We start from the raw sequence: 72,089 nt of genomic DNA on the forward strand, positions 1-72,089 counted from the left end.
GAAGCCTGTCTGTCCTGTGACAAATGGAAAGCTCAGGTTTAAATTACTAAAACCTTTGGCTGGACCTAACAGGTTAGTAACTTTATTACTTCTAGAGTACTATCATCTATACCAATTAATAACTCACTTTCTTACACCAGGCATGACTTATTACTTATACTCGTTGGGCTAATGGGAATAACTACTTTCTACATGGAGTAATATGGGTAGTAAATGACTGTTACATATTCAGGACATGGGGACACATGCATTAGGCATTGTTGCATTCGCAAACGGACCGATTCACAGAATCGGCCCGTTTGTGAATACAAGAAAGGCTTTTGACATGCATCAAACCCAAATTGCAATTCAGTAACCTGTTACAGAATCGCAAATTGGGTTTTGTGATTCAGTATTTAGAAGGGGCGTGTTAAGGGCGTCCCTTCCAAATACTGAATCCTAACAGTATGCATGAATGTTTTGTGAATGTGGTCGCAAAACATTTGCATATTACCACCTACTTAAAGTAGGTGATAACCCTTTCCCAAATGGTAAGCTTCCCCTTTGTGAATAGTTGTAAAAACATTTTTAAGAGCAGGCAGTGGTCCCACAGACAACTGCCTGCTCTAAAAAATGAAAATAAACTTTTAAGTTTTGTTATTGTAAAACAACTTGTTTTCCTTTAAGGAATTGCTTCAGTTAAAAACAATCATAGACATGGTGGTTTGCTGACCTCAGCAGGCCACCATTCCTGTGATTTTAGCGATTCCTAGGTGGTTGCAAAGTAAGATCTTCCTCATTAATATTTATATTAATGAGGTACATTAATATTTATATTAATGAGGTAGAGTGATTTGCGACCCCCCAGGAATCGCAATCTGGATCTCTTTGAGTTTCATGCCATGTGAATTGTGATTACCTAATTGCGATTCTCAGGAATTCACAATTAGGTGTTTGCTATTTACAATGTTGATGCATGTGTCCCATGGTATTTTAACTATTCCCTATGAGATAAGAGGTATGGTGATTTTCTTCAAAGGGGATAATGGGTGTTAAATTACCTTCCCAAATATCTGGTATTGCATTCTAATTATTCCTGGCGGGAAACAGTAATTAGTTATTTTATTAAAGGAGGATATGGGTCTTTAAAGAACTATTTAATACATGTCACTATGTTCTAATGTTTCCTGTTGGGAAAATGGGAATAACTCATTTTTTTATGGGGAGTTACTCATGGTAAATCGGTGTTACATACCATAGACAGAGTTTTTCTTACTCGTCTTGGAATATTAGGCATATTGTTTTTCTAATAGGCGGGTGATGGGTGTTGAATGACTGTTACATACACAGCTAGCCTGTCTGATGAAGTGTAATACCGAGAAATCGGTCCCTGGATGCTTGTTTGCCGACCTGGCTTGGCAGTCCGGACTGGACAGTTCCCATAAGGAACAGGGTCAAGATTGATTTGCATGTGGCTTGGTCTAAACTGGGGTGGCATGGTAAGCAAAATAACAATGGATTTAACCCAGATCCCATGACTGGGGGTGAATGTATGATTTATTCATCAATCTGTCCATCATTTTTTTGCATAGCACTTTTTGCCCTAAGTGGGATGGGTATGCCCAGACGTGGGTCCCTTACTCACTGTGCCACTGGATTCAAGCTAGCCTGACTGATGAGGGGTAATACGCTGAAAACGGTCCCAGGATGCTTGTTTCTGGTCCAGGGAGGATATGGCTTGGCAGTTTGGGCTAGACTGTTACCATAAGGAAAAGGGTCAAGACTGATTTGCATATGGTTGAGTCTAAACTGGAGTAGCATGGTGAACAAAAGAACAATGGATTTAACCCAGATCTTATGACTTGGGTGAATGTATAATTTATTCTGCATTCTGTCTATCATTTATTTGCGTAGCACTGTTACATATACCTGGCACGATACTGACTATGTTCCAATGTTTTCTGTTGAGAAAATTGGAAAACCTCATTTTAACCTAGGGAGTTATGGGGAGTTTTATATCCCAGGTACGGTTCAACTTAAAATAATATAAATGGAGGTGTCCTACATGGGAATTACTTTGTCATATCCTGGGCATGGCATTGTACTTATCCTTCTTGGAATAATGGCCATAGAAAGTTTCTACATGGGAATGATGATTGTTAATCATTGTTGGAGGGTCATGTTTTACTATCTAGATTCCCAACCTAGCATTTTTGCTCGACCCATGTAGAATGAAGGTCCCTAAGTAGGCCCAGCAAGATGAAATCTGGAAATGTGCTAGCTTGACAATGTTTACCATACACAATCGATAAGTGATAGCCCACATATCATTTTGACTCCCGTGAATATAGGTCTAAGCCAAAAAGCCCGTTGCCTCATGTTACCATCTTTGATAATAAAATCTACTAGGCCCCAATGTTCTTGAACATGTATTTCTTTTGTGCTGAACACGACGAGGCAGCTTAGGCAATCACAGAGCTACCGAAACTTTCCACAGTTGCAAATCCAACGCATCACACACACACACGAGACCAGCTGGTACACCCTTGACAGTTCACACATATCATTTGCTTCATTTTTATTTTGAAACTTTTCAAGCTTGCTCAAATGAAACCCACCACAGCATCTTGCAATGATAATACCTGTTTTTAAGTTCCGCTCTCGCATATATTTTTCCAGATATCTATGCCACAAATGTTCTTTGTTTATAAATTGCGGTCAAGCATAGCCAGCCACTCGCTCAAACACCTGATGCAATGGGTCACCACTTCAGTGTCCTAGGGTTGTAGCAACACCACTGTAGGCATGCGGTCAACCTCCTGCGCCAGTATGACTCCAGTACCTACGTCAGTGCGGTTCAACTATTATGCTTTGAGCAGGTATATAGGTCTTGCACCCCACTTAGGAGCCCAGAACTCTCCCGCAGTGCATTGCAGAAGCGTGTGTTCTCCGGCCTGACATTTATCTGATTTGGGACTTCTAAGCCTAGTCTCAGGTGGTATATCCCAATTTAGATAAACCTTTTTACCTTTTGATCTCTTTATTTATTTTCAGTTGTCACCCAATTCATTGCATTTAATTTATCTTAAAATTGTAATTCTTGCATGGTTGTTTTTCTCATTTAAGATTTGCCTCCTAGGCTCCTGCACATTATAAATGTGTAAGTGTGTTTTATTTCTGATGGCTTGAAGTCAGGTTTTCTAAATATTCTTTCTCCAGCTAATAAGTTGTTGAATATATTCTCTGTTGAGCTTATGATTTAATAAATTAAAATTGCCACTTCAACGCTATTTCTTGTCTCACATCTGTGTTCCTTATTCTCAGATAAGAGGTGCTTGGGTGGCCTGTGGCCACACCAGAAGGGCAATTTTACTTCCCTTTATCAATTTTGAATATATCTGGTACTATATTTTACTCATATATTTTACAGAAATTGTGACACATTTTATCAGTTTTGGAGATTATTGGTGTTAACTGGCCACTGAACCTATCTGGTACTTTACTTATTTCAGTTATAGAAATGACCATAGATAATTTCTTTGTAGGGATTATCGTGTTGTGTTTTTTGTATTTATATAATGCTTTCTTGCATCTTGTCTGCCTCAAAGCAGTTTTTGAATTGCAGAGTAAGTGGCTGCTGCAAGCACATTATTTACTTAGCACATCATAGTACTGACAAAGTCAAACAGTACTGCAATTTGCATGACGTTTATGGTAAGACATTGGTTTGTTTGTGTTGTAACTTAAGGTATTCTCTCTTGTGCATCCTCCTTCCCCTCCATCGTTTGTCCCATCTTTCTACCCCTTTTCCTCTTACCCACTAGTACATTCCATCTAAAGAACATTGAGAGAGAGAGAGAGCCTTAGAATGTTAAGTGTGAGACTGTATGCTGGTGCTGAAGGATCTATACAATGAACTCCTTCTCTTACCTTCTTTTTTGAGTGGTATTTTCTTAACATTTTGGCGATGAGGACCACCGTGCTGGGGACGGTTTTATATCCTTTCCTCAGTTGCTATCGCCAGCTGCATGCGATCTCCGCAACTGTTCTTCGAACTCCTGCTTCAGCTGTTCAAGACTGACCTTGCTCCTGCTATGTGATCCCATTTTCACCTTCATTGACTGTAGATTCTGTGGAGTGGACGAAGGTGATCCGGTCCGAGGTGTTCCTCTTGATGGAATAACGTAATCTGCCCTGTCCGAATAAGCAGCAACGGTGAGTGAGAAATCGTTCTTCTGAAGCTGACTGGGCAGCCTTGTTTCCGTACTGCATGTGGTGTACGCCATTGCCTGACGGGCGGTTCTTGCTGTTTCTTGGCTTGCCTGCTTGTCTCCACTTCATTACTTTGATTCATTTGTGGCCCGCCTTGACAATCGCTGCTGTTCCGTGCTTCACTTTTGCTGATGGAGTTCCCGAGTGAACGACTTTTGGTAGTGCTGCCTGATTTCGTCCAATGCACCGACTGCTCCGCTCTACTGTTCCGGACGCCAAGTGTCAGGTGACTAGTTCCCACCCCTCTCCTCGGCTAGTTCTCCCCGCAGCTGAAGTGGACGCTCCACTTCCAATATCAGAGCGCTGGGCGTCAAGCCGCGGGAACTCTCTTTCATTAGCTGACTTCTTCTGGAGCTGACGCAGTCAAACCTTTTCGGGTTCCTGCCCCTCTCTCATCAGCTGACTTATTATGGAGTTAACGCTGCATTGCTTTTTTGGGTCTCTGCCCCTCTCTCCTCTGCTAACTTCTTCTGGAACTTATGCGGCAGAGTTTTCTCGATCTCTTCTTCAAGAGTGACATTCTCCTTAGTCTGTCATTATTTATTCCTCGCTGACAGGCACAGCTCATCATTATACTTTGGGCTTCACACTCTCACACTATACAGCCTGCCAATAAGTTCATCATATATCGCTGACAGGCACAGCTTGGAACTTTTGAACCTTTGTACTTAATTACATTTTTGCATACTTAATTTCTTCTAAGAATATACATACAACCTGCTATAAATTACATAACTGACTAGCACAGTTTTGAATCATAGTTTTTTCTTGTTCCTTGTTCATCTCATTATCCATTAGATGCTTCATACATGCTAGTTACATGTTTTAGAGGGATTGTTTTCATTCTTCCTTCATACATTGTAATGTGGAAATCGTAGATTATTCACTTTAACATTTCTACAAAGGACAGTGATAATCCTTACATTCTTTTACACTGTATAAAATAGTATTTGTCATTCCTTAACTCTACTGGATTCTGTATCTCTACATTACTCTTTTCTATTTTCACTCTCTCTCTTTCTCTTTCACTTTTCCCTTTCTTTCATTTTACTTTTTTCACTTCTACATTGCTCTACTATGGCTGGTTTTGCTATGTCTCAACCTTCCCCATTTCTTAATGAAGAAGGAGAACCCATTATACTATGGAAGAAATGGGCAAACCAATTTGAATCATATTTAATTGGTATTGGAGGTGACAGATTTTCTGCAGTACGCAGACAACATATTCTTCTGCACAATTTAGGAAAACATGGCAGAGAAATATTTGATGACCTTCCTGACTCTATAATTGAGAATTTAAATCCCAATGAAAAGGGTGAAGGGGATGCACAGCAAAATGTATATCAAATCACTCTTAGGAAACTAGAAGCACAATTAAGAGAAAAAATTAACATAGTCTTAGAACATCATAAATTCTTCTCCAGGTCACAAGGTAAAAATGAGAAGGTAAATAACTACATTGCCGTCCTGAGGGGTCTAGCCTCAACTTGTGATTTTAGAATTCTAACAGAATCTCTTATTAGGGATCAACTAGTTAGATGCACGTCACACAAGAAGATCCAAGAAAGACTTTCAGCACAAGCACCTGATTTAAAACATGCCATTGATATAGCAAAGAGCATAGAACATACCGCCTTCTGCATGAGTGAGATGAAAGATGCAATTAAAATCAAACAAGTTGTGGAAAATGAAATAAATGAAATATCCACAAAAGACTCTAAACTCATCTCTATAAAGGACTCTAAGCCCAAATCTTCATCCACAGAGTCAGAGGAGCAAGAAAATTCTTTAGCGTACTCGACCTTTCATCAGCTTACCGTCAGGTTGCTCTCCATCCTGATTCCAAACCCCTCACTTCCTTCATAACTCCTTCTGGAGCTTACCAATTCTCAAGGATGCCGTTCGGCCTACCATCCGCTGCGGCAGTATTTCAGCACATAATGCAGCATATATTGCAGGGAATCAACAAAGTAATGTGTTTCCAGGATGATATCCTGATTTACGGAGAATCTGAAGTAGAGCAAAATAAAGTCCTGGAAGAGGTATCAACAAGACTCAGCAAAGCAGGGTTTACTACTCAGAAAGACAAATGCAAAATAGGTGTTGAATCAGTAACTAACCTTGGCCACACCATATCGGGTGAAGGATTCAAACCTAAGGCAAACCTGATAGATTCAGTCAAACTAGCCCCTGCTCCTACAAATAAAGACAAACTTAAATATTTCCTTGCGCTAGTTGAATACATGTCCAAATATGTTAAGAATTTTGCTGAACAAATTCATTCTCTAAGAGAAGTTCTCAAAAAAGGATCACCGTTTGAATGGAACCATCAATGCCAGACTGAATTCACGCAAGTAAAACAAGCTATAATGGAGGCACCTGTTCTAAACACATTCAACCCAAATGCCCAAACTATACTAACTACTGATGCCAGCATGAAGGGGTTAGGAGCATCTCTTACACAGCACATGAGAGGGCAAGAAAAGATAATAGCATTTGCATCCAGAACTCTGAAAGAAGCTGAATACAACTATTCAGCTATTGAAAAGAAGGCCCTTGCCTGTTATTGGGCAATAAACCATTTCAAATGTTTCTTATGGAGAATCCCGTTTATCCTGAAAACAGACCACTAACCATTACTTCCCTTATTTTCTACCTAAGGCTTAGAAAATATTACTCTGTGCATTTCCAAATGGATACTGGGTCTAGAAGGCTTCAACTACTCCATAATTGATGTACCTGGAAACAAAAACTGTGTGGTGGATTGCCTCTCTAGACTCCCCGTCACTGATGAGAACCCACATGTGATTCCCCCTGATGAAACTATTATTTCAATTGACATTCCTGTCATCAACAAAGAAGAATGGGAAAAAAGTGTGAAGGAAGGCTCAGTTCTCTCTGAACTGAAGAACACCATTTGCAAAGTTGGCCGTAAAGTCTTGAAGAATTACCAGAGACCCTAAAAGCATTCTGGGAGGTGAAGAATTAGCTATCTATCATAAATGACCACATCTGTCGTGGTGGCAGGATCATTTTTTAATTTTTTTTTTTTTTTTTTATTATATTGAGATGGTTCCGGGTATTGACAAGAAGAAAAAATAAATTCCATTAATACATTAATACAATAATCAACAGGATAAAATCAGACATTGAAAATACAGTATACATCTTATAAATACAATCGTAGGAGAGATAAAACATTTTCGAGAAAAAGCACAAGCTGGAATGCACTCAGCGTGACCCAAGGTCTATAAGCTCTTGTTCATCTAGTTTCTCTCCAATTCCTAAGAGGAGCCCAAATGTTCTTACCATATTCTTTCGACCTCTTTCCTTTAAAATTGTACAAGCATTCCTCTATGTTATGGGTCCCGAGAAGCCTAGTTAACCACATCGGGAATGTAGGAGCTACAGGGTCTTTCCAGCCGGCCGAAATTAAAATTCTAAAAACAGCCATACAGAGAAAGATGAATGCTTCGGCTTCATGCTCCAATTTTAGATTTTCGTCTCTACCTATCAAGACCATAGTAGGGGATAGAGTTATCTGATGCTCTAGCAGCCCCGTTAAAAACCTTTCAATTTCTTTGAGGACTGGGGTAAGATTCTGACAGTTATAAAACATGGGGGGTAAATCTGCCGGGCCTTGGTTACACTTGGGGCAATTATCGTTTTCTCTCTTACCCCACTTAAACAGCTTGGCAGGCGTATAATATAAATTAAAGATAGTCTTCTAATGCTGTGCCTTTAAATTTGAAGCTCTTAGTATTTTCTTATTCAGTGCTAAGGCAAAGTCTATATCTATATCCGGATCCCCAATTCTTTCTGCCCAATCAGATTCAATTTGTCCAATGTCGTCCCCCAAACCCTGCAAGAGATGACTATACCCGATTTTAATCTTCTTTCCACCGTTCCTTACATAGTTCACAAATGCATTAAGCTCCTGAATTGAGATCCTAGGTCTAATTGACTTAACTGTTTGCTCCAGTTGTCTATATAAGAACCATTGACCAGCAGGTATACCAAACTTTTGCTGAAGTGTGTCGAATCCCAATAATTCATCCTCAATCATAACATCCCCCAGACAACTAACACCCAGCTCCTTCCATAGCCTACTATTGCTATTCTGTCCGAGATGGACAAACGGATTTGACCGCCACAGATCCAGTATACTGTTAATCTTTGGAATCTTCAGGAACCTCATTATTGACTTCCAGGTGCCCCAGGCGCTAAGCATCACCCTGCTTTTACTCCGTTTAAAATACCTACGGTTTATTTCTCAAGTTAGAAGCCCCACTGCTTTCCCCCCTACTAACAGTTCATATATTGTGGGGGTTCTGTCCATAACTATCGACCCATCCATATTGACACGTTTGAACAAAACATTCATTTGCATCATTAGACACACCCAGTGGTAGAGCCTCAAGTTTGGTGCAGACAGTCCCCCTCCCTCCAGTGGAGCTGAAAGTCGAGCTAAGGATCGGCAAATTTTCCCATATTGCGACACAAATTGGAAGAAGACTGCTTCCATTTTCTTCAGCAGACCTTCTTCTAATAACAGAGGTATGGCACGGAATAGATACAATATTCTCGGAAACATTGACATCTTTAACACATTCACCCTACCAATCAAGGATAAGTGTAAAACATCTATTCTTCTCAATTCTTTATCTATTGCAGCAATCAAGGGAACATAATTTTCTTGTATAATTTTCTCCACATTTGCATTAATTCTCACCCCGAGATAAACTGCAGACTCCACATACCTCTGGTCGATTTTATGGATATTATTAGTACTAATTATTATACTTTTTTCTTCATTTAGCTTATACCCAGAGCGGGTTCCAAATGCTTTTGCCAATTGACTTAGTTCCACTATAGCCGTCTGCGGGTTGGTGGTAACAACTGCCAAATCATCCGCGTAGGCCAGTAATTTGGTGGTATGGCCATTTAGTATGACAGGGGAGATTTTATCTGAGGCAAAAATTTCCCTTATCAAGGGATCTATATAAAGTGAAAAAAGCAGAGGGGAGCAAGGGCATCCCTGACGGGTTCCTCTTCTAATAACCACCTCCTCCGACTGTAGGCCCATAGTTAGAATTCTGGCTACCGGATCAGAATACATAGCCTTTATTGCTTTCCTGCACTTCTCTCCGAAACCTCTACTGACCAGAACTTCCCACATGAATTCCCAGACCACGCGGTCGAAGGTTTTTTTGGCGTTGAGGAGGATCATGGCCATCTCTCCCCCCGTGGCAGCAATAGCGTCAAATAGCGAGATCGCGCGTGAAGTGTGATCTGTAGTGCCTCTCCCTGGGACGAACCCATGCTGCCACGGGGAGACGAGCTGTCCGATGATCCCCCCTAGCCTCTTACCCCACACCTTGGAATACAGTTTGGTGTCGGCATTTATCAGCGATATTGGCCGATAAGAGCCTGGATTTTCCTCAGGTTTACCCTTTTTAAGGAACACTACAATATTGGTCTGTTTCCAGGAGTCAGGAATTTTCCCAGAACAAATTACTCCGTTAAAAAGATCTACCAGCAATGGGAGGATTTCCTCCGCTAAGGTCTTATATACTTCCATGGGTATCCCGTCTGGTCCCGTGGCTTTACCTGCAGCTAAATCCTGTAATGCGGTCCTTATCTCATCTGGGGTTATATCATTCTCCAACTGGTCCCTATCTCTGTCCTCTAGAATCAGACACACATATCCGGGCCCTTGCCTGGGTGGTACCCAGCCCGTCTCCTGATCATATAATTTCTGGTAAAATTTCTGGAAAACACCCATTATCTCTTTTGGGTCTGTATATTCAATCCCATTATCTTTGATCTTACGAATGTTATTTTTGTTAGTTTCTTGTCTTATACGGAGCGCTAATGCTCTACCAGCTTGTTCCCCTGTCTCATATCGTTTGGCACGAAATGACTGATATTCTCTTGTCTCCCTTTGCGTGACCACTTTTAAGATATCTCCCTTAATCAGAGCCCTAGTTCTGGCTGTTTGACTACCATCCTTACCTGATCCTATTTCCTCTATATGCCGATTCTCTGAAACTGCCAACTCAGAAATAAGCATCTCCACTTTACCTCTGTCTTCCTTCCTTAACCTGGCAGAGCAGCTGATCGTCTCGCCTCTTAAAGCTGCCTTAAAGGCTTCCCAGACTCCGTCTCGGGATGAGCTATATCTATTTATATCGAAAAACTCCTTCGCCCACTGTTTAAGATGTTTAACAAACCTGTCATCGCTTAAAAGTTTCCTTTCAAATGTCCACATGGTTACTCTCCTAGGGATATTATGTAATTTATATGTCAATATCAGAGGGTTGTGATCCGAGACTATTCTTGGAAGTTTGGCGATTTTGACCTTGCATATCTCCCCCGTTGAGACAAAGAAATAGTCCAGCTTAGAGTATTTCTGAGATGGATGTGAGAAATAAGTGAAACCTTGATCCGCAGGTAGCTTTTTCCCCCATACATCGATCAGGCCATGCGACTGTAGTAGGGAGCCTAAAGCCCTATAAACCTTGTGTTTGCGACCTGTATATTTACCACCCTGCTTCCAATCGGCCGATATATTCATGTCTCCACACAATACCAACGGGGTAGCCCAGTTAGCTAGCTCCTCTTCCAATTCATCGAATACTGCCGGCTCATCTTCATTTGATCCATAAATCACACACAAAGTGATACCCAGATTCAATTCCAACAGAACCCATCTGCCGGAGCCATCCGTTTTAGTGCGTCTTACCCCTCCCAAATTGCATTTCCCCATAATAGCCACCCCCCTAATTGTAGTTGATTGTGACGAGCATCCCAGCATAATATATCCGTGCATATTCAGTAACTTCCTTTTAGCCCAGGGTAAGTGGGTCTCTTGTATGCACAGTATGTCTATATTATTAAATTTGGCGAAGTGGCTCAATCTCTGCAGTTTCTTCCAATTGTTTAACCCCCCTACATTGATAGTGCATATCATAATGTTTGACATTATTAACAAGATTTCTACGTCCGACCTGTCTGTTATCCGTGACTCTACAGTATGCCGACCTCAAACCCTTTTCCATCTCAAAGTTTTTTTCCATTTTTTCCCACCCCACAGCTCCCTCTCCTCCCTCTCTTCCCCCCACCTCCCCCCCTCCTCACTTTTCCCCCCCTCAACCCTTCCTGCTCCCCCTCCCCTCACACCACCCAAACCCCCCAGCCACCCGCCCTTGTCAGAGGCGATCAGACCCACTGGTCTGTGCACGTGATGGATCGCAGTAATAACCGGGGAGAATTCTAAGTGCCCACAATAATACCTGTGACACCATTGTCCACCATTATACACATCACCCTACCCAACACAGCACGCCACAGCACACCACAATTGTTATCACTCTTTCCTATTTCAGCTGATGTAGAAATTAATTATATCTACCAAGAGATTATTACTGTTCAAATCTGTGGATTATACTAAACTAAACCCCTTGTGTGTCCAGATATTCCTTTGCTTTCACTTCGGAGGAGAAGTACAAGGTTCTCCCACCGTTGATTATTTTCAACTGTGCCGGATTGATTAAGTATGCCTGCATACCCTTGTCTTGAAACGGTTTTATCATCTGCCTTAATCTCCAACGTCTCTCCACAGTGACATGGCAAAAGTCTGGGCGAACGAAAAAGGAGAAGCCATCACAATTTGTTTTCCGGTCCGGTCTTGCCTTATCCGAAATTGCCTGCCTCAGGTTGTAGTTTCCAAGAAATATTAAAATTGCTCTGGGCTTATCACCTTCCTTAGCATTTTTATTGATTTTGAAGGGGATACGATGCGCCCTCTGAATCTCCTTTGCCCAATCCCACCCCTTTAGCTCCGTGAAAGCATGTTCAAACAGCTTTACCACAAAGGCTCTCATATCCAAATCTTCAGATCCCTCTGGTATACCCAACACACGCAGGTTATTCTGCCGAGATCTATTTTCCAGGGCCTCCAGTTTCCATTGCACGTCTGTCAGCTGTTCTCCCTGTAGATCAACCTTGCTGGTGGAAGCCGCTGCCTCTGCTTCCATTGACACAACTCTTTCTTCCAGGTTATTCACTCGTTCTCCCAGATTCACACACACCTTAGCCAATTTCCTGACTGCTCCTTGTATTTTCCTAACTGCAGCCTGTGATTTACGGCTCTCCTGTCGGGCCTCCTCCCTGTGCGCGATTATATCCTGATGTATCGCCTCCAGGAGAGACATCTGTGCTGTTTCTCCTCCGGGGCTCTCCCACACAGGATTAACCGTTGAGTGTTCACATTTCTCTCCATGTGTTTTTGTACCTGTACCAAGTTTTACTGCTGTTGTCGGAGGACTTAAATCTTCCTTCTCTGGTTCACTGTCGGTGGCTGAACCACTGATCTCTTGCTCCAAACTGTCATCATCTTCATCTTCATCCGACCATTCTCCCCCCTCGGAAACTGAAAAGAAAGCCTCACTGGGGGCCTCACTGGGTGCCTCCTTCTTGTCACCTATGCTTTCGGTGGCCTCTTCTTCCGGCTCCCCTTCCAGCGCCGGAGGGGGTTTATCAGCTTCTGGTTTTGGAGACACGGTGATATTATTTTCCGTCTCTTCAACTGAACCGGCTTTATCTTTAATATCCTCCTCTTTGTTTGTGAGATCAACAAGCTGTGGAGGTATATCCGTCAGAATCTCTGTGCTCTCTACATTCTCTGCAGCCAGATCAGTTCCTTTAGGGTTACTGCCTCCTTCCGATACCTCATTACTGACCTCATCAAGGTCTTTTTCCTTACAGAGCTTTTGAAAAATATCCGAAATCGGGGTAGTGCCGTGATTACTCTTAACTGCCCCATGTGTTTGCACCATTTTCTTAGTGGGAGAGTTTTGCTTTTTTTTCCTATTGCCATCTGCCTCCCTCTCAGCCGCTGACTCAGCCTGCTCAGCTGCAGCTTTCCTCCTTGCAGCAGCTTTGGAGCTAGCGCTCTGTTTGGGAGCCATGATTTCCCTCCTCCTTTCCTTGTCCCCAAACTGCTCCTTACCGCGCACTGTGCTGCCAGACTTGTCTTCGATCACCGCCGCCTCCAGGATGCCTCGTATGCTCTCCTCCGTCTTTTGGTGCGCGCTCACCTTGGTTTTCCAGAGCCTCCGCCGCTTCTCCCTCAGCGAGCTCCGCCCGCTACGAGAACTCCGCAGCACTTGCTCGATCAGCTCTGCGAGCAGTCCGGCTGCCGACACGCCTCCCGACATGAGCCTCCCCGCAGCTTGTGCAGGTTCCCATAGAAGCCGCCTGAGCAGCCGGCGGCAGGTAAGGAGCATACGGTGTTTTTTTTTTTGGGGGGGATTGTTAGTTTTCTAATGTCCTTTTACCGACTTCCAACCTTCTGCTTATATGAATCCTTGAGCGGTGTGCTGGATGATGAAGTGCTGTCAAAGCCCGACTGTCATGCTATCTCAGGCCCGGATCTCCCTGGTCTCACCGCTTCCCAGCCGTCCTAAGCGGCCGCCATCTTGCCCCCTCTGTGGTGGCAGGATCATACCTCCAGAAAAAAATGTAATACTGCATTGTCCAAATTGCACATGCGGGTCATCCAGGTAGAAATATGACAAAGAGCAAAATCATACAAAATTATTGGTTTCCAAAAATAGATTCTGTAGTAGAGAAATTAGTTAGGGACTGCCTTGAATGTGGAACCAGTGACAAAACCAAAGTTATCCGCAAATCCCCAATTGTGCCTTTATCAATTCCCAACAAGCCTTGGGACAAGTTAGACTTGGATATTATTGGTCCACTGTATTTGCTCAACTACACGCAAAAGTGCATGTTTGTACTTATCGATTCTCATTCTCATTGGATAGCCACAACATATTCACCAACATCACCACAACTTAATTGAATGAATTCCTTAAAGACACCTTCTCTAAAGAAGGCATACCCAGTACTCCAGTGACAGACAATGGGGTTCAATTCACCTCTGATCTAGTGAAGCAGTTCAAGTCTACTTTATCCATTACTCATTTCAAATCTCCGCTCTACTACCCAAAACCAACAGTAGAAAGAGCTAATAGGATGATAAAGGACACCATACAATTGGCCTTAGCATCCTGCGAACATGTGGAAGAAGCCATAAGAAGGATGTTATGCTCATATCACACCACGCCCAATGCTGTCACCGGAATTGCTCCTTTTAAATCCCGGAAAGGGCGTAACCCAGGTTCCAACAGGCTCAATGGAGGTTGTCCGGTTCGGGTGGACAGGAAGTCTGTTCTAGAAAAAGTGGAGAGGCATCAACTAGAGTACAAATCTAGGTATGGCCAGAAATGGGGTAACATCAACAAGAGTAGGCAGGAAGGACCATGGGTGGTCATTAAGAAGTCAAAAACAAAGGGGTACCAGGCCGTTCCTGGGTGCGTGCTATTCAAGTAGTGACAGGCTATAGATGCAGTAGGACATCGGGGGAGCCTACCGAGGGGCATCCATTTTGTTGGAGGTAATGGCCTCCCACACCCTTGCGGATGTCATGCTTCATAATCGGCAATGCTCCTCGTTGGGTCGGCGGTGCAATACCCAACGGCAACACCTCATAGAGGGGCTCTTTGGCGGAGATCTTTTTCCAACTGCCGTATGGGTGAAGTGCGCGTGTGAGGCCAGGTAACTGTAGATGTGGAGGTGGTTAAAATTAAGTCAAGGGTGCCAGGATCAAGTTTATTCTAGAGGGCCCTTGGCTCCAATTAAAATTGGATAAGGAATCGAATTGTAGGGAAGTTAAGTACCCTATTGCAAGACTATCCTAGTTGAAGACTGGGTCGACATGTTTCTCGCCTAATGTCAGATTGACACGTGATTCTTCAGGACCAGTGTCTCATCAAGTGGGTTAGTGCGAAACTATCTACAAGGAACCTTTGACTATCTATTACATATAAGTAGACAAATGTTAAGGAATGGTGTACCTGTGTTGTGCTTTGTGTACCTGGAATGGGGGACAAAAGAAAGCAATTCACACATGGTAGTATAACCTGTAACATGGTGGGTGACTAAGAAGCACTCTGTGTTGCATTCCAGTGTTTGTGTTACCAGCACGTGAGTTAAAAAATATTATTAAAAAACATGTCATCCAAGGTGAGCACAGTGACTAGCATGCTCATGTGGGAGAACATAATTGAATTGGAACGGTAAAAATTATATACAACAGCAATCAACTTGGAAGATTGGAACACATTTTCAGGCTAGGTGTGATACATGATTAAAATCAGTAAACATCGGGAGTTAGTACCCTTCATAGGTGGGATAATGGTTAGCTTTTGGCGCCCCCCCGCACTCCCCCGTGAGTGAACATTAAGGAGCCAACCTCTAGGCTCAATCCTCCCTAGTTTCGCACATACAGTGCCGAAGGAGCAGGCCATGCATTTAGCAAAAGATTGGGCTAAGGCTCTTGCGCCGGCTTTGTACTGTACTCACTGTGGTTGAGACAAATTTCCCCCAGACACGAGATTCCCTTACGGTCTATGCCACAGCCTCAACCCCTATACCCCACGCGGCGTGAGGCAAAAGATCCCGTTGCAGAAATCCTTGAACAATTGGAATACCAAGGTGTCATTGAAAGGTGTGTTTCTCCAATGAATAACCCTATTTTTACTGTGACCAAGCCGGATGGCTCATACCATTTGGTGTTGGATTACCGCCACCTAAACTCCCATTGTCGTACATGTGTGGTACAGAATACTCACAGTTCTGCCCCTGTGGGTAGTCTCGTGCGCAAACGGTTTAAAACCACACTTGACATGTCCAACAGGTTTTTTGCCCACATTCTGTCCCCTATTAGTAGTCAGTGGACAGCTTTTACCAGTGGTGGCAACCAACGACAATTCCGTCGTTTGGCTATGGGTTACCAAAACAGTCCGGGCGTCTTTGCCGCCCGCATTGTCTCTCTTTTGGATGGACTAGACGCAGATGCTTGTTCGTATGTGGATGATATCTATCTCACAGACGACAAATTATGGCTGCATCTGTGCCGTGTTGACCGCATAATTTGCCGTTTTGCGGACTTTGGCTATAAGTTCAACTTTGCAAAATCTCACATTGCAGAGTACACAGTGTTGTTCCTGGGTTACGAGCTCAACAATGAAGGTCGAGGCTTGGATCCTCACTTCCTGGAGAAATGCACACAACTGTGCACTTCGACAACACTGAAGAAACTACAATCTTTACTGGGCTTTTTAAATTTTGGGCGCACTTATATTCCTGATTATGCCCAGCGTATCAAGCCTCTTTACGCTTTGATACAACCTACTTTCTCCAAATCATGCTGGCTGCCCGCACATTCAGCCATTTTGCAAACTTTGCAGGCTGATCTTCTAGAATCTAAATTCTTGTTGACCCATGATAACCACACCAACCTGGTGATAAGAATTGCACCAGGGGCGGTCGGGTTTCACATACCTCACTTTTAATGAGGGTAACACAGTCCCTATCGCTTACAAGTCGCCTTCGAACACTTCGGCTGAGTTGCAGTTTTCCACTGCGGAAAAAGTTTTGACAGCAGTGCAAATGGCTATTCTTAAGGAACGTGCACTGTCGCAGGGAAAGCACATTTTGGTTGTTACTCCATATCCTGCCTTGGAGGCAGTGACAAAAGCCAGTGTGCCAAATTCGAAGGCTTTGCACCCACAGTGGATACAATGGGCTACGTCCTTGACATCTCCGGATGTCTTGTTCATTTTTTATTCCTCTCTGCGGACTCAGGAGTTTTTGCAGTATGAATTTCGTTCATCCTGCTCCTCTGACCATGCAGCCACTTGAGGATTTCCATTGTATCATTTACACTGACGGTAGTGCACAAGCTACTATGGGTTCAAAGCATGCATATTCTTCGGCCCGCGCAATAGTGGTTGGTAAAATAGTGGATGGTGAATTCAAGTCCGATGTTGTGCATACACAGCCATTAGTGGACTGTGCCGCCCAATTGGCAGAGCATCGTGCGCTGATGCTTGCATTGGAGAACGCAGATCCTGGTGTGACTACTCTTATAGTAAGTGACTCTTACTACTGTGTTCAGTCACACAATGACAATTTATCCTTTTGGACTCAAAATGACTATCGTGACTCCAAAGGTCGCACAATAAAACATAAAATGATCTGGGTTCAATTGGCTGACCTTAACCGCATCCATGCGGTGCTTTTTCCCGCTGTGCGCTGGAAAATTAAAAAACCCATTGTTCATGACGAGCTCACCTTGTCATGAGTGTACCAGAGGTACACCTCATGACGAGCTGAGCTCGTCATGAGCGTCGAAAGGGTTAAAGAACGGCTCCCACTTGTGTTTGTAATTCATACTCTTGGTCACCAGCGTGTAGGAGTTCACGCTGTTGGCAATAGTCTTTTTGATGAAGCCGCCAAGACAGCAGTTGCAACCTATTCAGTAGCAGCAGTTACACATTCCAAAAGTAAGATTGATGATGACATCTTGGCAGCTCTTGCCTCTACAGAGAAGGGAGGTAATTACCCGAAAGGTTTCCCTTCTAAATACTCTTATCATTTAAGTACTGATAAAGTCCCTTATGTGAGAATTAACGACGTTGATGACAGGTCGCTTCCCAACGCGGACTGCAGGCAAGCTTTGATTACAGCGGCCCACGAGAACATGGCCTCATCACATTCCGGCGAGTCAGATACTGTTTCTCTCCTTCAACAGCGTTACTGGTGACGGGGATTGTACAAACAAATGTATGGTTAGGTCCTTCATTGTGACATTTGCCAGGAGATTAAACCTTCTTCTGCTGCACGCCCAACCCAGACACAGTTGTACATATTTAATAAACCACTTGCGTATGTTTATTTAGATCACTGCGGTCCTTTCTCTTTTGATACTGCATATAAGTACATCTTAGTTGCAGTTGATTCGTGCACACGTTTTGTGTGGCTGTGTCCCCAACGAAGTGCTGGTTCTCGAACTGTCGTAAGGGATTTGCGTGTCTTTGTGGGAATTTTTGCATGTGGTACCTTCCATTCGGACCAGGGTCCAGCCTTTGCCTCCAAAGCATACAAGGATGCCATGCGTTGTTCACTGGGGGTCCAAGTCAAATTTTCGTCTCCATATTGGTCTGAGGGCAATAGTGTTGTGGAGCGGATGAACCGTCACTTAAAGTAATCCTTGACAGCTAGAGTATTAGGTACAGGTCAGAACTGGCTCACCCACCTCAATAGCATTGAGCGTGCACTTAATAATCTACCTAGAAGGTCTCTGGGTGGGCGGACCCCATACAAAATGCTCTTTCGCATCAAAATGTTTGTTCCGGACCTTGAGGGTCTAGACACGGCAGCGGCGTCCGCATCCTTTGACGTATATGAACATTCTAATGTTTTACAGAACCTACATAAGACGAGAGACAGTCTTGCAAATGAACATTTGACCTCCACATCTGATGCTGTGTTACAGATTCCGGTAGTCGACTGGCTACCCCAAGTTGGAGAACTGGTCCGTGAGAAGGTCGAGAACCAGAAGGAATTCAGATCCTCTTATCGAGCTCCAGTTCCAGTGCTTGGCATGCAGGGTACAAGAACAGTCATTTTACCTCCTCTTCCTGGACGAAAGGGGAACAGGTTCATCTCCATTGACAATGCCAAACTACACAGCGTGGCCAATTCTTAATATTATGACACTTGCAGTCTCTTGTCCAGCAATGCTGCGAAACTTTGTTTTGGCCCCAGATCCTACCATCAGGCCTGATGTTGCCATTGAGATGAATACAGTTACGAATCCTTTATCGAATACATCGGGTGGTGATACTCTCAATGATACTGAATATACTTATCCTGCTGACCTGTCTATGCCTGATTTGGAGACTTGTGTGGCTAAATCACGTTTTTCATTTGACACTGGCTCTACCACATCAAAATCCCCTTCAAAAGTTTTGATTTTTGCTACTTGGTTTAAAAAAACATTTTTTGATTCCGTGTTGGACTAACATTTGGCTGGTGCTTTTTTCATTTTTTTTGTTCAGGTCCGTTGGATTTGTGGTGTACTTTTTCCGTTTTGTGAATGGACACTATGTTCAAGAAAGACCTACAATTTGGCAAATTGATGGAACTTTGACACCCACTCCTCTTCACACAGAATGAAGAGGGACCAGACTTTCGTGAATATCACTGCTTGGACTGTCCTAGATGGGATAGTATGGGATGTTGTGAAATTTAAAATCCATGGACCAACAGAGGTTATTAATGTCCCTAATGTACTTCGTGTTTCAATGGGGGATGTGGTTAAACAAAATATTTGCTCTGATGATTGGAACATCCAAGCCGTAGAGGCTCTATTTTCTGATTTGAAATATTATGCTGTCTTTAATGCTGAGGATTTGTTTTGTTTTCAACACTATGGAAATCACTGCCTGCACAAAGCAAACACGTTTAGGAATGTGGTTAATTACACACCGTGGGAACATTGCCCCGCTCCTGTTGAAGGCAGCTCCAAAAGTCTTTTAAGAAAGTTTTCATATTTTACTGATTTTAATCAAAACAACCCTGAGGCAGTTTATTTTAGGATGACTGAGAAGTCCTCTTTCAAGGTTAGACTTACCCTCACAAAATTTCTGTATTCAAAGTCCTTTATTGACCATTTGGCTGTAGGGGGCTGTTGAAAGATACAATTGATCTTAAGCCTGTTTGGAGTTCTAAAAGTTGGCAGGTGCAAGACACTGAGGTTTTGCATCATGCATTTCTCATCCCGAACCATATGTTGTTTCTAAATTCTACTATTTCACAAACCACCTGCTTTGGATTGGCGACGTCTAAAAAATTAACTGCTCCTTCATTTCTTGATTTGGGTGAATACCCCCAATGGAATAATTACAGCAGTACTTCCCTTAGTGATTTACAGACCCTGTTGGGAAACTCCTCTTTTAATGTTTCCAGTGTGAAAACCGAGGGTTGGCTGCTGTGGCAAAAAAGTGCAGATTCCTGCCAGCACCGTTTTCTGGGTCTGACCCCTGGCTATACACCCCCAGATTTGAGAGTCAATATTCGGTCACCACCTATTCTGTAGGCAAATTGTGTCAGAGTTGGCTCAAACACTCTACCTTAGTGTCAGTGAAATTACATTTATCTAAACTAACTGACACAGTCAATTCGAATGATTTTGTGAAAGGTCCTGCATTTGGCGGATCGAAAAGATGGATATATTCTGTTTACAACGAGGTGTGGAAACTGTCCCAGATTGAAGCTGCTTCTAGGCTCAGGGCTATTGATCAAGCCAATTTAGAAAAAGTGCTTGCAGTTGTAGATAATAGCATTAACTCCCTTTCTTCTCGTATTTAGACGTTGATATTGTACAGGAAGACGTTGCAGTTCTGTACCATGGCCAAAATCAATTACGTTCTATTATGCAGTTTGCATGGACTCTTCAAACGTTAAAGGCTGGGAAGGTGTCTTGGGATTACATGAACACAACTTTATTATTTTTGCCTTTTAAATTGACTGTTAAACAACAATTTATGTCAATGAAAGATGCCACGTTTTCTCTGTTGCATATTGAAAAATTAGAGCCATTACTATTTTCTGTGGCCAAGTCGAATTCGGCAGTTTGGTTTATCCATGAGTTAATAACTCTCCCTTTCCCTCTGTTTAAATTTGAAGCATGCATGAAACACTATGCCATAGGCAGATTTGAGCCTTTAGGTAGCACTTTTCTCCATGAAGTGTGGAATCTCCCTTTTACATATAGGCTCTTGACGGAAGGAAAAGAAATGTATTTGAAGGGTGAAGACTGCACTTCCACTCCCGATCACTCATTAATCTGTCGAAATTTGCAGTTGCACAGTTCGTGTAATATGACAGTACCAAATCTTGCGTGTGTTTTGAAAGACACCCCTGCCCCGGCTATGACACCCACTTTCACGTTGTTAGCAAACGTTAGTTATTTGTTATTAAATAATGAAGATTGCTGTGGTATGCTTGCAGGAATTCCGTACATCGTTACTGTTGCCTAACGTGTAAAAATGTTCTGTTTCCTCCTCCACATGGAAGGCTCGATGCACCCAACTGGCCTTCTATTACAACCTTGAAAGCAGAGTTCAACAAGATGAGTCGAATAAGGGCTCTTTTGTCCCAGAAAGAAGTCGCCCTTACATCTGCACGTGAAACATTCGTCCTTCACGTTGCTAACACCCGTACTGAGATACCTGCCTTATTAAATACAGACCTGCGCCTGCTGTTGTAATACTTTATTCGATAAAAATACATTCCATTCAGGGATAAAATTCCAATCAATACATATGTTTAAAATGTTCACAATATATACAATACAAATATTATATACAATAAAAAAGAAAAGGCTTAGAGGCTGCAGGAATGATAACAAGAGGGGCCATGCTCTTTTAGCCTATAATAGTCTGCATTTCTTTGTTCTGCATTAACCTAGAACGTATCTGCCAGGCCTTCCCCAAGTACTTTGCAACCCCACATACAGTTCTCAAAGATGTAGTTTCCGTGGTCATGATACGTATGGCCAACCTATATTGTCTAACTCCCAGCTCTCTGCATACAGGTTTTAACCATCTGCTTCTAAACCCCTTATATGCACAACAGGCAAACAGAAAGTGCGCTAAGGACTCGCCAGGGCTAGCGCATCCTGGACAGCAAGCTTGATGGGGCAATGAATTTTTCCAGTTCTTTGTAAATTCATTTAATGGCAATGTCCCGTGCCTCAATTTTAAAAAGAGAGTTCTATCTCTAGGCACTTGAATATAATCTAAAAAGGGCTCAAGCTTCCTTACAGGTTTATGCGCTAAGAATTCATCAGTTAAAGACCCCCACTTGGATCCCTGTAGTTCTTCAGCCTCCACCCACTCCCAATAGAGTTTCTTGCATTTCGGTGCTTTGATTGACACAATATTCAATGCCTCTTCAACCACGGGCCTGGCACACGTTTTTAAAGTAGTACGTTCTGGCCTTGTGACCTCATTCCAAGCAATAGTTGGTGTGATACTGGCATGTTTTCTTTCTATTTTTTCTAGCGTCTTTGGCGGTTTCCCATTAATTGTCGCTGTGGGTGCCGGCGTACTGCTGTTACTTTGCTTACTCCAAAATGGTAGCGTATTCTGTGCCCCACAACGGTCTGCCCTGCTGCTCCAGCTTCGTAACCGGATGCTTAAATACTATTGATCGCTACCTCTGGCAACTCTTAGTGTGGCGTATGGTTTATCTTTCCGGTTCTCTAACTTTACATATGTGCAGCCAGTTTTCCACTGCCTGGATTGCAGATTTGAATGGGCCCTGGATTTTTGTCTCTGCAACACAGTGTCTCCTAATCCGGATTATGATCTACTAATTATTCCCTTAGTTGCTCATGAACGAGACTGTTCTGGAATCGGGATTATGGCCTGCGCAGAGGCTCATGGGGTCCTGGGTTGTTGGAACATACGGACTGCAGCCCATGACTTTCTGGCACACAGTTATCTCGAAGAAAGCCTAAGTTGTCCTCTGATAGAGCCAGAGGCTCCGGCTGTTGAGGAACATAAATGTTCTTTTCCATTACTGAATTGGATGGCTGACATGTTTGCTGATGATAACAACAAATTCCCATTGGATGTGGTTGCAACACACTGTGCATATTCGCTGTTGGATTGAAGTGACATTTTTTCTGCTTCATAGACATGTACTGGACTCGCGATTCTTTTCAGTGATACATTATTTTGTCTACATTTTGTTTTGATGTATTCTCCACACCATGGCCACCCATGAATGTTTTCATACATTTGAGAATTATTAATTCTGATTTTTACTCCCAATTATCATGTTTGGGAAAATTTCTGAACTTGGTTCTGTCTCATTCGAACTTGAACTCTGCGTTCTACAAATATTGCCCCCTTTATTGTGCGTACTCCGATCAAGGGAGTGTGTAGTGCGGACTATGCTTGTTTGCACACATGTAATGTTAGCATGGCTTATTAGAAGTTTAAACACCATTTTTCCTTTTGCTGCTTTTGCACACAACACTGCATATAGCTGTTTTTGCAAGTTAGGCTGTGCAAATGTCTTCACATGAGAAAGGCTTGTTTTCGACATCCCTAGACTTACATCGTGACCCTAATCTGCACAATGAGTGCTGAGACCGTCAAGGTTATCATAACATAGTAGCTGTTGTTCGAACTGATCAGCTAACGCTTTTTAGACACAACAAATGGCAGCTACGAGCCAACTGAGAATCTGGCGCCTTTATATTACACAGTTGCCATGATTTCACACACTTGGAATATTTTCAGTTTCCAGGGATGCAGAGAGCTTTTGCTGATCCAGATGTGATTCACTCTTTCTGAGCTGAGAGGTAATGGGGTCCCCCGTACAAACCTAAGAGACCTTCTTTAGTTTATAAAACATAGTTCCTATATAGGGAGGGTTTTATAACTAGGCGCTATAAGACCTGTTTTCACCATCATTGTAATATGATTTCTCCCTTTGTATTTTATGGAATTGTAACAATGCTGAGCATATTATTTTTAATCATATGTCTGCTTATGTTGGCCAAGATAATGCACCTGAGAGCTTGTTGTTAAAATAAATATTTTAACCTTACCGTGTCTCTTATCTACTCCTGTTGTGGAAGAGTATTCTCCCTTCCCACCATTCATGAGTTGGTCCTAAGTCGCATGTTCTAGGTGGTCTAATCATTGGTTACTTTGCTATAGGACAAAGAGCTAATGTGACACTGATGCTAGCTGGTTGGGGTTTTCTAGGTACTGAGGTGAGTTTCTGGTACACCACAATTCACTGATGTCCTGGGTCTCTGTGCACAGTTCTGTGTAGGAGCAGGATCCTTGCATCTGATCTGATGCTGTTTCCTGCCTCACACTACGCCTTCTGGGTTCAGTCATGAGTGGGGTAATGCTGCTGCGGCTGGAGATCTCCTCACTGTACCCTGCCCCAGAATACCTGTGCCAGCTGTGTTTGCTGTCTGTGGCTGGTCAACTGCATTGGTGACCTGCAACAAACCCATGGCAACATTCTGGCTGCAGTGTGCTATTTCAATCTGCATTAACACCGTGTATCTTGATAGTACAGATGTGGTATTGCACAAATGGTTGACTGCCTTACTGTAATGATCCAGATGGGTGAATAGATGTCACTTTTCCCTGCGCCTGGATGCATGGTCCCTCTGCAGTGTGGCACAGAGCTCTTTGATGGCTATGGTCATTTTCTTAATGCTCTCTGCACATGCCTTATTGCCCTCTTCAACAGTGTGGTTTAGCTCTCTGATACCCTCATTTATGTCTGTTAGATTGTGATTGACAGACACCAGTTGCCTGTTTATTGACTGCATACTTTTTGCTTGCAGACACTGAACCTTGACCATTGTGCCCTCCAGCCCGGAAAAGACAGAAAAATCATCTCCTACGTCAGCAGCGTTTTATGCTCTTGGTCTGCGTCTCATGCGACTGCTGTTCCTACGGTGCATAGGAGACTGGTCATGTTCCTGCCATGCCCGCTCTTCTTCCCTGGATGTGGCTCATCCTGTATGCCTTCTAGTTCTCCCTCTAACTCCTCGAGTGGAGCCACAGTGTAACATCGTGGTCTTTGTGCAGGTGTTGGCTGTGTTGTATGCTCAGTCTCCTCTCCCCCTGCCTGTTCCTGTGGTACCTCATCAAGTTCTGTGTTGTAACTCTGTATCACAGGTTCACCTGTGAATACAAGAGAACTACTTATTATGTGTCCTGCTTTCTGTTTTTCACAAAATTAAATTCGATACAGTTGGTATACCAAAATTGTGGAATGGAGTGGCATTGATACTTAGATATTGAGGTATTTGTGAGTGTGGTGTTTTGTGGATAATGGGTCAGGGCTGATTTACCATGCATCTTACCTTGTCTGGTGTTGGGCGTGGCTGACCTGTCAATATCTGCAACCCCGCTGATGCTTTCTGGCTGTAGGGTGCACTCTACCAAATCCTCAAGGGGTGTGGATGCAGGCTCAGTAGATGGACCTCCACCAGTTTTCTTTGCCTCCACAAGCCTGTTGGCAACCTTATCTTTTGCCCTTGAGCGCAAGTCATAACAATGCTTGCGGAGGTACCCGATGGAGCGCTGTGTGACACAAATGGCATTTACATTAGCCTGTATGTCCAGCCAGATGTTTGGCTGTTGAATAGCATTTTAGGACCCTAATGTAATTTTCCCGATTCATGCCCTTATATAGGTATAAATCACCATGTCCTTATATAGGCATAGAAATCATAACCATATTTAGACATAGCTCATGCAGTCCAAATACGGCATGGCTACTTCCACTAGTTCTGAAAATCCAAAACGATTTCATGGAAAACTCGGCTTCAGCAGTTAGGGGCTTTCCCTTGTTTGAATATTGATTTGTCCAAGAACTCATGGAGTTTTCACAGAACTAAGACTCTTTGATGACGTTATTATGTCCACCTTTATGTCAAACTCAGCACCTTCAAGGTATAAATAGGCCCACAATTCCCCAAGCAAACACACGGTGGTTTGGAGCAGTTCGACTATCTACTTGCCCGACGCATCTCGCTACTGCAAGTGCCGATGGATGCCGACCCTCCAGCAGATGCGCTGAGAGAGACGCTGTCTTTTCTCTTGCGGAGAAATCCAGCTCCAGTGTTTCCAAGCTCCCCTAGCGGGGAGTTGGGAAATCGAGTCCTGAGACTGACCTCCTTCATTCTAAACCAAGGTAAGGAGCTGATTACACCCTAAGAGAAATCTTGGATAGATTCTTGGCAAAAAAGAATACTAAACTTATGCTACACCACACTTACTTCTTCCCTCATACTAGACTTAGGTTAGGTAGATCGGGGTAGGCGTATTTTAGAAGCACCAGTTGAGTACTTTTTGGTCTTTATTTATTTATGTATGTATTTTATGGCTTAGAAATCATACTATGCTTTTACAGTATTATTTTATAATACTCTTCTTGCTGTATGCATTATACTACACAGCCAGTATTACGATTGTAGCAGTTAATTTCTTCTGCATGAGAAAGAAGACTGTTCAATAAATACTTTTATTGAAAACGCCCGTCTCTTTATTTCTCTGCACCTCTGGTGAAACGAAGCATGCACGATTGACTGAGTGAAATATCTATCTATTGTTTACACGACTCTGAAGATCAGTTTTATCTTGGGGAAACAACGTTGTCATGGTTATGCGGTTGTCAGAAACTAATCCCATCTTGTGGATTCGAGAAAGTTTCTAGTGACCTCTGAGCTAGCTGGCACTCACAATTAAGTTTAATATATTCGATAGAGACCTAGTCGACCTAAGTCCTACGTCACATCTATAGGATATATTATTCCAAATCGCAGAGCCTGTTGGGAATATAGGAATTACACTACATGGTTGCCCAACGTTTGGTAAGGCACTAATTTAACGCTAGATACTAGAGTAACTCAGTCGTGCTTTTCACAGAGACCCCTTTTTCCAGTAAAATACTCCAATAGACGTCTGGAGTGGGTTAAAGGATAAAATATCCGCCAAAACTAAGTAGGACAAAAAAATCAGATTTATTCGTTTTTGGTTTTGTTCAATGTTGAAGGATACAGTGTTCCAAAAATGTTTTGCACCTTATATTTGTCTCCTTGAAAACTTGCTCTGCAAATCTTTCAACAAAATGGCCAAAGAGGATAATACCGAGGCCAGTGGAACTGCAGCATCTACAGCCCGACCGGGTTTAGACGTTACAGGTCTCCAACAAAATGACGCGGATGCTATAATCATCCTGGAAAACCTAAGGAAACAATAGCTATAAAGCTTATAGAAAATGGCCTATCATCATGAGAGGGTAGGGTTATATTTGTCATAGAAGCACATGAATATCGGCAGACAAAGGTATTCTATTCATGGATTATCTTCCCAGAAGCAAATCCAAGAACACATGTGTTCCACTTCTACAAGATAGAGGAACCTCCAGCGGAATACGTAACTTTCGAGGACATTGAAATTCCACTAACTTACCAAGAGCATCAGCTCTGGTTTAAAGGCGCCCCACAACATCAAAATCACATTACCAGGTTCGGTCCACTAGGTAGACCAGGAGCGACATGGCCGGTACTAGCCAGCAATACACCACATCCTGGCATTGAAAGAATGACAGATGTAGAACTGTTAGCTCAGCTAAAACAATTAATTAAAATACTTACACAGTTGGTACAATGACATGCGGACTCTAACAGTCCAACCTGCTATAAGAATTCCACAGCAAACCCTTCATCAAGAGAACACAAACAAAATTACACCACAGACTATACAAGCAGTTATTGGTAATTTTCCCATTAGCTCAAAAAAATACTCAGATCAAGGCAGTATTTCCGATAGTAGACCTCATGAGACACACCGTATTCTAACAATCTGTTTACCAATGGGGATCGCACCACACCTGGAGGACTGTGACACTTGGGGTACAGTCTTTGCTGCAATCTACACAAAAACTCATAGTGTACCGTCTATGGCGGTGATACCAGATGTCCTGAAACAGATTCAAAATGAATACGGGGCCGAGTCTGCTTCAAATCGTGGTATCAAGTTACTGAAGGATTTCAAACAGGTTTCAGCTATAATATTAGCTAATATTAAAGGTGAAGCAGCATCCGCCAAAAACTAAAAGAATTTGATGTAACTGAGCAACTATATGAACTGGCCAGAATAATTGAAAAATCCTAAGAAGAACTAGGTAGAGAGAGTTTGGGAGGAAAACCAGTAAAGCCCGAAGTGACAGAAAATCCTGAAAAAGTTTTTATCAAAAACACACTCACTACTCCTCAAAAGAAGTGGGAAAATACTAGACAGACACTTCCTAAAGAGAAACGTTCCCAATCCAGAGGTAGGTCTCCTCAAAAGGAGCACTCTGAAAAAAGATATAACCTCAGCAATAGGGATAATTTGAGAAAACCTGATAGATATCAAGATACTGATACACGTTCCTCTCGTACCTTTCAGACTTCCTCGTAGAAATCCAAAAGAAAAGGACGATCAGAACACAAGGAAGAACGCGTGAAGTCCAAAGACGAACAACACGTTCCAAAAAATAAGAAAACTCAATTCACCAAGAAGAAGGTAGCGAGTCTAATAATCAGACATGCCGAGGAACTTGAGGACACAACTCAAGAACCGGGAGTGGGCCCAGACAATGCTGGACAGCGCAGCAGAAGTTACCATAGCTCGCAAGATCCTGAAGGATCATCTGGAGACAGTGGACGTGAATGAAAACATTCAGGTTGAAACTGCCGATACCAGGGTTAGTGTACCCCATAAGTTATATGAAGTAACACTCCGGATAGAGGGGGACAAAACTAGAAAAATAAAAGCACTCTTTTGGGAAAAACTATCTAAGGGTTATGACATCCTTCTGGTTGAAAAAGACTGGCCACCTGAATTTGTCAGGGAGTGCCCACATGGTGAAGAGATCATTATGCCAGCCTTCTCCAATCATATTCCTATTCATAAAAAATACACTTATGCCAGAAAATGGACTGATGCCCAGGCTCCAGCATTATATAAAAAGGATGGGATGAGGACTCTCCTCACCATAAGATCCAGTTAAAAAATCAACCTACTGCTCAGAGGCAGTATCCAGTTAAGTGAGAAGCTAAGAAGCAAGTCGGGGAGATCTTAGATCAACTTGAATACCAAGGGGTGATTGAAACATGCACCTCGTCCATGAACAATCCATTGTTTCCTGTCTTCAAACCAGACAATACATATCGCCTAGTTTTGGACTATAGACATTTAAATTCTTTTTGCAACACCTTTGCAGGCCAAAATGCACACAGTGCAGCACTGATGAATAACATTGTGCGCAAAAAATATAAAACTACATTATATATTACAAAACGGTTCTTCTGTCAAAATATCGCACCTGAAAGCAGGTACTTGGCCGCTTTCTCAATTATGGGGACACAGCGTCACTTCTGTCATCTCCCCCATGGATTCAAGAATAGTCCGGGGTTTTTTTCAGCCAGAGGAACAGAGGTACTATGAACGTATGATGATGAGGCATTATCATATGTCGGTGGCATCTATCTTACAGACGATGATTTGGACAGGCACTTGAACAGGGTGGTCACCATAATACTTGGCTTCGCCTCTGAAGGGTACAAATTCAATTTAAAAAAATCCAGGATTGCCCACCTCTACATCCTATTCTTATGATACAAACTTTCAAGTGAAGGCAAAAGCCTGGCAGCAAACATTTTAGAGAAATGTGCGCTACTCCAACCTCCAAAAACGCTGAAAAACTTACAGTCAGTTCTAGGATTCTTGGATTTCAAAAGAACTTACATTCTGAACTACGCAGAAAGGGTTAAACCTCTCTGCGAATTAATCAAACCTGATTTCAAACCTAATAATTGGACTCAAAAACACACAGAAATTTTGCGTTCAGTGCAAACAGACATGTTAGCAACAACCCATTTACAGACACGTGTAAACGAACGCAACCTTGTAATCTGAATCCTCCGAGGGAGATGCGGATTCACATACCTAACCTTTAATGAAGGTGAAAAGGTACCAATAGCTTACAAATCACACTTGTACAAACAAGCTGAAATGAAATTCACTTCAGCAGAAAAAATTCTGACAGCAGTTCAAACTGCAGTAGCAAAAGAGAGAGCCCTTGCGCAGGGAAAACGCATAAAAGTCGTTACTCCTGTACCTGCCTTAGAGGCAGTGACAAAAGCGAGCATTCCGAATGCAAAAGCTTTACATTCAAGATGGATACAATGGGCTTGCTGCAACAGACGTAGAATACGTTTTTGACCCCTACTTGAAAACTCAAGAATTTCTACAATACAAACAAGAATGTCCTCTGCCCACTGAGATTCTGCCTCTAGAACATTACGGATGTATAATTTATACAGACGGATCAGCACAACCCGCCATTGGGGGTAAACAAGCTTATAGTGCAGCGTGTGCGATTGTCTAAGGTCTCTGGCGTGATGGTGAATTCAGATGTATGGTCACAAAGACTAAATCTCTCGTAGACTGTACAGCTCAGCGAACTGAACTACAGGCTTTCAAGATGGCGCTTGAAAATACCGATCGCGAATTCCCCACACTCATAGTGTGCGATTTGTATTACTGCGTCCAATCATTTAATTAATATTTGCAGAATTGGGTTCAACACGGTTTCAAAGACACAAAAGGTGGCACAATCTAGCATAAGTTGCTTTGGGAACAAGTGTTCAGTTACAAAAAGAACTACAAATGACTCACATGATCCATACACTGAGTCATCAGCATGATGGCGTCACGTTGCAGGGAATTCATTGGCTGATGAAGCCACGAAGGCAGCTGTGCAAACGGCTTCCGTAGCTGCAATCACTCGTTCAAAAACACAAAAAGACGGTGAAACAATGCTAGCTGTCAATGGCACAAGCAAAGGCTGCGGTGCAGCGTTACCTCTAAACTATCCCCTCGAATATTCATTCATAATTGATGCAAACTCTGTTCCCTTTGCTCGAATCCCTGGTCTGGGGAATAGGGTAATTCCAAACAGGAATCAAAGAGGTGCTTTGATTCATGAAGCACATAGGGGGGAGGGTCTGATACATCAAGGGATCTCAAAATCTCTATTAGAGTTAAAAGAGATGTACTGGTGGCCAGGGATGAATGCCCACATTTATGAATTTGGAATTAATTGCGATGTCTGTTACAGAGATCACAGCTTAGAGCACCGCCAGATTCCTGACTACAGTGTAGCCAGCCCAGTACAGACACCATTTCTAGATAGCATTAGACTATCAACGCTCAGACGTCCCTATGGACAAAAGCGGTCCCACAACTATTAGGACAAGATTCATTTGGATGTGGCATCAGCGCTCGGCTGACGCCCGAACTGTTATAAAAGATGTGCGAGTCTTTCTCGGCACTTACGCAATCGGCACGATACATTCTGACCACGGTCCTGCGTTTAGCTCTCGAGCTTACAAGGAGGCCATGGCCAGCTTGGGCGTTGCATTGCGGTACATTCCATCCTGAGGGAAATTTGGCTGTGGAAAGAAAAAAACCTGACATAAAGCAATCTATGACAGCTAGGGTATTAGGCTCGGGTGACAGGTGGGTCAAACATCTAATAAGTGTCCAACGTAGTCTTAACAACCTGCCAAGAAATTCTCAGGGTGGAATCACTCCATATGAAATCCTTTTTGGTAGTAGAATGATGGTCGAAGACCCCGATCATCATACTTCAGTGGTAGAACAAAAAACCCTTTGATATCAAAGACCGTATGGCTGTTTTGCAGGACTTAAATGAAACAAGAAGAAGTCTAAGCAACACCATACAGAAGCCAACAACCACTGAAGAAAAACCACCTGTCCCAGCAAGACCTGTCTGGATTCCAAAAATCGGGGATCTGGTCAGAGAGAAAATAGCGGATAAGAAGGAATTTGGGCAGCGCCCCATACAATTGAATAAAACAAATTTTGTTGCGCACACTGCATCGCATTTGGTGATGCAGTGCACGCAACAAAATTTGTTTTATTTATTTATTTACCTGTTAAAGTCCGTAATCCATACATTATTACCCCCCACCCTGCCCTTCCCCACGTCACCGCCCGGCCGGTACTCCCACTACCGGCCGCGGCTAAATTTGGGCCTTCTTACAGAAAACCAGTACCTGTACTAGCAGTCCACGGATCGAGATCAGCGTTATTGCCACCCATTGGTGGAAGAAAGGAGACCCGGTCTGTATCAATTGACCTGGTAAAACCACACCAAAGGCGTAGCAGACGACCAAATCGTGCTACTATCCAAGAGGTTCAAACTGAAAGACTCATCACCTTTGAAAAATCTGCAGTGAGAAAAGGACATGGAACTTGGGCCTCTTGAGACCCAAATAACAGATCGTCAAGAAACTCCCGTCTACAATGATGTAGCATCTGACTATAGTAATATGTCAAGGGAACATGCAGCTCCAGCGATTTCAAATAATCCGGATGCGGTACGAATAATTGACAGAACTGCCTCAGGCTATTTCATCAACTTTGATACATTTCCCAGTGAGCCCGAAACAACGCCAGCAAATAAAACTTTCAAGGAACAAGTAAAATAACTTTTCACCAGCTTGCAAATACATATCTGGTTTCACCCTGGGTTGACTTTGGATTGTGTTAGGTGTACTCTTTCTTCTACTTTGGCTCATTCTTGTTTTAAGTTTGGGAAAGCTGATTGATGGAAAATATAGTAAAATGGACACAGCAAGTAAGAACATCAACTTGCTACTGAAACCACACAAATCATCTCATCGTGAACAAAGAGACCTGTCATCAGTGAACAGCCGTTCCTCTACCTGGTAGTATAGCGTGGGACAGAACTGATTATGCCATTTATGTTCCTGTCGAGCTGCTGAAGATTCCACACCAATTTAAGGTTTCCTTGAGTGAATTTTTTTCACCCAGTACATTTTCTGATGATTGGGACTTTGAGACTGTTAATAACATGATGGCAGACTTAGAAATGTAAGCTAAATTTGCAAAACATCAATACTTAGAAGGTTCATCTGATTATTAAATGTATTGTTTTAACCATTATGGTCACCATTATTTGCACAAATCTGCAAACCCTAGAACTGTTTTAACTTGTAATCAATGGGAACATTGTCCAACGCCACCAAGGGGTAGCTCTAAAACATTTTATTAAAAATGTCCATACTTCTCAGGCTTCAATGTCACAAATCCAGAAACATTTTACTTTAAAAATGTTAATAAGACAAGCATGAAAAGCATGTTGACTAATACTAAGCAAATGTATTCTGCGTCCTTTTATGCTCAATTGTCCACATTAGGTTTTGACTTTTGGAAAGACAACATTGAGACAAAAACTGCCTGAGGCACAAAAGACTGGCAGGTGCAAGGTTTAGAAGCCTTATTCAGTGGCGGCATCATCTCAGAACAAATTCTGTTTTTAAATGAAACTGTTCAACAGACATCTTGTCTTGGCCTGGCTAAGATAAAAGACTTAAACAAACCGTCCGGACCTAAGCCCACACCTGATAGTAATAGAACTACAGATGAAGAGGTAGACGTAAATTATATTTTACAACAAAACAGAACTAATCCTGATTGTAAAAAATGGTTAATCTGGCCCACAGACACAAATAACTGTCAAGATAGATTCCTGAGCAAGACACAAGGGTTTACAGTAACTAGGCCAGATCCAAGATATATCTAGAGACAACATCCAGGGATAATAACAACATACATTGTAGGAAAACTGTGCCTTAAGTGGCTACAAAAATCCACACTCCCACATATAAAACAACACTTAACTTTACTTAAAGATGGCATTGATTTGAGAGAATTCTTCATGGGACCTCACAAACAACGTTATAAACATTTCATATATGCCGGTATTTACGCTGCTCATAATGAAGCATGGAAAGTCATTCAAATGGAAACTGCAGAACGAATATGAGAAATTGATTGTATTAATTTAGAGAAAGCTCTCTCTGTAGTTGACAATGTCATCCAGAAATTATTCTTTGGACAGCATTGTATCCTCTGCCATAGACATAATGCAACAAGACTTGCTCATGTTACAACATGGACAGTCTCAATTGCGTTCTATAATGCTGCTAGGCTGGACGTTACAAAACCTTCATTCAGGCTATGTGCCTTGGCGTCTAATCAACACCACGTCATTGTTTAACCTTACACATCTCTTTGGCACAGAGGGGAGCAGACTATACGGTGCTCAGCATAGAAAAACTGGTAAGATTACCATTAACCGTTTCTGAGAAACCAGCAGTTTAATGGATAATACATGGCACCATCACGATACCAGTGACGATTTTCCAGTTTCAGTATTGCTTAAAACACATACCAGCAGGCCTGTATGAAAGGTTGGGCGAAGAATACATAAAGTCGACATGGGATTTACCATACAAACACAAATGTTGGAGTGGGGAAAAGGAGGTTTTTCTTAGTGATAAAAATTGCAAAACCACATTAAGCTGTACACTTCTGTGTCAGGGTATTAATTTACATGTAGCCTGCGATGGTTCTTTATCGTGCCACCTGCAGGGTTTACCGGCAGCAGCGATAGATCCAATTTTTAGGCAGCTTTCCAATGGGAGCTACATAATGTTGAATGATCACAGCTGTTGTGGAATGATGCCAGGAATAGCCTATCTCGTTAGTGTGTCAGCCAGGGTCACTTGCTGTATGCAAGTATTGTCTCCAAAAATTAAGCCAGACGGGGAGTCGCCACTATGGCCTTCACTGAACATCTCTTCTATACTAATTGATACTTTAAGCAGAATGAAAGCCGTTCTTTTACAAAAAACTGTGCCACTGACCTTGTCCAGAGAGACGTATGATCTGCAAGTTGCAAGGTCCTCTGCGGAGATACATGCCTTATTATTAACAAACTGCTCCATACATTTCACAGAAATGTTAGGTCGTATTTTAAAAACGTCTGATACCAGTGGTATTGTAGATGTATTCAAGACAATTTTTTCGGGACTGGTAGCACCCTTTGAAGCAGTCCTAGGCATTTTTCCTAACTTCGTGCACTCTGTGTTTGGGTGCCTGCCTCTCGTTTTGGGAATCGTAGCAGGGATACTATTTTTATTCCTCCTGTTCCATTATGGCAAAGTCCATTCACCAGTGATACCCAGATTACCATGGAGAACACTCTTCTGACAATGCAATATCGTGAGCGTATAACACAGATTCTTGGCTTGGCTCATTTGAAAGATCTGAATACCACGTGGTTCCTGTCATTAAGACCAATCTGGCAAGATTGCATCTTACCTGTTCCACGATGCCTGCTTTGTGGAGAGGAATGTGTGTTGGAGATCTGTCTAACACTTCCATCAGCTCTGCCAACGGATGTTGACGCTTTGCTTTGTTCGGTAACGGCTCATGCATTGTGTTGACCCCAGCGGCTACCAATACGGCATTCATTGAGGTCTCACAGGCAATTCCTGCTGAGGGTGAGATACGTGGACCAACAGGCACACAGGGACCATCTACTGCGAACATTGCTAATGCGACTGACGCTGACGGCAATGCTTCTCATCTGTGTACGATTGATCTACTTAATGAAGTGGTTCAACTTTCACCTACTGTGGTAGACGATTTCTTTGCCAGCTTAGAAGATTTAATGTATTCTCCTGACACCGAGAAAAGCTTTTGAAATTAGCACACAGCGTTCTATCAACTTTGAATTTGACCTTCGTTTTTCAAAACAAAAAACATCTAACTTTGGAACTCTATTTTTCTACGATTTGATTTGACTTTTTTCCAAAAATGAACTTTGGCACAAAGTAATCTGCTTAAAGTAGAACAATTCTTAGAGAACAAGAATTCTTGGAATACTTCCTAGAAACGATATTTACCTTATCCACAAACGGAAACAGCTTACATATTCTGCGATGGGGTGGTCTCTGCCTTTTTCTTCTGTATTTAGAGCCATTTCATAAATGTAATTTTTATGATTCATTCAGTTAGCATTGTCAGTATCACATTTTATGCTTACAATGAAATAATTGCTTTTATATGCGTACAGTATTAATGCTAATTTTCATGTGCAACCATTTAAAATGCTTTTCTATGTATTTTTGGGTGGGATTGTAAACACATGCTTTAGATATGTTTAAGTGCTTGAATTTAGTAATGCCGAACATAATAAAGTAGAGTGGGTGTTGTATTGCATTTTAGGACCCTAGTGTAATTTTCCCGAATCATGCCCTTATATAGGTATAAATCACCATGTCTTTATATGGGCATAGAAATCATACCCATATTTAGACATAGCTCATGCAGTCCATACAGCATGGCTACTTCCACTAGTTCCTAGTTAGGGACTTCCTCTTGCTTGAATATTGATTTGTCCAAAAACTCATAGAGTTTTCAAAGAACTAAGAATCTTTGATGACGTTATTATGTCCACCTTTACGTCAAACTCGGCACCTTCAAGGTATAAATATGCCCACACTTGCCCAAGAAAACACACGGTGGTTTGGAGCAGTTCGACTATCTACATGCGCGACGCATCTCGCTACTGCAAGTGCCGCAGGAAGCCGACCCTCCAGCAGACGCACTGAGAGAGACACTGTCTTTTCTCATGCCAAGAAATCCAGCTCCAGTGTTTCCAAGCTCCCCTCGTGGGGTGTTGGGAAATCGAATCCTGAGACTGACCTCCTTCATTCTAAACCAAGGTACGGAGCTGATTAGACTCTAAGAGAAATCTTAGATAGATTCTTGGCAAAAAGAATACTAAACTTATGCTACACCACACTTACTTCTTCCCTGGTACTAGACTTAGATTAGGTACATTGATGTAGGCATATTTTAGAAGCACCAGTTGAGTGCTTTTTAGCCTTTATTTATTTATGTATGTATTGTATGGCTTAGAAATCATACCATGCTTTTACAGTATTATTTTATAATACTCTTTTTGCTCTATGCATTATACTTTCCTGCCAGTATTACGAATGTAGCAGTTAATTTCTTCTGCATGAGAAAGAAGACTGTTCAATAAATACTTTTATTAAAAACGCCCGTCTCTCTATTTCTCTGCACCTTTGGTGAAACGAAGCATGCACGATTGACTAGGTGAAATATCTATCTATTGTTTCCACAACTCTGAAGATCAGTTTTATCTTGGGGAAACAAAGTTGTCATGTTTATGCGGTTGTCAGAAACGAATCCCTTCTTGTGACTTCGAGAACATTTCTAGTGACCTCTGAGCTAGCTGGCACTCACAATTAAGTTTAATATATTCGATAGAGACATAGTCAACCTAAGTCCTATGTCACATCTATAGGATATGTTATTCCAATGCGCAGAGCCTATTGGGATTATAGGAACTACACTACAATGTGTCTGCAATGTTTTGTGCTATTGGCCTGCGCCTCATGCGATTGCTGTTCCTACGGTGCATAGGAGACTGGCCATATTCCTGCCGTGCCTGCTCTTCTTGCCCTGAATGTGGATCATCCTGTATGCCTTCTAGTTCTCCCTCTAACTCCTGGAGTGGAGCCACAGGGTAACGTTGTGGTCTTTGTGCAGGTGTTGGCTGTGTTGTATGCTCTGTCTCCTTTCCCCCTGCCTGTTCCTGTGGAGCCCCATCAAGTTCTGTGTTGTAACTCTGTATTACAGGTTCACCTGTGAATATAAGAGAACTACTTATTGTGTGTCCTGCTTTCTGTTTTTCACAAAACTAAATTCGATACAGTTGGTATACCTAAGTGCTGTGATTCATTTTGATTTTTAATGTTGTGTCCCAACTGCAGATATATTGGTGGTTGTCAATGCTTAATTGTGTTCTCTGTGTGACTACATCTTGCATTTGTGAGTGTGGTGTTTTGTGGATAATGGGTCAGAGCTGATTTACCATGCATCTAACCTTGTCTGGTGTTGAACGTGGCTGAGCTGTCAATATCTGCAACCCCGCTGATGCTTTCTGGCTGTAGGGTGCACTCCACCAAATCCTCAAGGGGTGTAAATGCAGGCTCAGTAGATGGACCTCCACCAGTTTTCTTTACCTCCACAAGCCTGTTGGCAGCCTTATCTTTTGCCCTTGAGCGCAAGTCATACCAATGCTTGCGGAGGTCCCTGATGGAGCGCTGTGTGACACCAATGGCATTTATTTTTGCCTGTATGTCCAGCCAGATTTTTGGCTTCTCTGACTCTGGGATTTGCAGAGATTTCTAGGAAAAAAGCTGTTCATTGTACCTCACCATCTGCTCAAGTTCTTTTTCACTAAATCTATGTTTCCTTTTCCTTACAGCAGCCTCCTTTGCCATTTCCTGTGTATCCATATTGTTTTGGATGGTGTCTTTGCACTACAGATGGACTTCTGAGTGGTGTGCTCCTGCTCCCAGCCTCAGGCAATCAGAAACAGCATGGGCAGTCACACTTCCTGGTTGTGATGTCATCATTCTGCTCCTGAAAAGCAGATTTGCAAATGTGTAATTTCTTAATTGCGATTTTGCTATTAAGGAATCACAATTTTAGAATTGCGATTGCGATATTTACTGAATCGCTATTTTTTTGCTATTTATTACATACATCGCGTTTTGCAATTCTCAAATAATGTTTTGGTAAAAACTAATATTTGGGAATCACAATTCGCTTTTTTGATTCATATGCCCCAATATGTATTTGTAAAGCGCACAGCTACATCCAAATTAGGCGTTGAGGCGCAAACGGCTTTAAGCTGTACTAGGAGATTGAATCAAAATTCTATGAGGGATGCCTAGCTATCAAACAAGTAGGTCTTCAGAAGTTTATAGAAGACTGATTTAGAGGGCACAAAGTGGAGGGTTGAAGGTAAAGAGTTCCATAGTTTGGCAGTTAAGTAGGAAAAGGAACAACCAAATCTTTTTGCCTTGCTGACCCATGGACCATGTGGATGCTTTAGTCCATTGGTGTGAAGTGCTCTTTCTTGATGGTATTCTGAATACTCTGCAGGCAGTGAAGCAAGTAGGTTGGTAAACCTAAGTATAGGCTATTTGTATATTCTAGTTTTGATGATACCAAAGCATGAATAACAGATTTACAGCTTTCCTCCAAGATCAAGTGGATCACGTTCCTGACCTATTTCAGCATGAGGAAACAGCTGGCAGACAAAGCTCTAACCTTAGGTTCAAAGGATAGGTTGGAGTCACATTTCACCCCAAGATGTCTTCCCTCTGTTGCTGGTTAAGCGAAGGGGCATAACACGGGATCCCTCAGCCCCTGTGGTATGGGTCCCCCCAAACTGCAGGCAGCCCCCTCAGCACAGTACTCGAGTCTGGGAGCTCCAGATTAAATCTGGAATGGAGGCCCCTCCATTTACCTTGCAGGGGGCCCCCTCAACTTTTGTTATATCATTGGGGAGGCGGGGAGCTTAGCTAAGCAGGCCACCAGTTGTAGGTGTCTGGGTGACTGTCAGTGTCAAAAATGAGTACGTCTGTTTTGTGAGAGTTCAATTTGAAGCAACTCACATTCATCCATTCACCGACAGCCCTCAGACTTCCCTTAAATGCAGTCAATGCACCCACCTTCTCCTGGAATGAGAGCATCAACTGGATGTCATCTGCGTGAGAGATGACCCTTATGCCCTTTGCCTACACTTACTATTAAAAAGTGTTGAACTCCGGGCAGATGCCTGAGAAACCATACAATCAAGTGGTTTGGCTGTGGACGTAACGGGGGGTGAAAAACTCTTTGTCATTGGCCCTAGAGACTTCACCTATGCCCATGCCGGACCTTGGATACCCATGTCCCATAATCTGTCCAAGAGAATGGAGTGGGAGACCTCTGACAAATCAAAAAGAACAACCATGCCTACTGAACCCTGACTGAAATTGACCTTGATTAATCCAGTGAGCTCCAGGAGAGCAGATACCATGCAGTAGAAAGCATTAAAGCCCAACTGAATGCAATGGAGTAGCTTTTCCAAAAAACTGGATATTTATTGGTTGACCCACTTCTTCAACATTTTGGGAAGGGAGATAGGCAGAAGTTCCTATGCACCTTGAAGGTCCACGTTAGCTTTCTTCAGTAAAGTTAGAAGCATAGCCTGCTTCCAGCTCTGTGGGACTATCACTGACTCCTGAGAAGAATTCATCAGCCTATTAAAGATGGAGTTTATTATCGGGGGCACCAGTTAAGTGGAGACTCAGATTTATAGGTGGCCAATAGGGTGGACAAGTCCTTGAGCATGAGGGGATCCAAGCAGCAGAAAGTTAGAGCGGAGAATGTAAAGTTGGCCTATCAAGTCTGTTAGCATATTAAATGATTCAGACGTACAGTTAGGGGGTCTAGAGAGCAGTAGCCTTGCAACCGCGAAGGAGTGCTTAAGGGAAATTGCAAAAGATAGATCCTCAATGGCACCCATACTCAGAGATTTAGATATAGATCACTGGTAAGAATCTCTGTACACTATCCCCACCCATGCCTTGTTAATTCATTCTATCTATGTGTTGGTTTCGGAAGCCAACTGGAATTGAAAGAGCCATGCCAGTGACAGAGGAGTCTCATAGCCAAATTTCTGTCAGGAAACTATCACAATTATTTCCTGAAAATAGATTGCTAATTTTGAAGGAATGTTTGGGGAGGGACCATCAATCGATTAAGGTGGCTGAGAACAAAGGCGCATATTATCAAGGACGGAGTTAAAATTATCACCGGTTTAGCAGCAGAAAACTGCTGCTAAAGCGGCGATAATGGGCTTGATAATATGCCACACATGGGCTTCTATTGGAATTCTCCAGGGCATATTATCAAACCCATTACCGCCGCTTTAGCGGCAGTTTCCTGCCGCTAAACCTGCGATAATTTTTAACGCCTTCCTTGATAATATGCTCCCAAGTTCCCTCCTGAGTGTTGCTGGGATGAGAATTCCTGACCTGGGGAGTATTAAAATCAGGCACAAGTGGCTCAGTTAAGCACAAAGCCACAGGACAACATGCCATTTTGGCAGCAGTCTTTAGTAGAGATTCCAAGTCATATTATACTAGGGTGTAATCTAACAAAAATTGCTCCTCTCTGGTGGAATTGAGTGGAGGTCAAATGCATTCTTCCAAAAGTGCACAAGCCCCAAAATGTAAAGAATACATATTTTTAGCTGCTCCCAATCCCAGTACACTTTTACAAAGTTTCTAGATAGTTTAAAACATCAGTCTATGTGCACAAAGGAGTCTCTGCACATCATCATCATTATCATCAGCATTTGTAGAGCACCTGGTTACACCAACGGTGTGTTCCCATGCTGAGCAGAAACTCAGAAATGACACGAGATAGGTAGGAGAGCCCTAGCTGTCATGTTTCAAGGTCTATCTGGTTTATGGGTGGGAGAAATTTGGGTATTATTACCAATGACTTTCCTTCAGATATTAGGATTATATTGGGAGTGTACGGTGTGATCATGTCTTGTAAATAACTTGGGCCTTTATTTACTAGGATACGATGGCAGAAGCACATTGCCTTGAACAGGATCCTCTTGCCACAGGCGACCAATACAATTTGGCCAGGGTCTTTGTGTTGGACGATCTTCTAGGTAGATTCAGCACTAGCCGGGCAGTGGCGTTTTGGACTGGTTGCAGCTTCATCAGCCTTTTTTTTGCTACACCTAGGTATAGAACATTGCTCAAGTCAATCTGAGAGGTGACCACTGCATGCATTATACTGGCTTGAACCGGTAGTAGGTCAATGACTTTCCATAGGGTTTTCAGCGTTCCGAAACATTTGCCTGTTATTTTTCGAATTTGATTTTCATATGTCAGGTTGGGGTCAGGTGAATGCCACATGTGACACAACTAATGTTATCTACTTACTTAAGTGTCCTTGCGGTCTCCCATATGTGGGGAATACCAAAAGAAAAGTGAAAATCAGATTAACGGAACATCGCAGTAACATCCGCACCAAGAATCTAAAGTCATGCGTAGCATCACATTACGTTAACAATTCACACAATGCCAGTCAAATCCGCTTTCTAATCTTGGAAGTCATTGATAAATCTCAGCATAGAGACAACAACAAATACTTCCTGCAGAGAGAACTGTACTGGATATATAAGTTGAGTGCCCTACAGCCTAAAGGACTCAACAAAAGACTGGAATATAGCAGTTACCTATAATTAGATTGCTTGATCTGTACCCTTGAAGTTTATTTCTCTGTAAATGTAATTCAACATCTTCCTCTACTTATATTCTACCCTCTGATCTTTCTCTATACCTTTACCTTTCTCCACACGTAATTTTATATCTTTCTCTATTCATATTCTACCCTTTGATCCTTCTCTGTATCTATTTTCTTTTTCTTCCATTTTGCTCTTGCCATCATTTTATTTTATTTCGAAATACCACATCTCTGGATAGTACGTTCCTTTTCTACCCCTGCTTATCTAGGGGGTCCCTTCTACACATATTTTTTCTCACTGAGTGTACACCCTCCAGACCTTGGGAACACTTGTTCCTCTATGTTCTTATTATACTCTTTGTATTTTTTGCCAACACACATTTTACCCCCACAATCCTACACTCACGTTTTTCCATTTCTACGTCTTTTTATTATCGTTCATTAACCTCTTTTTTCTACATATGTTGTGTCAAGTTCGTTTAGTTTCCGAATTTGTATAGCCGCTTTTAGTTGCTTGTATATATTTTAGCACACTTTTTCAGTATCATTATAGCATTTCACGTTCGAGGTACTTGTCTCTCAGGTCCCATTTCACCCTTTAGTTCGGAGTCCTGTTTCTGTGGCCATCCCTTTAGTTGTTTCGAACATGCGCTGATATATTCAGCGTCTTCCGGGTTCACATACCTAACACACGCTTAATAACGGTGATCCTGAAACTAACTAATACACCGAGCGAGTAAGACCGACTATAATTACCACTCCACGTTATATCGACGCTGCATTTACTTTGATTCACTTGCACTTTTAACCGCTGCTGTTTCATGGTCGTATGCAAACTTTAATCACTAGACACGCTTCGTGTTTACCCTCACGTGTGATATCACTCACGGTTTGAATTTTGTTTTATACTCGGGTTCGCTTGCTACTTTCATTGATTCACGGACGCTCACTATTTTCAGTTTCATTCACCGTTCTAGCACCGATTATGTTTGAATATCGCACTTGCTCACGTAGCAGATTACTTATCTTTTTTATTTTTATACCACACCCTTTTTAAGACACGTCACTTTGATACTGTCCCTTACGTTATTACTGGTCACCTTTTACCTTGGTCACCACGCATGCTCTCTATATGCTTTCCCACATATCGCAGATCAGCAAGAGAATATTGTCATTTCTGCATTTTCCTACAGATTCCCCCTGATGAAGTGCTATGCACGAAATGCATAGGGGATTGGGCTCATAATTTCGTGTGAATTTCCTATCAGTCTATACTTCCAAAGATGGAATATGTATAAGGATTAACTTGAGAAGACATTCTATCATATGATGATACAATATGATGATGATTGCGAATGAAAATAAAAACGACAATCGAATTTCTTATTGAAGACTATCACTGTTTAATTTCATTTACGCGCTTGGACGCTCCTAGTGTGCTCACGGTTCGACCTTATACTGTATAAGGCTTGCCTTTTTCATTTTGTCATTCCACCTCATGGACTAGGAGATGACCACCTTGAGCACCTAAAATTGTATATACACCACAAGAAAATTTGGAGTTAATTATGTATCAAAAGAGAGTGCAGCGGAATCCTCATTCCATTGACATCCACTACATTAGCAAGGGGTCTCATATATAGGTTGAACAATGTGGGTCTCAGTATTGACCCCTGGGGAGCTCCATTGTAATAGGAGAGATCTCTTGGAAGTGAATAAGTCTTGTGCAACCTGGAAACCGATTTCCACCAGGAAGGATTTCATTCAGCTAAAAGCCATACCCTCTGGTACCACAAGAGTCTAATCTCTGTAGGAGGAGGCCATGGGAGACTGTGTCAAATGCTGCACTGACGTCCAGCAGGATCAGTGTAGCTTTGTGTCTTTCATCTGCCCATTGTCTTAGGGTTTCTGTGGTCAGGAGCAAGGCGGTTTCGGTGGAATGTGCTGCAAGGAAACCTGATTGTGAGCAGTATAGTAGGTCATTACTATCGCTGTGTTTTATTAGCTGAGTGTTAACTATTTTTTCTGTGATTTTAGCAAAGAAAGGCTAGATGGGGTGTAGGTTATCTAGTACCTCATAATCTATTTGTGTTTTTTTTCTTAATGGGCGGACCATAGCTTGCTTCCATTCATAAGGAACTTCCCCCGATTTGAAGGAGCATGAGATAAGTTCTGATATGAAAGGTACAATACATGTTGCTCCTTGTAATAAGATTTCGGGACGGGCTGGGTACCTACGTGAACCTGATTTGATTCTGTTTGCTAGTTTCCTTATTACATCTGGCTCTGGCATTGTAAATTCCTCTAGGGTTTCAACTATGGCTACTGTCGATGTAGTGTGTTTGGAGCTAATGGCCTGGCGTGCTTCTCTACGGAAAGTATCATAGATTTTTATCACTTTCTCTGCAAAGAAGTCAGCAATTCTATTGCAGGATTCCTCTGATGTGGAGGGGGCTCTGTTAGTCTATCTGCTGATTATAGGGATTTTAATATGGAGGAGTTTTTGGCCACTTCAATTTTCCCAGTGTAGAACTCACAACAAGTTTTTTTTATCAGAGCATAGTATGTTTTTTGTTGTTTTTTCGATTCTCCTTAAATGTTTGCGCAGTAGTTCTTACGCCACCTGCGTTCCAACTCTTTGCACTTTTGTTTGGCCTTCATTAAGGTGTCCTTGAACCATGGAGCTGAGATGCTCCTCCTTCTTGTATTTTTGGTCGCCCAGGGCGCTACTTTATTCAGCGCTCTGGTTATCCATGATCCCACTTGTCTGTTGTCTAGGTTAATATCCATGTCCAGCTCCTGCTCAATTTCGTAGCGCCCGAGTGAACGAGTCAAGATTAACCTTCTCCCACTTCCTACGGGTTACTGACTTTTTGGGTAAGCTGACTCTTGGTATTGTGTGTGAGATCTGAAACAGGATTATGTGGTGATCGGACCATGGGATTGGCCAAGATGCTCCCACTTCCATGTCAGTTATGTTAGTGAAAATAGGATCTAAAATGTGTCCTGCTTGATGTGTAGGTGCATGAAATGTTTGGGCAAGGTTGAAGATCATGAGGTCTTTACACACAGATTGTGCCTCTGGTCTAGTAGTTTCATCAAAGTGTATAGTAAGAACCCGTAGAATAAGGAGTTTGCTTTGACGTATGGCTGTGCGTATGATTTTCTCACCTAAGCTGGTTATGAATTGTGTTTCTGGCCGAAGAGGACGGTAAATCAGGAAACCAGCTGTGGTATCGTTACCTGCTATTGAAAGCGTAAAAAAGATATCTTCACATTTATCAAGGTCGGATTCTTTAATGTCGCATTTTAGCGTAGATATATACAGCAATCCCCCCTCCCTTTGTCCAACCCTGTCCTGTTTTGCTATTCCGTAGCCTTCCGGTAAGAGATCCAGTATATCAGGGGTAGAGCTGTCATTGAGCCAGGTTTCAGTCAAACACATGGCGTTGTTTTTTTTTTCCCTCCAGTACATCGTTAATTTCATGTTCATGTTTAGTTGGGATCTACAGTTCAGCAGGAGGAAGAACAGTCCTTCTCTCTGTTGAGTATTAATTATTGTTGAGGTGAAGTCCTTGTTGCAATTGCTGCATGAGAGTTCTTCCTTATCTCTGTGTAAGTTGTGTTTACATGCCTCTATAATGGGTGGGATCAGGCTCTTTAGATCATTCGCTGTGTATTTAACATCGTGACGTGATAACCCACAGCCAGGAGTTCTGGGCCCGGTCAGGCGCGGATGGCACAGACGGGCTTGCCATAGGCGCCTATGGTGCGCCTGCGGTGGAACACTGTGCCTCAGCTGCCACATCAGAGTTAAGTAGGGTGTTGCTCCTCCGCTCCTACCCCTCCTCTTTGAAAACCAGGTGCTATGTGAGGCTAAGTTTAAAAGAAAATAAAATGGTTTCAAAGAGGATTTTTAAAGCAGTTCACAGCGGTGAAAAACTCTTCCAGTCCCCTGTGGAATGTGACCGGCTCTGAGCTGCAGCCTATCGTTATCTGCTGCGGGTCCGCTGGCACAACAGAGTTAAGTATGGAGTTGCTCGGTGAAACTCCTCCTCCGCTACAACCCCTCCTCTTTGAAAACCAGGTGTGGATGATTGCACTCTGCTTTGCCACACCCTCCAAACAATCAGCACACAGCCGCGCTGGATCAAGGCGTGAGAGCAGGTAAGAATGAGGCTTGTTTAAAAGCGATTAAAAGCGCTTTGTGAGGCTAAGTTTAAAAGAAAATGTGATGGTTTAAAACAGAATTTTTAAAGCAGTTCACAATGGTGAAAAAACCATCCAGCCCCTATGGGATGTGACCGGCTCTTAGCTGCAGCCTATTGTTATCTGCACATCCATGGCATATCCCAGTTATGATCAATCTGGTGTAATTGCATTTTCCCAGGCCTAACTTTTTTTTAAAAAATGAATTGGGTGGACATCAACCTACATGGCTTCTGGGTACACACTGACTTCTAAAGAGCCTACCATCTTTTTGACCTAGAGCCTTCCCACTCCCATAGCAAGTGAAAGGAAATTTGGATTGAATCTTCTCATAACCTGATGATTTGGGTCAAGTGAACTGTCGTCCTCTGTCTCACTCTCTTCAGGTACTGTTTCTGGAATGCAAACTTCTTTTTATTTATTTCTTAATCAAACTCCTTGGCCATTCAGCTTGTCAGCAATGTCTCTTACTTCCAGAGCTTGCTCCTTCAGCAATATTTTGTTTCTCTCCAAATTCTTTTTCAGCTTCCCTGCTTTCACCACTTTGATGCAACTTTGCGATATTTGGGGAACTTGCACTTGTCTTTCGTCTTCATCCTTTACTTCTCCTCACACTTCTTGTTCTGCTGCGTGTTCTCCTGCTTGCTCTGTTGTAGGTGCCACAGGTCAGTCTGGTCTCTGCTGGTGGTGCAGCCAACAGTGCTCTTCTTTCAGGATCATGACCAATGATCCTTCCTCTGATTCCTCACTCTCCATTTGTGTGAGGCATGAATCCAATTGAGGGGATCTGGAGGAAATTGAGGTGAGAGCTCCTCCTGCGGCACTGCATGTGAGACACCTGAGCCTGGCTGCAAACAGATCTGACCAGTAAGCCACTGGGCCCTTTAGCGCGAGTTTGAGAGACGCCCAAACTCCCTGAACTGCAGATGCATCAGCACAACTGTGCCAAACAGGCAGCAGGCACTGAAAGGATGGCCCAAATACCCCGGCCATGGGGTCTGCCTCGGCGACCAACCTGTATGAAATAGCTGAAGTGGCTAGTCAAGAACTGATCTCATTTGCTGATAGCATCCCCCAAGAGTCACAGAATAGATTGGGAAGAAAGCCACCGAAAAGCAGCACGGTAACAGCATGGGAAAAAAGACGCAAAGCAGACCAAACTCACCTTTGAAAACAAAAGGCTGATACAGTTAACAGATATGGGGGCGGAGTCTGACACAGAATCTAGCCCCAGGGAAGAAACTGAATGACAAAGCGAAGATCTCCGTGCCATACTGCTGGAGGTCAAAACCAGCCTCAAAACAATTGACTCCAAACTCAATATGCTTACCTCCCGACTGGATCAAGTAAAACAACAGGTGGACACCATGAGGCATTGCTAGACCAACTTGAAAACTGCGCTTCTGATGCTCTTGACAACCAGGTGGAATCTAAGTAGCATCCGTTGCAAATGGAAAAAGTCCTGATTGTAAGATCGAAGATTTAGAAGCCCATTCTAGAAGGAACAAACTCCGCATCAAAGGTATCCCAGAAAACACAACATTATCTCAAATGGAAACATTCATGGAGTCACTGCTAGGAGAAGTGTTTGGCCGTAGCCCCTCAACAGTATTTATTGTAGAACGTGTCCACTGCTCCCTGGTCCCCAAACCTCCAGTGTGTGTTAGAACCTAGGTACATCCAGGCGCGCCTGCTCAATTGTCGGCCGGATGATCCTGTGTCTGGCCAGAGAGCATGGTAACATAAGCCATCAAGGCAACAGCATTTCATTCTACCGTGACTTTATACCCTGAGTGCAAGCTGCCCATTATAAATTTGCTCCCATCAAGTGCATCCTACAACAATCTGGGGTACCATATGCCCTTTTGTACCCGGCAAAACTAAAAATAACTTACGACGGGCACCCTCACTACTTCACTGATGTTAAATCGGCGCTTAAGTTTGCAATGCACATTGGAGGTCAGAAAAACACCCCATGAGTTCTCGATGCATGGCCCCATGGGCACGGGGCTCAGCGATAACGACTGACATTTTCAGTAAATAGACACAGTACAGCTGAGAAATTAGCCAAATGGAATGATTTCATGGACGTGCAACTCCACAGCAGCTCAACTTAGGAGCTGTCCCGGGTATGTATGTGAGAAACAAAAGGGATCCACCCTAATGGTTCTCCCAAATTAAGTGTGTCTCCTGCAATGGTGAAAAGCACACAGCTTTGTTTAAATACCCCTCACACACCAAAAGGACCTTTGGTGTCATGCTTCATCATAGGGTCTTCCCGCCCCACTGTGGGACGGGGCGTGTTGCAACCTACGACTACGCATGAGCACTAGTTTTAGAACAAGACTATGTGTAGTGTAGGTATGTGAGTGGAAGGGTCAGGAGTGAATGGAGGAGTGAATACATTAAAAAATACATGGCTCTTATGGAAACAAAACTTTAATATTCCGTTGAGCTGGTATTATTAAAAGTGGGGAATTCATTGGAGAAACAATGCTGTAATGAGCTGCTTCTCCTATTTCAACATGATTCGAAGCCGTCCCCTGGCTTCTTCATCAGGACCGAAGGATCCCTTCTACACTCAAAATTGTAATGAAAATAAAATAGAAAAAGGTGTATATACATGTAGATAATACTACTTGGTGGACAGGTCAAAATAAACATACACTGTATACAATACCTCAATAGGTACGCTACTTAATGTATATTATTTCTAAAAAGGAATAATGCCTCATGAGCCTCAGAACGGGGTGGGAAGGAGTGTCTATAGTCAAATGAATGTCAAAATCACTGCCTCTCCTGGATACTACCCCCTGCGGACTGTATTTGATTTCCACCATTGTAGGAGACACGCTTAATTTGGGAGAACACAGTTACATATCTATCAAGGGTGGATCCCTTTTGTATCTCACATATACTAGAGGAGGATGTATCCACCTCTTTTGCTCTCTAAGCATCATCTCTTCACTCCCTATTTTGATTATTTACTTGTCCCGGGTATATAGACATTACATTGCCAACATCTGTTTTGCTTGTATAAGTAATAATTGCTCTTGCTCTTACCATCTGATAACTCGGCCACCCCACTACTATGTCAGGGCAGTTCATCTGGGCTCTCTCATGCCCTCTGGGAGAGCTCCATCCCTTTTTTCTATATCAGGGAATTACAATGTTTACAAGATTGTGTGCGGGATGTAATTCACAACCTATTCGGGGGGTTGGTTGGGGTGGAGGGTGGGTTGGGGTTGTTATTACTGTTTATTTGGGGATGGTCGGGGGAACATCGAGCTGCGACACCTGCTTGGTTATATAGATGCATGGCAGCTCTACAGGTCAAACCACACAGACGACTCATAACCCATTTACATTATAACAGTGACATAGGAGACAACAGACAACTAGGACATCCAGGCCTGATCACATTCATACATACTGCACATCAGAGGTTTAAATGATGACATACACGTTCCTTACCTGGAACATTCAAAGTCTAAATGACCACAGAAAGACATGCCCCATTCAGACGTATTTGCTTAGACACAACATTGATTGTCCCACCATGTGTGAAGCAGTAATACTATCATTGCTAAAAACCGGTAAGACCCAGAACCTCTGGGATCCATACCGCCGACTATCACTTATCAATATAGCTAATAAGATCTACACAAAACTACTTGTGAACAGGCCACACCTTCCCCTCATTGCTAGACCCGACCAATCCAATTTATACTCAGAATATTAACAGAACACAATTTGCCTACACTATTTCCAATTATACACCACCTAGCTCCCCAAGTACCCGCAATAGCAGCCCTTCTCGACGCCACTAAGGCATTCGATTCTTTAGAATGTCCTTACCTTTTCACTATTCTGACCAGGCCAGGGTTTAGCCCCAATAATATACAACAAATCCAGTTCCTGTACTTCTCACTCACTACCGACTATGAGTAAATGGTCTGCTCTCAACTCCATTCGCCGTTACCCTAGTCACACAACAGGGATGAACCTATCTCCCTCCGTTTTGCTATTGCGATGGAACCATTGGCGGCACACCTTCGACCACACCATGCTGTTGGAGGATTGGGAATTACTTCCAGATGGTTGACCATTTCATTATACGCAGACGACATCACACTCCACATACATAACCTAAGGGAGAATCTAAATCCTTATTATGTGAAATCACCAAATTCGGGGGATTATCAGGAATCCAGATCAAGTGGACCAAATCAACGCTATGTCCCATAACTGATTACACATACCCATTTGCACTGAAATATCCCTTTGCTATGGCACAAGGCGTGGTCAAATACCTAGGGATCTGGCTAAGCCAAGACATACAGGAGCTCTAGAACATGAACTATGGTCATACAGTGACTTGGCTAGAAGGGAAAGTGGCAAACTGATCTAAATTGTGGCTATCATTAGCTGGCAGAATAGCAGTGGCAAAAATGATTGTTCTCACTAAACTATTATATCTATTTGTCATTTTCCCCCTACCCCTAAGCCAATAATTATTCAGAAAACTACACTCTCTCATGGTCTCTCCTGTTTGGGTTGACAAACAAGCCATATTTCACGGCAGCTCCTCACACTCACACTTCAACAAGGGGGGTTGGGTGCACCAGATATTCCTCTAAATGCCTACTGTGCACAGGCTCAGTTCCTCCATAACTGGCTCTACCCGACCCCATTTCAGGCCCACGCAGCAGGGTTGCAATATGCCAGGAATACAAGCACCCCAGGTAAAAAGTCATTACAGTTGAGGCTCTGAGATGGGCATGTGAGGGTCTGTACAATAGAGCTAGCAACACAATACTATACGCCCCATCAATATCACTTATCTCCGTAAATAGACAACAGAAACACAACAAGAGCACAGCACTTGGCCTAAAGACTAGAGGTGGGCGGAATTCGCGTAATCACGTTACGCAAATCTCTGCGAAACGGTAAAAAATCTCCGCAAACACGCAGAAATTCCGCAAACACGCAAAATTGCTTGTTCGCGATGCTATTTTCCTGTTCGCAATTGCTGTTTGCGTGCTCGGGGGTAAATATCTAGCGAACACGCATTTTGAGAACATGAACAAGCAAAAAATGTTGGGAAGTTGCGGAATGCAGATTTTTGGGCAATTTTGCGTTCTCCACGGAACGCGAAATTACCCAAATTCCGCAAATTCTGTGATCGGAACAGAATTTACAGCCCAGGCCTACTAAACACTTTTGCTGATGTATACCCCAGGTACCCATTCCTGACCTCCCCCCATCAACAGAAGGGGACGTCCCCCCACATTTCAGATCCCCAACTATACTACCAGATCCGTGCGGTATGTCGCCAGATTCCTAGCACATTTCTGAGCTCTCTCCCCACACTCCCAACGCTTGAACACATGCATTCGAAAGCACTTGAATGCTGGAGCTTGGAGCTACACCTGCCCATAACAGATGAACAGTGGTGCGTCTGTTGTGGCCAGCTAAAACTCCAGTCCCCCAACTACAAGCTAAGGCTTATTCACTTTAAATTCTACCGGTCCCCCCTGCAGGTCTACTGGATGGGTCTTCGATCAGATACCAATTGCTGGAGATTTCACATGCCACAAGCCACATTCATTTGTTTGGCGTGGGACTGCCTCCCCCCCATGGTGACATTTTAGGTGAAAGTTTTTAATGCACTCTGAGAAATTTTGGGAATAGCACTGATAGGTCTATGTTATGTTATGTTATGTTAGGTCTACTTATATAGCGCATGGCTACCCCAGCAATGGGGCGTCCCAGCGCTGTGAACATGCCAAAGAACAGAGCGGCGCAACAGATGAAGTGAATTAAATGGAAGAAAACAGCCAAGTTTTAATCTGTTTACGGAACAGCAGGTGGTTAGAAATGGTCCGAGCCCCAAAAGGGATCGAAATTCCACAACTTCGGCGCCGAGTACCGGAAAGAACGGCCACCAGCTCTGCTCCTTCGGATCTTAATCGTGCGTGGAAGAGATAGATATGCCGAGCGGAGGGCACGCGTGGGGACATAGAAGGAACAGAGTCCCTGCAAGGTTTGGGGAGCAGTGCCGTACAAAATTTTGTGGGTTAAACATAAGCTTTTAAACTGGATGCGTTGCTTAACCGGCAACTGGGCTACACTAAAAACGCCCCGACCGCGACTCGCCGTCTTCTTGCCATGTTGCTCTTACTAGCAAAATGCAGAGTTGCCATACACTGGGGGAAAAATAACGCTCCCTCAATTGACACATGGAAACAAGGCATTACTTATTGCCAAGAACAACTATCCACTTTCTGGGATTTTATGCCACTCGTGTTTAGACCCAAAGATATTTGGTGTCCGTCCCCAATGTGGGTACGAACTCGCAATGCAGATCATCCCAACCAGCCTACACCACCATGATAGCACTTGGCCCACACAGACAGGGCATATGTACCTGGATTGTCTCCACATACATAATGAGGTCACCACTATCAATCAATGAGGGAATTTTAAAGCGCACTACTCACCCGTGGGTGTCTCAAGGCTAGTTTAAGTATATATTATTCTTGCAATTATGATGTACATTAATTGTTCTGCCATGAGTCTCTCATGCACATACTCCTCCAGATGTGTTGGCTTGTTTACTTAAAATCTGCATTGAACTGCTGATTGGTCCCCCTCTCCCCTCCTCATTCTTCGGTTACTGTTTCTATTAATAGCATACTGACTATGCATTACGGCTCTTACAAATGCATGATGTATGTGTAATACATTTCGAAAATGTCAATAAACAAATAAAAAAACTATGCCTGACACTTCTGGTCTGTAGCTGCAGTGTAATTTCTATTCACTCTGTAATGAAGGGCATAGCATGTTCATCACTTTGTTGTTGAAGTGTGTTCTTCTATCTGACTCAAGAAGGACTGGCACTCCGAACTTAGGGATGATCTCTTGCAGTAAGAGTTTAGCTACAGTGAGACTGTAATTTCTCCTTGTTGGGTAGGCTTCTACCCACTCAGAGAATAGTCAGATAATCATAAGGATATATCTCAGCCCATTTTGGTCAAGCATCTCAATAAAATCCATCTACAATCTGTTAAAGGGACCAAATGATCTCACAAGGTCTGTGCTTCTGACAAGTGTTGTTTTCCAATATCCAGTTGTTGGCATGTGACACATCATCTGCAATTTTTGTCAGCAATTATTCGAAATCTTGGATTAAACCAACTTTGTCTGAAAAGCCTTACCATTTCATCTCTCCCTAAATGTGTGTACCCATTAAAATACCTAGCCATTGGAAACAACAAGCTGTCTGGCAACAATGGTCTCCCATCTTCTAACATCCAAATGTCATTTGAATAGTTTGTACAACCTGCCTTGATCCATCCATTTTGTTCAATTTCTATTACAGTTTCCGGTACTCTTTTCAATTCTTTCCACGTGTCATATTTCCATCATCATTGCAAATGCACACTCTTCGTCGGGTCTGTAAGTGAAATCATCATTTACTGTGAAACCTCCATTGATTTTGCATGCAAGCATGGCACAATACGTAACTACTGAGTCAGTGTATCTATTGCCAATGGCAATGTAGCCACAGCCTGTTTGATACCCTGGGCATTTCACAACTGCAATTTCCTTGGGCAGTTGTAATGCTTCCAGTAGATTCTTCCCATTCTGTCCATTTCTAATTGGGGATCCTGAGGAAGTTAAAAACCTCTTAGCATTCATAATTGCCCAACGTCGTGAACTACACTGATTCCATACTGGCTGTTTGTAAAGATGATGACTCTCAATTGTTCAGTTAAACTACATGTTCGGGTAAGGGCAATTAGTTCAGAAACTTGTGCAGAAAAAAACAGATTGGAGCCAGGATGCTTCAACCACATCATTTCTAGTCCACACAGCATTTGCTGCCCTTGGTGTGTCTTCATTAATTCGCAGGCATGAACCATCAACAAATAGGACGTAGTCGGTCTCAATTAGGGGTTTCTCCTTGGTGTATGAACATGACTTCATGCATAGCTAAGTGACACTTAGGCAATTATGATCAAAATCATCATCCTTGTTTTCTGGTTCAAGCACAGACATTACAACATCTGATGGTGATATTATCTGGTGCAAGCAAACTCTGCTCATATTTACTGAGACTATTATGGTTCAAATGTTGTATTTTTGTTGTGGTAAGGAATAACTTGACAGTATGAAGGACCATCACCAATAAAGGATGTCCCATCACTATTTCTTTGCTTGTTTCCAGAGTTACACTTACTTTGCTGCAGTCAGAGAGTCCTGATACTACAGGGTCAAGGGTAGATGAAAAGTAAGCCACAGGTCTTCGGGCTCCCCATGCATCTGTGTTAACACTGAAAGTGCGCACCCATCTCTTTCGCTGCAAAATAAATTAAATTCCTTTCTATAGTCTGGCATTCCTAGAGCTGGGGCACAACACAGTTTATCTGTCAGCTTTAGTAAGGCCCTGGTGCTCACCTTACCCCAAGGAATTAGATTAGACACATCTTGATTTGTCAGCCTCAGGAGAGGCTTTGCTGTCAAAGAAAAATGTGGTATCCATTGTTGACTATAGACAACCATTTCCAAAAACATACTTAGCTCTCTCTGTGTTCGTGGTGGATTCATCTGCAAGTTGGCTTCCATTCTCTCCGGTGACACCTTGCTGACTCTTTTCATAATAATGTGTCCCAGGTAATGAACTTCTTTTTGACAGTTCTGCAGTTTACCTGGAGACACTTTGTGTTGGTTTTCTGCTCAGTGATTCAATAATGCAATGGTTTAATTTTTGTAAGTATCTTGTGATTCTGAAGCTATCAATAAATCATCAATGTATTTTATAAGTGCAGAGTTACAGGGCATTTGCAAAGACTCAAGATTTCTTTTTAGGATATGTTTGAAAATAGAAGGGCTCTCATTATATCCTTGAGGGACACAACACCACGTGATTGTCCTCTGTTGGAACACAAATGAAAATAAAAACTGCCTATCTTCATTGCGGGGAACTGAGAGGAAAGTGGGACAAAAATCAATGATTGTAAGCTATTATGCAGTATGAATTTGGAAAAGCACAGTAGCAGGAATCGACACAATGGGACAACAAGGTACCACTATCTTATTACTTTTGCACAAATCCTGTCCAACTCTATATTTTCCTTTCATTCTTTTGAAATGCCATTATAGGAGAATTACACGGACTGCCAATTTATTCTCTCAATATGACTTTCTGAAGCATATCTTCAATTACAGGGTGCATCCCAGCAATCGTGTCAGTGGCCAAAGATAAAATGGCGTTCTATGGAAAACTGCATTTGGTTTTATTTTGACATGGACTGGATCTACACCTTTAATGAGTCCAATGTCTTTTCCTGTGAAATTTCAAACCTCAGTATTCACTGTATTTCTAAGATCCTCTGGGAACTCGGCAACTGTCAATAAGTTAAACGTTCCTACCTCAATATTTGCTTTGATTTGAAATCGACGTCCTCATCATGAGTCTGAAATGCAACTCTATCTAGTGTGCAATCAATTGTACAGTTTAATTTACACAACAAATCCTTTCCCAATATATTTACTGGACTGGAATCACAAATTAAAAAATGTTTTTCTTCATATGTCCCTATTCTGGCAGGAACCTCTTCTGAAATTGGATTTGGCATTTGTTTATTTGTAACCCCAACTACTTTGATTGTTCTTCCCGAGAGAGGTAAGTCGGGTAGCTCTAGGAGCAATCAAAAATGATACATCATGACCATAGACATTTACATCTACATATCGGCCATTTTGGTCTTCCTCTAGGACTGCGCCAAGTAAACACTCCTCTTCGCCTCTCAGGCACCATCATTGTGAATTCTCAGAGCCAAATGCATTTATTTCAAACAAAGGAAATTGCCCTAACACATCCCCATTCAGATTCTGGACTTGTGACATGCCATTTTGGTTGGGATTCACGTTGAATTTCGGTAATTGGTTTCAATTCATTTGGCGATTTCACATTTGACCTGGTACAACAGGTGCCATTTGGTTCTGACTAGGCATTTTATTTTGAAACTGGCTATCTGCATTCTTTGACCTTTAATTCTCTGTGAATTTTAGGCTAGTCCTGCAATATTTTGAGGATTAAATCGACATTCTCACTTCTAATGCCCCACCCTATTGCAAATATGACAGGCAGTAACTTTCTTTAAAGCAGCAATGTCAGTTCCAGATCCCACCCCTGTAGCAACACCTCTACCTCTTCCCTGAGACACTTGCATTTTGTTTGGATTTGTCGCAAATCCTGCTTGTGGGGCAACAACTCCCTGCATCATACCCTAACCTCTAGCCAACGATGGAACATTAATTTGTCCTTAATCTTTCTCTGCTTCATGTAGAATTCAATCACCTCTTTTTCATTGGTCATGTACATAAGTACCCCCAACTTCTTCTCTCAATGGATATTCTGCCTTTTCTCCCACTTCATCCTGTCTTGCTTCCATTTTCCTCTTTTTCTTTTCATGCTTTCATAGACATCTAAATTCTAGCTTCTCCATATCCTTCTATCTGTGGATGCATTTTATCAATTTCATGATATCAATCAATCAATCAATCAATCATATCATTTGTAAAGTGTACTACTTACCCTTGATGGTCTCAAGGTGCTGGGGGAGGGGTGGGCTGCTGATGCTCGAAGAGCCAGGTCTTGTGGAGTCTTCTGAAGGTCAGTATGTCTTGGGTCTGCCGTATGTGGGTGGGGAGGGTGTTCTAGGTCTTGGCAGCAATGTGGGAGAAAGATCTGCCGCTGGAAGTCGCTCTTTGGATGCGGGGGACTGCGGCGAGGGCGATATCGGCGGAGCAGAGCTGGCGGGTGGGGGTGTAGAAGCTTAGTCGCCTCTTGAGGTACGCTGGCCCATTCTTCTGCTACCAGGAGGGCGAGGATCCGGCTTGCCATCAGAGGCCTGCACTAGAAGAAAATATATTTTAAAGGAGGATTTAGAGCCAGTAATCTCTTAGCTCTCCTTGAACCTTCACAGTTATTGTGTCGTATGGTGGTACAAGCTAAATTCCTACCTGACATTGTCTTTGACAATCTGACAGTGCCAGCAATGGCTTTTGCCAGTTCTTCTGTAGCTGCGACATGGCATATACATCTGAGAGGTTAGAGGGTTGATGCAGCTCAAAAGAATTGCCTATTAAGAATGCTGCTTTAGGGTAGCAGGCTTTTCAGTGAAGAGTTGGATGGAGTGCTTAAAAAGCCTTCAAGAGCCAGAAGCATACGCAAACTTTTTGTCACAGGCAGTGGTCTTGGGATGGTAACAGAAAATGTTCTGACCTGTGCAAAAGAAGAAGGTCAGATTTTCACCAGAACAGAGCCCATTTTCAGCATTATGGGTTCTCAAACAACCAATATTCCTTGTCAGTTTTGGGACAAAGGGGGGCAAAGCAATCAGCCTGACTAGGACCAGTACTCTGTTATGGTGGGAGGCTGTCTTCTGCAGGTCCAGCACATATGGAGGAAATGGATCTTCGATAACTGGGTCCTTCAAGTGATCTTCCAGTTCTACATTATAAATGTTTCCCCAATGTTTCAGGAACCACACTTTGTGCAGACACCATGGCCTGCACACTGAATGAAGATGACAGCCTTGGAGGATGTCCTTACATTACAGTTACAAAAATGAGCCATAATCAAAGCTCTCTCTTGAAAAAGATGTTACAGCTATTATCCATGAATATTCTTTGTCAGAGAGGTGTTGGATGACTACTGTATGATTATAGACCTTTGATTTCTAAACTGGTTCATTCTGAATACACTCCAAGAGGAATTCACTTCAGAAGGTTATTCCCCTAATTGCTCCCGGTGACTTTCTTACGAAAAACGATCTCCAGGATGCATACCTTCATATCCCTGTGGCTCAAACATAACAAAGAATCCTCAGATTATCAGTAGAGAACCACCATTGGCAGGTCTGAGATGCTTTCTTTTGAACTGAAGACATCACCAGGGATTTTACAAAGCTATTGACCCTGGTAGTAGTTCCCCTCTATTCGCAGGGAATAATAATCTATCTGTACCTAGATGATCTGCTCATCCAGGTTCCCTCTCGGCAGAAAGATCTGGAGGACACATTGTGGACAGTATTCCCCATTCCGTAGCTTGGATTCCTAATCAATCACCCAAAGTTCCTTCTTATTCCCTCCCAAAGATTGAAATATATAAGGGCAGTGTTGGACACTTTTCAGGGAGAAGTCTTCCCTCCCAATCCAGACAAACCGTGTTGGGACATCTCGTCCTGGACATGATGGGGAAGCAGTAAGCTTTGGCAGGAGACTGGTTGCAGTTTTTGGGGAATGTGGTAAGCCTGCCCATTGGCCTTCCTTTCCCGGATGAACTTTTACTGATAACAAAGAAAAGAAAAGGGGAAGCATCCTGTTCATACCCTTCCTTCTTCTTTTTTTCCTTTCCAGGCCGCAACATTGTATGAATTACCATGGTAATGTCTCTATCTGGAATCAGTGGTTTGCCATCTCATGGACCATTAGCATCCAGTTCAGGAAGGTTACCACCAATGGATTCTGGTATAGACTCAAGTCAGAGAAGACCTAAGCTGGTGGTTGACTCCCCCATCCCTGGAGAGGAGAACACCCTTTCTGTATTCAGATCAGAATATTCTATCAACCGATGTGAGCAGTCTGGGTTTGGGCGATCTTGGGCAACCACACATCTCAAGGTCTGTGGGGGATATCAGAAAGTGCCAACTCGTTGAACTGGAAGGAGTTGAGGTTGGTTGGTCTGGACTGTCCCAGAATTCTTTGCAGTTCCCCTAATTAGGCAATGTGTGGTATTTCACATAGATAACAGTGTGGCAATTTCTGATTTAATCATCAATTTGGCACAGGTTCTCATTTCTGCCATAAATTGGTACACCTCATTTGCTCCTGGGCAGAAAACCATCTCCAGAGTCGGAGAGATGTACATATTTGAGAGGTTCTGAGCTGTTAGGCAGATTATCTCAGTCAAGTCTTCCCATCCTCTCTGGATTCTGTCTTTGAACTCCTGGTCTTCAAGAAGATCTGCAAGTTGTGGGGATCCCTCTAGTAGACCTATTTTTTTCCTACCTAAACTTCCAAATACCTCACTACTACTACAGATTTCCCCACTTTACTTAATTCCAAAATGACCGATGATGATTATGGCTGATTCATTTTGGGGGAGTAGGTCTTGGTTTCCCCTGCTCAGACTCTTAGCTGTGGGAAATGACTGGTTACTTCTGCCTTCTCCATCTCCTCTGATTTACCCACTTCTTCATTTGCAGACACTAACCTGCATAACAAAAAATGAATGTGTCCACCTGTAATGCAACTGGTGCTCTTGCAAAGCGCTCTGATACCTTTGGGTGGAGGCTGCACTATATAAAACTTGGGCAAAAAACAAAAAACCTGGTTAGGACTCTGTTTGGAGGTTGAGAGGGGGGACTTTTGAACAAAGGGTTCTCTTTTACCGTCACTTTATCAGTCTCCCATTCCTTCAAGTTTCAAGCATTTTGTCTACTAATAAGTCCTGTGAACATCACTGGCGTTCATTTGACAGATAGTGCAGGGATAGATTTTTGCCTCTGGTTTCTGCTCCCACTCCTGAGAATTTTTTGTTTTTACAAGATGGTTTGGGAAGGGTTTAGCGATCTCTACCCTCAGACTCCAGAAGTTCTGGATAAATATTTTGAGCACATGGAAAAATATGTCTTCTTTAGAGATGATGGCTTCTAAACTAGTTAAAGGTTTTGAGCTTTTAAGACCAAAAGCCCAATTTACTTTTCCTTCCTGGGCAGTTCCTTAGGTTCTTGCTCATCTTCAGAAACATACTTATGAGCCAGTGGAGAAGGTGTCCGAGAAATTCCTTACTCTGTAGGTATTCTTTCTGGTATCATCCATATTTAAATATTTTTGAGGACAGGACAATTCTTTCTCTGGATTCTAAGTTCTTGCCGAAAGTCCTTTCAACATTCCACAGGGACCAGGATACAGTACTGCTTGCACTCCTGAAGGAGGTCACTAGTTCTGATCCTATACTACAGCTGTTGGATATAGTTAGAGCTCTTAAGATCTACCTTGCTAGGTCATCGGATTTTAGGAAATACAGTCTATTTATACATTTTGGTCCTGTGAAGAGAGGTGAGAAGTCATTTATTTCCTCTCTGGCTATATAGGTAAAGACAGTAATTTTCTCAGTCGATTTGGCAGAGGGTAAGGAGATACCTCATGGAATTAAGTTCCATTCTACCGGAGGCATTATGTCCTCATGGGCTGAGTGTGTTGGTGTTTCTATTTTAAACACATGCAGAATACAGAGCCACTGCATGGTCTTCCGCTTCCTCCTTTATCTCTCAATAAAGACCAATAAATTCTGAGTTGCCTTTTGGATTTAACCTACTAAAGGGATCAATGTCTTTTTGAAATCCTTTTTTGTTGCTGCTTTATGGTAGTTTCAGTAAGGTGTTTATTTTGTTTTTTATGGAATTCCTTTGTTTTCAGATATCACAGACTAATCATATTTGATTGTAAAAGCTCTATGGCATTGATTGTAAATAAAGTTCCTTCCTTATCATTATAATCTACTGTGCTCTCTTTGGTGCTCATGAACAGGTTTTTGTTTAACATACCTCAGTCAGCAAGGAGAATGGGAAAGAAGAGGAGATTAAGCGTGGGCGTAAAATCCGTTTCGCGGGCGAATTTACGGATTTTTGACAATTTTGCGATCCGCGAATCATGCAAATTTGCCCAAAAATCCGCAAATTCGCAAGCTACGAATTATTTTGCGTGGTCGCGCTTGAAAAATACAATATCGCGTGCGCGGCATTGACTCTGAGTCCGCCGAGTAGTTTTTCTCTCGGTTTTGCTTGTGCAGCGCCATTTTCGATCTTGCTGCGTGATCGCTCGAGAGTTTTTCGTACGCAATTACGTTATCGCGGCTTGCCATCTTGCACAGCGAGAGTTTGACAACGCTAATACGTCATAAAGACCCGCGATCACGCATTGCGGGAGTAAACAATGCCGAACAGGTAGATGTGCGCGTAGCTGACTTCCAGCGGGAGATTTGAACAGCTCGGGTTCCCTTCTTCAAGCCCCCTTCATTCTGATGACCATGATCGTGATTGGAACCCAGCAATGCAGTCTGACAGTGAGGCACGCCATGAGCCGACAAAGGTAGCTAAGCCTAAAAGGAAGGTTCCTTCAAGGCTTCGACTTATGGTTGATGACGATGAACAAGAAGTAGTGTCTTCTGCTGCTGATGAACAGTCTGACGATGACCCAGTCATCACAGGCGTCACTCCAGCCACAGCGGGCATGCAGCAGACAAACATTTTCACCCTATCCCGAATGGATGTTGAGCGGGATGTGGGTGGTGTGGCACTGGTACCACCACCAACGCAGTTAATTACAACACCAAAACGACCTACAGCTTCCATATTTTCTCGTCAGAAGGGCCGGCAGGGACCTCCATCCAGCTCGACCTCCATACCTCAAGTAGTGGTGCTGTAAGTGAACAACAGAAACGAATTCAGCCACACCCATCCTCCACTTCATCTGGCATTGAAAGTCAAAGTAGCACCTCCACCACCAGCAGACATCTCCAGTCCCCAGTTTGGGACTTCTTAACTGTTAGCAAAAAGGCGGAAAACCTGGTCGATTGTTCGATTTGTAAAGTATCAGTTAGTTGGGGTAAGCTTGGTACCAACTATGGTACCGGAGGCCAGAGAGGTCATCTAAAAAAACACCACTCTATCCAGTGGTTTTCGCACCTAAGTAAGATCGAGGAAGTCCAAAGTAGAACTGATCCAAATGTATCCATTGACATTGCATCTGATGCTGACTAGGGGCTGATTGTGCAGGAGGGAAGTCAAGAACCGACCGACATTTTTTCTGGTACACCCATTACCCCTGGCAGCAGCACTGCAGTGGTAGCGCCCACACCCTCTACCCCTGCAACATGTATGAGGCACACTAAGAGTCTGGGATAGACACCAATGCAAAAAACTAAATCAATGAGCCTAACTGGTTTGAAGTCTGCATCATCATCATTATCATCACGTAAAATGGTCCAGCCCACCATTAGCAGCGTGTTTTGGTTGGATTCGCCATTTGAACGCAACCACCCAACGGTACGTCTGTATAATGCAAAGCTGGCTAAAATGCTTGCGCTGGACCTTCTCCCTTTCTCTTTCGTGGAAGGGGTGGGTTTTCTTGAATTTGTGGCAACAGTCTGCCCTAAATGGAAGGTTCGTAGCCGGTCCTATTTTGCCAGGGTTGCTGTTCCAGCACTACATCAAGATGTGCTGGAGGTGATTGGTGCAGGTATTCTGAAGAGTGCTGTTCACACTATCCACATGACAACAGACATGTGGACCAGTTGCCAAGCCCTTGATTACATGTACATCACTGCACACTGGGTCTCTTTTGCAGGGGTCAAACAACAGTTAAAACAAGTAGGTGTTGACACGGAGAAAGTTTTTCAAGCTACTCGCAAACAGGCAACAGTAGGCATGTTTGCCATGGAGAAATCTCACACTGCACGTAACCTTTTGGAGGAGTTTAACAGGAAGGTCAATGAATGGCTGCATCCAAGAAATCGCATAGTTGGTTATGTTTCCACGGATAATGGCAGTAATATAGTTAGGGCCATGACTGATGGTGGATATTTCAGAGTGCCATGTTTGGCGCACAGTATTTACATCGTGGTGCAAGAATTCTTGAAAAAAGAAGAGCCAGTCATCAAATTACTGCCCACCTGCCGAAGAATCTGCACACATTTCAGCCATTCTTTTAAGGCCCGGAAGGAGCTGGCAACACGTTGGAACTCAACCTTTTCCATGCTTGAGCGTCTGTCTGAGCAGTGGGAGGTAATAAATGAGTGTGTCTAAAAACTGGGATCTACTCACAAAGAAATGAGGCTAGAGTTGGAGGAATGGAAGCTAATTGCAAGCCTGACAGACATGATTGGTCCTTTTGAGGTCTTCATGTGTGAAGTCAGCAGGGAGGACTGTTCTTTGGGCAAAGCTATCCCATTGTTGGTCATGCTAGAGCACCAATTGAAGGAGGTGTCTTCAACGTTCAGAGATCATGCTGAAAAGCGAGAAGCATATGGTTTGGCGGAGAAGTTATTAAGGCGCCTACTTCGCAATGAAAGGCTTCAAAACATACATACAGAACAACAATACATTTTGCCACTATTCTGGATCCACGGTACAAAAAGGCAGTGGCCAGCAACGCATTCATTCCTTTTGATGAAGCAGATGTTTCAAAGTACAAACATTGTCTCGCTGTGTCAGCCACTTGGTTCGAAAAAGAGCAGATGAAATTGCATGGAGCAAGGACAAGTACAACTGAATCAGCAGGCCATCCGGCGTCAAGTTCCACTTCTGAATCCGTGGCCGAAGGGAGTCACTTTCCCTCACAGCCGTTAAAGACACCAGCAACCGTGTCATCATCATCCTCACATTCACCAGGCCCAAACAAAATATTGTCGGAAGCGAATTGGCTAACTCAGCATGGGTTTGCTCGGTCCACTGCTGCAAAGGCCACAGATTTTACGCAAAGTGGAGCAACCCTGGAGAACCTTGAGTCGGTGGTGCAGGCCTATCTGGATGACCCAACAGAGGTCTGTCTTAATGAGAACCCATTCGTGTATTGGTATAGGAAAAGGTCTGGATGGCGACTGATCAGCAACCTGGCTCTAAATTATTTGTCTTGCCCACTCGCAAGCATGTCTTCTGAACGTGTTTTCAGTGCTGCTGGTGCCATTGTAACTTCAAAAAGGACACGCCTCTCGCCCAAAAATGTGGAGAGGTTAACAATAATCAAGATGAATCAGCACTTCATACCACCCGATTACAAAATACGTCAATGCAGGCAGGAAGAAGAGGACACCGACTTAAGTGAGGGGGCGATGGAAGTTCTTCTCTGTCACCAGACCTACTCCCATCTCAATTCATAGACTTTGAGGACGAGCTCTACTTCCCTGACACCGAGGCCTGAAAATGTCTTCCTTTTTTTCCGTACTTATTCACTTTTATTCCTGTGTGTCTTTCTGTGTTTTGAAACTTTTACCATAACAAAACTCTAATCACCTAATCACAACAAGTCCATCATCAGCACTGTCTTCATCTTATTTTCCTTATTGATTTGAAGGTGCCGCAGTCTGCATTCCTGATGTTCACAAGGTCACAACTCAATCATGCTCCTCTATCCTCCTCCTCCAGACTCCCCCTATTCATTTCCCTCAAGGCAGATGGATGGATTATGGAGAATAAATAAACTTTGTCTTCGTAGACGAGTCCCCTCAAGTGGGACTGAAATTACTGACTGACTACATGTTTGCTGATTGTTGACAGACTTACTTCTGAAATTGACAGGAGAGGCTGCCCTGTGGGCCCTCACTTTCCGAAGAAGATGCGGACAGAAAGTCGAACAGGTAATGAATAATGAGAAGATGGCATGCAGTGGACAGCAATGGCTGTCTGTCTCTGTTGAAACTAATTGCTATTTGTTTTTTGTGTTTTTTGTGAACAGCGAAATTTGCCATGTTTAGATTATACCAGTATTGCAGGTTTTTGGGGATTTCTTTGGGGGTGTTCTAGATTTGCGGTGCTGGGTCGGGGGTCTGGGAGCACTGCTGGCACAGTCTAATTTTGATTGCATTTGTTTTTCAGGAAATCCAAGGTGGAAATGTGGAGTAATGGCCTAGCTGCACAGCGCGTTTGGACAGAATTGAAAGAAGGCCCAAAATATTCTAAGTATGAGATTTTCCATTTTTGCTTTTTCCCTGTTTGGGGGGGTTCTGCTTTTTTGCGTGTGGGTTAGCGGGTCTGGGGGCATTGTTGGGAAGGTGAAAAAGTTTTTGCGTTTCTGCTCACTTGCCTGTCTTTGGGGTGCTGTTTGGGGGGCTTCTAGGGTTTTGGGGGTGGGATTTGGGGTCTGGGAGCACTGCTGGCACAGTCTAATGTTGATTGCATTTGTTTTTCAGGAAATCCATGGTGGAAAAGGGGAGTTAGGGCCTAGTTGCAGAGCGCGCTTGGAGTGATTTTGGAATGAGGCCTAAATATTTCTGTGTGAGTTTTTCCGGTTTTGCTTTTTGCCTGTTTGGGTGTCTTCTACTATTTTACGCCTGGGTTTCAGGGTCTGGGGGCATTGCTGGGAAGGTCTAATACCGGATGAAAGTGTTTTGGAGAAAATCCATGGTGAAAAAGTTTTTCACTTTTCAGAGTTTTCGCTCACTTTCGTGTTTTCGGGGGCCTGCTTGGGGAGGTTCCTGGTGTTTGGTGGAAGTTGGGGGGTCTTGGAGCAACGCTGGGTATGGATAGTTTTGATTGCAAGTGATTTGAAGAAAATCCATGGTGGCAAAGAGGAAATAGGGTCTAGCTACAGAGCGCGCATGGAGTGATTTTGGAACTGGGCCAAAATATTTCTAAGTGGCCGTTTTTGTATTTTTGCTTTTTGCCTGTTTGGGGGTCTTCTGCTTTTTTGCGGGTGGGTTGGTGGGTCTTGGGGCATTGCTGGGAAGGTCTAATATCGGAATCAAGTGGTTTGGACAAAATCCATGGTGAAATTTATTTTCCGTTTTTGCTCACTTGCCTGTCTTTGGGGTGCTGTTTGGGGGGCTTCTAGGGTTTTGGGGTCTGGGAGCACTGCTGGCACAGTCTAATGTTGATTGCATTTGTTTTTCAGGAAATCCATGGTGGAAAAGTGGAGTTATGGCCTAGCTGCACAGCGCGTTTGGACAGAATTGAAAGAAGGCCGAAAATATTCTAAGTATGAGATTTTCCATTTTTGCTTTTTGCCTCTTTGGGAGGTTCTGCTTTTTTGAGGGTGGGTTGGCGGGTCTTGGGGCATTGCTGGGAAGGTCTAATATCGGAATCAAGTGGTTTGGACAAAATCCATGGTGAATTATTTTTTTTTCATTTTTGCTAACTTTTGTGTTTTCGGGGACCTGCTTGGGGGGGTTCCTGGTGTTTGGGGGGTTTGGGGGGTCTTGAAGCAACGCTGGTATGGATAGTTTTGATTGCAAGTGGTTTGAAGAAAATCCATGGTGGCAAAGGGGAGTTAGGGCCTAACCGCAGAGGGCACATGGAGTGATTTTGGAACTGGGCCAAAATATTTCTAAGTGCCCTTTTTTGTATTTTTGCTTTTTGCCTGATTGGCGGTGTTAATCTTGTGTTCGCCTGGGTTGACGGGTCTTGGGGCATTGCTGGGAAGGTCTAATACCGGATAAAAGTGGTTTGGAGAAAATCGGAGGTGAAATAGATTTTGCGTTTCTGCTCACTTGCCTGTCTTTGGGGTGCTGTTTGGGGGGCTTCTAGGGTTTTGGGGGTGGGTTTTGGGGGTGGGTTTTGGGGGTGGGTTTTGGGGTCTGGGAGCACTGCTGGCAGAGTCTAATGTTGATTGCATTTGTTTTTCAGGAAATCCATGGTGGAAAATGGGAGTTAGGGCCTAGCTGCAGAGCGCGCTTGGAGTGATTTTGGAATGAGGCCTAAATATTTCTAAGTGTGAGTTTTTCCGGTTTTGCTTTTTGCCTGTTTGGGGGTCTTCTACTTTTTTTCACCTGGGTTGACGGGTCTGGGGGCATTGCTGGGAAGGTCTAATACCGGATAAAAGTGGTTTGGAGAAAATCCATGGTGAAAAGCATTTTGGCACTTTTTTAACTTAGGGCTCGTTAGGGTTAGCAGCAGTATTGCATGTGTTTGGGGGTGTTCTAGATTTTTTGCAACTGGGTTCTGGGGTCTTAGAGCACTCGTGGGAATGTGTAATTTTGGTTGCAAAAGGTTTGAAGAATATCCATGGTGGGAAAGGGGGGATTTGGCCTAGTTAAAGAAAGCATTTGGCACTATTCTTAACTTAGGGCTTGTTAGGGTTAGCAGTATTGATTTATATATGTTTGGGGGTGTTCGAGATTTTTACGACTGGGTGGGGTCTTGGAACACTTGTTGGAATGTCTAATTTTGATTGCAAATGGTTTGAAGAAAATCCATGGTGGGAAAGGGGGGCTTTGGGCATACTTTCGGAGTGCGTTTTGGCATGATTTGAAATTAGGCCTCTGCGAGGTAGCAGCCGTATTCTGCACATTTTTGGGAGGGTAATGTGGGGTGTTCTAGATTTTGGGGATTGTCATCTCTGAAAGTGAAAGTGTAATTTTTGCACTACACAGCGTGCCTTATATATTTTTTTCTCTGAGGTGTATTTATCACTTACTGTTGTGTTTTTCCATCATCAATTACAGGCAGGATTCTACCCTGTGCCATCGATGTACTACTGATCTTTGGAATGGGTAAGAGTGGTCTGCTTAATTCAGACACTCTGTTCATCACCACCCCCTTTTCTGAATCATTTTGTCCACCATTAGCGTGGAAGGGTATACTCAGACATGAGTCCCTTGCTCACTGCTCCATCAGGATTCCAGCAAGCCGGGCCGACGACGCCTGAAATGGCAGAAACCGGTCCCCGGAAGCTTGTCTCCTTTCTGGTGAAGAATTGGCTTGGTAGTTTGGTCTGCCCTGTTCCCATGATGCACTGGGCCAGGGACAGACTAATTTGCAAATAGCCAGGTTCTGAGCTGGGATGGGGCAGTGAGCTAAATAACGGTGATGGATCAAGCCCTGATCTTTGGACTGGGTAAGAGTGGTCTGCTTAATTCAGACACTCTGTTCATCACCACCCCCTTTTCTGAATCATTTTGTCCACCATTAGCGTGGAAGGGTATACTCAGACATGAGTCCCTTGCTCACTGCTCCATCAGGATTCCAGCAAGCCGGGCCGACGACGCCTGAAATGGCAGAAACCGGTCCCCGGAAGCTTGTCTCCTTTCTGGTGAAGAATTGGCTTGGTAGTTTGGTCTGCCCTGTTCCCATGATGCACTGGGCCAGGGACAGACTAATTTGCAAATAGCCAGGTTCTGAGCTGGGATGGGGCAGTGAGCTAAATAACGGTGATGGATCAAGCCCTGATCTTTGGACTGGGTAAGAGTGGTCTGCTTAATTCAGACACTCTGTTCATCACCACCCCCTTTTCTGAATCATTTTGTCCACCATTAGCGTGGAAGGGTATACTCAGACATGAGTCCCTTGCTCACTGCTCCATCAGGATTCCAGCAAGCCGGGCCGACGACGCCTGAAATGGCAGAAACCGGTCCCCGGAAGCTTGTCTCCTTTCTGGTGAAGAATTGGCTTGGTAGTTTGGTCTGCCCTGTTCCCATGATGCACTGGGCCAGGGACAGACTAATTTGCAAATAGCCAGGTTCTGAGCTGGGATGGGGCAGTGAGCTAAATAACGGTGATGGATCAAGCCCTGATCTTTGGACTGGGTAAGAGTGGTCTGCTTAATTCAGACACTCTGTTCATCACCACCCCCTTTTCTGAATCATTTTGTCCACCATTAGCGTGGAAGGGTATACTCAGACATGAGTCCCTTGCTCACTGCTCCATCAGGATTCCAGCAAGCCGGGCCGACGACGCCTGAAATGGCAGAAACTGGTCCCCGGAAGCTTGTCTCCTTTCTGGTGAAGAATTGGCTTGGTAGTTTGGTCTGCCCTGTTCCCATGATGCACTGGGCCAGGGACAGACTAATTTGCAAATAGCCAGGTTCTGAGCTGGGATGGGGCAGTTAGCTAAATAACGATGATGGATCAAGCCCTGATCTTTGGACTGGGTAAGAGTGGTCTGCTTAATTCAGACACTCTGTTCATCACCACCCCCTTTTCTGAATCATTTTGTCCACCATTAGCGTGGAAGGGTATACTCAGACATGAGTCCCTTGCTCACTGCTCCATCAGGATTCCAGCAAGCCGGGCCGACGACGCCTGAAATGGCAGAAACCGGTCCCCGGAAGCTTGTCTCCTTTCTGGTGAAGAATTGGCTTGGTAGTTTGGTCTGCCCTGTTCCCATGATGCACTGGGCCAGGGACAGACTAATTTGCAAATAGCCAGGTTCTGAGCTGGGATGGGGCAGTGAGCTAAATAACGGTGATGGATCAAGCCCTGATCTTTGGACTGGGTAAGAGTGGTATGCTTAATTCAGACACTCTGTTCATCACCACCCCCTTTTCTGAATCATTTTGTCCACCATTAGCGTGGAAGGGTATACTCAGACATGAGTCCCTTGCTCACTGCTCCATCAGGATTCCAGCAAGCCGGGCCGACGACGCCTGAAATGGCAGAAACCGGTCCCCGGAAGCTTGTCTCCTTTCTGGTGAAGAATTGGCTTGGTAGTGTGGTCTGCCCTGTTCCCATGATGCACTGGGCCAGGGACAGACTAATTTGCAAGTAGCCAGGTTCTGAGCTGGGATGGGGCAGTGAGCTAAATAACGGTGATGGATCAAGCCCTGATCTTTGGACTGGGTAAGAGTGGTCTGCTTAATTCAGACACTCTGTTCATCACCACCCCCCTTTTCTGAATCATCGATGTACTACTCAGGCATACAATTAGCGATCCGTAAATCCACATCAGGCAGGCAGTGGACAGTGTGTCTGGTCACCAAGATTGATCGACGGAGCATCCGATGGAATGAAGGAGTACCGCGAATAAGAGGAATGGCTGGATGCATCAACAGTAACAGTATCCAAAATTCTCCTTATCTTTTAAATGATATTCTTGTGAACTTGAACTTACTTCTACGAGTGTGACTCTGTGCGTTTGTTTGATCTCTGCTTCAAATTCATCCCTCCAGCTATTTGATACGTCTTTGCTATGTTTAACACTAATTTAATGTTCTAAGTGTTTATTCTCTCTGAGGGCAGAGAGGCAAGTGAAATTGCGTAATGATTGCAGCCTTGTACTGTCAACTTGTTTCTTCGTAGTTACTGGTAAGTTGCAGTAAGTAGTAGTACTACTTTTCAGTAACCTAACCATCCATTTAGTAAACAACTTCTGGCATGCAGTAGTGCACTTCCTTTATGTCCCTTTAAAGATTTATCAATATCTTCAAATCTAAAGATTTGTTTCTCTTCATTTGTTGTTTGACTGTCCATGCTGTGTTTTTTTCCTCTCTACCAAACTTTCCCAAAAACCCCCATTCCCATCCAATTTTCAAACCCTAACCCGCTTCCCCCGGGCTGTGTGGTATTTCATTGAGGTGTGACTGACAACAACAATAAATTCCACACACTTGCTGGGGAGGATAAGGTCAAAGCAACCAGAAATTCATGTGCGCCATCGTGGATTGATAAGAACATCCTCCTCCTACACAACGTGAACAATCAAATGCTTAATGCTTACCTTACGTTGGCACTGCTTAGGCTACAATTTAGGGCACTGTTCTGTACCGTACTATTTATTGTGCTGTTTTTAATGCTACGCTCAGGCCACTCAATGTTTCATTTCCTCTTTTTTTCATATGGTGATACTGCCAGTGTGTACCACTTCTGCTACCAGCACAACAATGATATTGCATCCGTCGAGGATTCAAGTCAACAACTAACCTTAATCACCATTTGCAATGCAGCCAGCCTTGGGGCTACCCCGATTCTCAAACACGAATCACAGGTAAGATAAGCATATTGGAGAGGTAGTAGAATATTGGGCTAGGAGGACTAAGTTGCGAGGAGACTGACAGTACTACTAGTAAAGTACAGTAGTAGGGCTACTAAATTTACTAACTCGGTTACTTGCATTTTGGTACATTTCAAGACTAGATGTTTCATTCATGCTGGTAAGTTTGGAAAAAACAAACATCCAGTAACCACCGCCAACCCCCACACAAAATAATATATGAACGCGTATACTGTGTTTTTGTAAGAAAAATAATTATTAAGAAATATATATTCGTGTTGTTTTCAGCACAACAATAACAAAATTACCCGAACTCACCCCCCCTCCCTAACCCAACCAATGTCAAAATGTCCAAAAGTCCCCTTTCCCAAACACCCAATTCCCACCCCCCCAACAGTCTTTAAAAAAGGGGCAAGGGACAGTCACTTCCTCCGGTGGCGTAGTTTGGCAAGCTATTGCTGCACATCCCGCAGCTCTTTGCGGAGGTCCCGGAGCTGGCGCTGATGTTTTTCTCCCAACCGCTCCAGGTAGTCCACTCTTCTACGCAAATAGTCTTTATGTCGGAGCTCTGACATATCTCGTAAATCAACTACAACCAGTTCAGAATTCAGAGGCCAGGTTGATCTGCAACATCCCTTATCCTCACTCCATTTCACCTCATCTGATCAAACTTCATTGGCTCCCAGTAAGACTACGCATCCAATTTAAATCTTTAATTCTAGCTTTCAGAGCTCTTAATGATCGTAGCCCGATTTACTTGAGACGAAGAATGAAGTTCTCACAAGCATCAAGAAACCTCAGATCAAACCATCTTCGCCTTATGATCTGTCCCCGTTTTCGCCTTGCACGAACGGGAGGAAGGGCCTTCACAGTAGCCACCTCCAGACTGTGGAATCACCTGCCCATGGAACTGAGATTCCTGACCTCAGAGCCTCTATTTCGGAAAAAACTCAAGACCTGTCTCTTTTCCCTAATTTAATCTCCCCTTTCTCACAAGCACCCCCCTGAACCCTCTAAGACACGGTCTCTAGCGCCGGGACACCTCCGTTGGAGGTAGCTGCGCGCTCTACAAACTACTAAATAATAATAATACGTAGCCGGTGCACACGAACTATCCAGGATCTGGGGGGGTGGGGTGCTGATTTTGTTGCTGCTGTGCGGCGGTGGCGAAAAGCTGTCGGGCCACGACTCCGTTTGGCTGGAGGCTTCTGGCTGGTGGACCCGGGGGCAGTGGAGGAGGATGTAGAGGTTGATGTCTCCTCATGCTCCCCGAGCCCACAACCACCGATACTCAGCACAAATAGCCTCCAGCTTACGGGCCCTGGCCCGGACAGCCATTTCCTTGCGGGTGAGCTTTTTGGGAGTAGCATCTATGATGAAAGAAAGAAAAATACTGTAGCCAATAGTCTTTAACATAAAGTCAAAATAATTCAACGGAAAATTGACACTCAGTAACACCAGCAAGTAGCAAACACAGTATAACATTTTGTCATGTATCTTTCAGCCGTCTTTGTAAGCCTGAGACATTACTGGGAGGTTCGGGAATTCCACTAGCAGCACTATGGGTGGACTCACTAAT

The sequence above is a fragment of the Lissotriton helveticus genome, chromosome 5_1 (assembly GCF_964261635.1).
Source record: "Lissotriton helveticus chromosome 5_1, aLisHel1.1, whole genome shotgun sequence".
Taxonomy (NCBI): Eukaryota; Metazoa; Chordata; class Amphibia; order Caudata; family Salamandridae; genus Lissotriton; species Lissotriton helveticus.